At 41.1% G+C, this 72089-nt stretch overlaps 1 protein-coding gene across 1 annotated transcript; it reads right to left on the bottom strand.

Moving 5' to 3' along the window:
* Nucleotides 1–52260: 52260 nt before the first annotated feature.
* Nucleotides 52261–55884, bottom strand: LOC126168482 (uncharacterized). The gene is made up of 5 exons (XM_049920559.1): nucleotides 55680–55884; nucleotides 55142–55262; nucleotides 53723–54546; nucleotides 52949–53635; nucleotides 52261–52834 (listed from the first exon to the last, which is right to left on the bottom strand). The coding sequence occupies exons 1-5, from the start codon at nucleotides 55800–55802 to the stop codon at nucleotides 52664–52666; spliced, it is 1926 nt and encodes a 641-aa protein (XP_049776516.1). The 5' UTR covers nucleotides 55803–55884; the 3' UTR covers nucleotides 52261–52663.
* Nucleotides 55885–72089: the final 16205 nt, after the last annotated feature.

A 72089-nucleotide genomic window follows, 5' to 3' on the forward strand; every position in this document is an offset into this window, starting at 1 on the left:
TCAATGAATGGGTGTGAAAGAAGGATTTCGGTGCAGTGCATTTTACAAAATGTTTACGTTTTGCGAATAAAATGTTATTAATATAAGTTATGGATAATGTTAGTGCATGGAGAATAGGAAGCCGGAGAGATTAAAAAAAATCTGCAGCAGGGACTTTTGGTTATGACATGTTTCATACTGTATGTTACAATACGATCTAAATTTTGTATGATTTTCTGCAACATACATTGTCTGAAGGAACTCTTACGGTATAAAGGCACGTCAGGACTTCCTGTGTTCTCATCTACTGCCCCTTGTGTTACAGCATCGTGGTGCCATTTTTCAACATGACAATGCTCATTCACACATGGTACATGTGTCTGTGAACTCTGCATGTTGCTGAGATATTCCCGTGCCCAGCAAAATACCCTGATTGGTCCCCAGTATAACATACGCGGAACCACCTCGGACGTCATCTCTGTCATTTGTCAGTATTCTGGGTGTCAGACACCAGTTACAATAGTTGTGGACCGGCTTGTCCCAAGAGAGGACACCCTTCCTAATCGGATCATTGCATACAACCAGCCCAGTGGAGCTGCAAAGTCTTACTGAGAAGTGGGCACACGCTACCACCTTATTCATTACATTAGTTTAGGAGATGAGACACTTAGAGTAGTAGATGAGTCTTGTTACATGGGCAGCAAATAACTGATGATGGTCGAAGTGGAGAGGATATTAAATGTAGAGTGGTAATGGCAAGAAAAGCGTTTCTGACGAACAGAAATTTTCTAACATCGAGTATAAATTTAAATGTCAACAAGCCTTTCCTAAAAAGTATCTGTATGAAGTGTAGCCATGCATGGAAGTGAAACGTGGACGAAAAACACTGTAGACAAGAAGAGAATGGAAATTTTTCAAATGTGGTCTACAAGAGATTGCGGAAGATTAGATGGCTCGATCATGTAGCAAACTTGCTACTTTCATTTGTAATCAGGACTTCAAGAAAAATCGCAAAGGTAATGTTAATCAGAACACAGGGAGAAGCTGTGATCTAAATAACAATAGATTTATTCATTCTTAACATCACAAGGCAAAAAAGTGGCTAAAGAAACGTCACGCAAACATTTTCATTTGACAAATGCTTTCACTAATATGAGGTCTATGGCGGACAAAGTGATCAGCTGGAGATCGACACACGTCACTAACCAGAACACTAATCGCTTTATCTGATTTCATACACGTGAATCCTGGGCATGGCACAAAAACTATGCCACCATCAAGCATCTATACTAGTCCAAAAAGAAAAATATGGTTTGAAAAAACAGGGTGCTGAGAAACATATATTCGAGCCCTACGCCGTAGCAGCGAATACTTTACCCTTCTGCTGGTCAGGGCGGCACACCACGATGCGTTCGGCGACTGAAGTCATGGACGGCAGCAATCTCTTCTTAATCGCGCGCGCCCGAAAAATGCAAGTACTCGGTCTCACGTTCGGCTAATTTAGAACGCAAGTACTTCCCTATGAGTCTCTGAAAACCCATTGGATTCCAGTTTGCAGGTGGACCCGTTTGCTGGTCTGCCAGGCCAATTTGACTCCATCCCACGACTATGTGTGACGGAATATGTCAAATGTTTAGACAGCTGACTCGAGACAAATAAGTAAACCCACGCATCACTCGTTGTGTGCATGATGCAAGAAGCAGTACCTCTGATGGTTCAGAAGGTGAGTGGAACAAGTTCTAAGTGGCACACTAGCAAAGGACACCGTTTAGGTAGAGACCTGCAGTTCTTTACTAGTGAAGTGCCAGTACAAGAGAGTCCACTTCCCTTTCTGTCCGCTTTCCTCTCCAGCTCAGCTCTCACTTTAGCACAAGCTAATCACGAACTGGAGGGCCACATTCGAAGATGGGAGAACGCCCCTTGCTCTGCATACATAGATTTGACCAGTCAGAGACTGTAAAGTTGATTGGGAGAAAAGAGATTCACCTTCACGGCCTCTTTCCCATGCATTTACGCCCTGTCTTTTGCTAACAACATGACCAGGATGGAACAGTAGCCCTCCATAAAAACATCGTTATCTCCCCATAAACTCGCTAAAAGCCTTATGCCTCCACAAATATGCTTTTTAAGAGTCTGGACGTCTGGGCGCCAGTGACCTGCCCCACGGAAAATTCGCAGAAAGCTCACAGTTGCCTCTCCAGCTTCCTGCCTGACAAGGGCCCATCCTCTGCTTTACTGGCAGTGTTCAATGCACTGACCATTGCAGCAGCGTCTCCACAGCGCTAGTCAGCCTACCTGGACGCGGCCCCCGACCCACTAGCGCAATCCAACGTGTTTACACAATGAGACTGTAGAACTCGGCAGTCTGCAAATGTTTTCATGCAGGTTCCACAGAAAAAACGCTCCCCTCGGCCCTCAGTAGCCATGCACTTTTACTGCAGTCGTTTAAATCGGCAACCTATTCCTTTGAACACAGGTAAAGCTTACCAGTATTCCTTCACTAGAGCACACAAGCAAGAGCGTTGACTACTGCCCACCATTTCATCATGATGTATGAAGTAAGATCGTAAGAAAGATCATCTTCTCTAAGTACATTATCTGGCATGACACCAAATCAGAAGTGAGAGTGCCCTGCAATCTCTTAACGTAACTAATGAGGTGGTACTGAATAGAGAAAAGAGATTTGTAGCACAGCATGACTAGAAGAAGGGATCAGTTAGTAGGACACATTTTGAGACATTAAGGGATCACCAATTTAGTGCTTGAGGGAATTGTGGGGAAGGGTGGGGGGTAAAAATCGTAGAGGGAGAGCAAGAGATGAAAACAGTAAGCAGATTCAGAAGGAAGTAGGTTGTAGTAGTTGCTCGGACATGAAGAGACTTGCACAGGATGGAGTAGCATGCAGACCAGTCTTTGGATTGCATTTACTCACAAGAATGGCACCTTTTCTCAATCAAATAGTTAGAAATTGATGAAATTTTGGGATTAATTTTTTGTTACTCCCATAATCCAGCGAAACAGTTTAGTAACATTTTATAAACAAAAATTTTAAAGTTAATTATGTAATACAAATTTTAAGGATATTTTTTCTGAAAACATAAAAATAAAAGTGCTTGAAGTATAACAGTTTTTTTTCGTTTGATTGTGTCCTAGTAGGTCTTATCTTCCTTCTCTTAAAACTTCTTCAGAAAATTCAGTTACAGCACTGAAACCAGCAACAGGTCCTTGAACTTTGTGACTGTGGTGTAAATAAATATATTTCTGGGAGAGAAGCGGCAAGTAACTTTTTGTATACATTTTTATTTCTCCATTGGCTGGGTTGAAAGAATCTGTAGGATCATCGAGATGTTGTGACATTTACAGTTCATTACAATGTAAACTGCATGCACAGTCTCGCGAAAATCAAAATAGATACACTTACATGAATGCCAATACTTGAGTAAACATGAAAAACTTGCATCAGAATCATCGATATCACTAGTGTGCCGAAAGCAAGACACTTGTAAAAAAATTAATAACATCGTTGCTAAATCTCCTAAATGAATCTCATTCAACAAATATCCTTGGCCAAACATCTTGGGTTGTTTAAAGTGGACTGGCAAATAGATCTGTTGGCAGATGCATTAGCTGAAGTGATCCGCAAGGATTGCTGTGCACGTGAAAGAGCCGCGTTCGGAAGCGGAAGGTGCTGCGTGCCCGAATCAAATCTGACTGGCGGGTTAACGACGGTGGTAGGTGTGCTAGGGACAGCCTGGGTTTAGTTTTTAGGTGGTTTGCCACATTCCACTAGGTGAAGATTGGGCGCTTAGCCAAGTCCCGCCTGAGTTACATTAATGGCTCACTTTCACATATATAACACTACATGTAGACAACTGGGATACACATATCCAGTGCCGGCGGGTAACAGGGTGGCTGCAGGAAGGGATCCCGTCATCCCTTAAGATTAACCGTGCCAGATCCGATAATAGCCAAGCCAACCCCGACGATACGAATCAACCGTACATTTACGCACACAGAGAGTTGCATACCACCTGTAAACCTCATCACTGGAAAACAGGTAAACAACCACTCTACACCGTGATGCAAGAAGGGGCTTCCTTTAAAAGTTTACTTCTTAGACCGATATAATTGCAATTAATTCGTTTGAATTATAGAGACGCTTTTAACGAAACACTGAGAAGATATTTTAATGGATTTACACTATTTACCTAAGAGAACAAGAGAATCTGCCTTACATCTTCCTTTTATTCGCACATTGAATTAGCAACATTTAAAATTTTTAAAAATTCATTCCATTTAACTCCTTCTTCAAATTTAAAAAACTGCCTTTGTTTTTCATGCTGGACTTGACCAGCAGTTCACTCAGCTCTCGGAGGGACAAGGAAGTCGGAAGGACAATAAATGAAACAACATGCCAGAACATTTTGTTACTATGCTCAACAAAGATGGGCCCAAAGCCAAAAGTGTATCGATATTATTCTACCATTTCAGAAAGCAGTACTTTTATCAATACTTAATACAAGATACAGGCTGCATCGCAAAGAAGCCTTCAGAAGTATTGATTTGTTTAAGATGTATAAGGTGACGTGTTTAGCTCGACAACCCAAAATAAAAAAAATAGTCAAGTAAATTGTTTATAGAATGAGTTTTCAGTGTGCAACAGAGTTCCTGGTGGATTAAAACTGTCTGCCGGACAGTGACCCAAACTCGGGACCTTTGCCCCTCGCGGGCAGTTGCTCTACAGACAGAGCTAGCCACGCAAGATTCACGATCCGTCTTCACAGCTTTACCTCTGCCAATACCTCATCTCCTATCTTACAAACCTTACAGAAGTTCTCCTGTGAAACGTGCTAGACTAACACCCCTTTCATATGAGAATATTTCGTCGCTACCTTCGAAACTTGACACAAGTTCTCCTGCGAAACAGAGAATTAGCACACCTGTAGGAAAGGAGTGTTAACCCTTGAAGTTCCACAGGACAGTTTCTGTGAATTTTGAAAGGTAGGAGACAATGTAACAGCGGAACTAAAGCTGTGAGGGCGAGCTGGGCTACCTCAGTTGGTAAAACACATGCCGAGTTCGAGTCTCGGTCCTGCTCTCAGTTTTAATCTGCCAGGAGGTTTCAGGGGTGTTTAGCTACTAGGAAGACATTAACTAGGACATTTCCTTACTTATCACTTCCTTTGTTACAAATATGTGATCAGCCGTATCAGTTTCTCAAACAAGTGCTGAGCATTTTGTATTTAGTAATCAACTTTCTCTCCTCAAGACTTGTTAAAAAGCATACCACAGTGTACGTTTCACGTAAACATGACGTTATTAAAAAGTAACATAAAACTGACATTGACTCTCCTGTACTGACACATAGTTCACATATCTGGGGTAACGTAATTCGTCCACTTGCTGCAGCTGACGGTGAACAAAGGGAAATACACGGAAAACGCATGGTAGGCCTACTGTTTAATTTGTGTGAGTGCACTGTATAGCAATGAATGGAAAGTAAAAATGATACTCATCTATGAAGAACATAAGTTAACAGGAACATAACTGCAAGTCATTCTTTCTTTCTTTCCTCTGCTTGTGCCGTTTTTGCCGCGGATATGCAGAGGGTCGGCATGGTTAATCGGATGTGGCAATGTTAGTTCAAGGGGTGGCCGGATGCTCTTCCTGCCGCCACCGCGTACCCCCCCCCCCCCCCTCCCCAGAAGGAATTAGTGTACCCGAACTATCTGTGACCAGTGTAATCCATGGAATAGTGTGAAAGTGTTGAGATGACTGCGAGCCGTGAAACTGAGGCAGGACGTGGGTATTAGCCCGGTATTCACCTAGGGGGATGTGGAAAACCGCCTAAAAACCGCATCCAGGCTGGCCGGCACACCGGCCCTTGTCGTTAACCCGCCGGGCGGATTCGATCCGGGGCCGGCGCGCCTACCCGAGTCCAGGAAGCAGCGCGTTAGCGCGCTCGGATAACCTGGCAGGTAGAAACATAGCTGCAATACCATTGTCTTATTTATATTGTAGGTACATGTTGTACAGTTGTAAGGCGTCGGATTTTATGGACGTCTTACATGAATTAATTACAATAGCACTTGCATTTTAAGCACTTGCGGTAATAACCGAGTAGAAGTTATTTAGAACAGTGACATATGCGGATAGGGACGATGACGCTGCTAATCGCCTGTATTCATCCTCAAGGGATAATTGGCAACCAGGGCAGGGCACAACGTTTTTGAAGAGAAACCGCAGGAAATAAAGACAGGCATTGTGAACTAGCGGGCCATTCCGCGGTACATGGCAGGGACAGAACAGCGTTTTCCCAAGGGCTTCCTCAGTACAGAGTCGTTCCGGAGCCAACGGCACAGCACGGGTCGCAGGCCTGCTGGCCGAAAGACATTTCTTAGCAGTACACGTTCATATGTGCTCGGACCGCGAGAGTTTGCGGAAGATGGAGTGGGAAGCGAAGCCTGTTGTGCGGAACGGCTCCAGTCCAGCCTCAGTTCAATGGCCACGCTTAAATTAGAAAAAAAACAGCCTTTGACTCTTGCGAAAAATTAGGCAGGAGTGGGAGTTTTATTGGAAATTTACACTCAACGTAGAGCTGTTACTATCATGTAAAGGGGTGTCGCGTCAAAACTTTCTCCGCGGGCGAAGAGGACGTGTCTCTGAGAACACCACCTTGTGCATAATAGAGAGGCACTTAGACTCCGACTGATTTTCGACTTGATGTACTAGAGCGTCTCTGTGAACTGTACATTCGTCACTCTGTAAGTGTGGGAATTAAGAAGCTTTAAGAGCAATTGGACATTAGAAATGCTCTTTATTCTCGCGTGTTTGTAGTGAGACTCTGTCTTTATCTGGCCAGTGGGTAAGCAGCTAAACTCACTCGTACACAGTACGATACCAGAGGAGTTCGCAGAGAGAAGTATTACAGACAACGTTAGTCGAGATGAGGGAGCAGGTTTCAGAGATGGAAGGAACATCTATTGACAGTGCAGGAAGCGCAGTCAGACAGTCAGCATCAGTCGCTTTCATTGTCGTCTTGGATATGGTGATGCCACAGCTCGGCAGAATATGGGCCTTAATTCAATAAATGCGTTGAGTTCCACGCCATTGTATTCAAAAGCAGTCAGGTTCATTTGGAAGTTTGTTACTTTTCTTGCTATAAGTCGACGACATCCTTTTTTGTCAGTCGTTGATACCACACGCACGGGCGGTTTACGACGATAGAGGAGAGAGCTATGTGGTTAGATGTTGAACACCATAGGCGACACCATTTTAGAGTTTTTTATATTTTGACGACTATGTGGAGATGCACCTTGGAAGATACGGCTGCGCAAAGGGAAGTAGCCACGATGTTTTAATTTTATTATCAATTTTATTGTGCCTGGTGCATGTTCCATTTTACCGAGTTTTAACAGGTTCTTTTACTTTTTATTATTCTGATGATGGAAGCTTGACTTCCGAAACTCATCAATCTTAGTGTTTTACACTATAAACAAGTGGTTGAGCCGATATATTTTTTAACATTGACATTCACAACCACGACCTCTCCTCCAGTATTCAAGCAGTGGGCGAACAAGTGTACTGTAAGCTACTTCCTTTGTTTTCGGATTGCATTTCCTTAAGATTCTTCCAATGAATCTCAGACTGGCATCTCCTTTACCAACAATAAACTTTATATGATCATTCCATTTTAAATCACTCCTAATGCGTACTCCCAGATAATTTATGGAATTAACTGCTTCCAGTTGCTGACCTGCTATATTGTAGCTAAATGATAAGGGATCTATCTTTCTATGTATTCGCAGCACATTTCACTTGTCTACATTGAGATTCAATTGCCATTCCCTGCACCATGCGTCAATTCGCTGCAGATCCTCTTGCGCTTCAGTACAATTTTCCAATGTTACAACCTCTCGATATACCACAGCATCATCCGCAAAAAGCCTCAGTGAACTTGCGATGTCATCCACAAGGTCATTTATGTATATTGTGAATAGCAACGGTGCTACGACACTCCCCTGCGGCATACCTGAAATCACTCTTACTTCTGAAGACTTCTCTCCATGGAGAATGACATGCTGCGTTCTGTTATCTAGGAACTCTTCCGTTCAATCACACAATTGGTCTGATAGTCCATATGCTCTTACTTTGTTCATTAAACGACTGTGTGGAACTGTATCGAACGCCTTGGGGAAGTCAAGAAACACTGCAGCTACCTGTGAACCCGAGTTTATGGCCCTCTGAATCTCGTGGACGAATAGCACGAGCTGGATTTCACACGTGAATAAACGCAATCTAACTTTGTTTTTAAATTTCATAGTGCTATGAATCATAGCTAATACTTGGTTTAAGAATCATGAAAGAAGGATGTATACCTGGAAGAACCCTGGAGATACTAAAAGGTATCAGGTAGATTATATAATGGTAAGACAGAGATTTAGGAAACAGGTTTTAAATTGTAAGACATTTCCAGGGGCAGATGTGGACTCTGACCACAATCTATTGGTTATGAACTGTAGATTAAAACTGAAGAAACTGCAAAAAGGTGGGAATTTAAGGAGATGGGACCTGGATAAACTGAAAGAACCAGAGAATGCACAGAGTTTCAGGGAGAGCATAAGGGAACAATTGACAGGATTTGGGGAAAGAAATACAATAGAAGAAGAATGGGTAGCTTTGAGGGATGAAATAGTGAAGGCAGCAGAGGATCAAATAGGTAAAAAGACGAGGGCTAGTAGATACCCTTGGGTAACAGAAGACATATTAAATTTAATTGATGAAAGGAGAAAATATAAAAATGCAATAAATGAAGCAGGCAAAAAGGAATACAAACGTCTCAAAAATGATATCGACAGGAAGTGCAAAATCGCTAAGCAGGGATGGCTAGAGGACAAATATAAGGATGTAGAGGCTTATCTCACTAGGGGTAAGATAGATACTGCCTACAGGAAAATTAAAGAGACCTTTGGAGAAAGGAGAACCACTTGCATGAATATCAAGAGCTTTGATGGAAATCCAGTTCTAAGCAAAGAAGGGGAAGCAGAAAGGTGGAAGGAGTATATAGAGGGCCTATACAAGGGCGATGTACTTGAGGACAATATTATGGAAATGGAAGAGGATGTAGATGAAGATGAAATGGGAGATATGATATTGCGTGAAGAGTTTGACAGAGCACTGAAATACCTGAGTCGAAACAAGGCCCCCGGAGTAGACAACATTCCATTAGAACTACTGACAACTTTGGGAGAGCCAGTCCTGACAAAACTCTACCATCTGGTGAGCAAGATGTATGAGACAGGCGAAATACCCTCAGACTTCAAGAAGAATATAATAATTCCAATCCCAAATAAAGCAGGTGTTGACAGATGTGAAAATTACCAAACTATCAGTTTAATAAGTCACTGCTGCAAAATACTAACGCGAATTATTTACAGACGAATGGAAAAACTGGTAGAAGCCGACCTCGGGGAAGATCAGTATGGATTCCGTAGAAATGTTGGAACACGTGAGGCAATACTGACCCTACGACTAATCTTAGAAGAAAGATTAAGGAAAGGCAAACCTACGCTTCTAGCATTTGTAGACTTAGAAAAAGCTTTTGACAATGTTGATTGGAATACTGTCTTTCAAATTCTGAAGGTGGCAGGGGTAAAATACAGGGAGCGAAAGGCTATTTACAATTTGTACAGAAAGCAGATGGCAGTTATAAGAGTCGAGGGGTATGAAAGGGAAGCAGTGGTTGGGAAGGGAGTGAGACAGGGTTGTAGCCTATCCCCGATGTTATTCAATCTGTATATTGAGCAAGCAATAAAGGAAACAAAAGAAAAGTTCGGAGTAGGTATTAAAATCTATGGAGAAGAAATAAAAACTTTGAGGTTCGCCGATGACACTGTAATTCTGTCAGAGACAGCAAAGGACTTGGAAGAGCAGTTGAACGGAATGGACAGAGTCTTGAAAGGAGGGTATAAGATGAACATCAACAAAAGCAAAACAAGGATAATGGAATGTAGTCGAATTAAGTCGGGTGATGCTGAGGGTATTAGATTAGGAAATGAGACACTTAAAGTAGTAAAGGAGTTTTGCTATTTGGGGAGCAAAATAACTGATGATGGTCGAAGTAGAGAGGATATAAAATGTAGACTGGCAATGGCAAGGAAAGCGTTTCTTAAGAAGAGAAATTATTGACATCGAGTATTGATTTAAGTGTCAGGAAGTCATTTCTCAAAGTATTTGTATGGAGTGTAGCCATGTATGGAAATGAAACGTGGACGATGAATAGCTTAGGCAAGAAGAGAATAGAAGCTTTCGAAATGTGGTGCTACAGAAGAATGCTGAAGATTAGATGGGTTGATCACATAACTAATGAGGAGGTATTGAATAGAATTGGTGAGAAGAAGAGCTTGTGGCACAACTTGACTAGAAGAAGGGATCGGTTGGTAGGACATGTTCTGAGACATCGAGGGATCACCAATTTAGTATTGGAGGGCAGCGTGGAGGGTAAAAATCGTAGAGGGAGACCAAGAGATGAATACACTAAGCAGATTCAGAAGGATGTAGGTTGCAGTAGATACTGGGAGATGAAGAAGCTTGCACAGGATAGAGTAGCATAGAGAGCTGCATCAAACCAGTCTCCGGACTGAAGACCACAACAACAGTGGTATGAAATATCGTGCAGCGTAATGAAATAATCCACGGGCTTAAAACAAGACAAAAGTGAAACCATAATCCTTAAAACAGATTTAGTAGAACTGCTAACTATATCTGTGTAACAATTACGTCCCGTAAATTAACTCTTGCAATGCAGATATGCTTGCACTCTGTATCCTGTAAATGTAAAATATCTGAGCTAGTGCCTTAGCAGAATTTTATCTCGGTATCCGTCAGAGGAAGCAATAATTTATACGGCAACATGAACTTACCTACACAGATGAAAATTTAATTTAATATAAAAATACTATCACTACTGAGGCAATTTATTCTCTCTCAGCTTTAAAGAGAATGTTACATGTTCGAGAACGTCATTCGTAAACGAACGCTTGTAAACATATGGGACACGTGAAAATTTAATTTCAGTGAAGGTTAGTGAAGAGAATAGCCGTAATAAACGTAAGAATCCCAACTTTCGTGTACATTTAATATATTGTTTGGAAAATGAATACAAAATCTCATGTTTCGTATACAAACAGCGGTTCACGCGTCTTTACATGACCATACTTATACAAAGGAAACTGACACCATGAATCCTGCAGGGCTGTCTATAATTACGTAAGAGTACGAGGGGGTGGAGATCTCCTCTGGACAGCAGTGCAAGGCAATCCAGATATACTCAGTAATGTTCAGTGCCCAGTGGAAGTGTTTAAACTCAGTATAGTGTTCCGGGAACCACTCTGTAGCAATTCTGGACATGTGGAGTGTCGCATTGCCCTACTTGGATTGCGTAAGTGCGTCGGAGTGCACAATGGACACGAATGGATGTAGGTGAAAACAGGATGCTTACGTAGGTGTCACCTGTCAGAGTCCTATCCAGACGTATCAGGCGTCCCGTATCACTCCAACTGCAGGTGCTCCACACCTCCATGGATTCATGAAGTTGTCTCCACACCTGTACAAGTTCGTCCGCTCTATACAACTTGAAACGAGACTTGTCCGACGTGGCAACATGTTTCCACTCATCAACAGTCCAATGTGGGTGTTGACGGGCCCAGGCGAGGCATAAAGCTTTGTGTCATATGCAGTTATCAGAGGTATACGAGACGGCCTTCGCCTCGATATCCCATATCGATCATGTTTCGCTGAATGGTCCGCACGCTGACATTTGTTGATGCCCCGGCATTGAAATCTGCAGCAATTTGCGGAAGGGTTGCACTTCTGTCACGTTGAAAGATTCTCTTCAGTCGTCGTTGGTCCCGTTCTTGCAGAATCTTTTTCCGACGCAGAGACGTCGGAGATTTGATGTTTTACAGGATTCCTGTTGCTCACGGTACACGTGTGAAATGGTCGTACGGGAAATTCCCGCTTCATCACTACCTCAGAGATACTGTGTCCTATCGCTCGTGCGCTGCCTGTAACACCACGTTCAAACTCACTTAAATCTTGATAACCTGCCATTGTAGACGCAGTAACCGACCTAACAACTGTGCCGACACCTTTATATAGGCGTTGACGACAGAGGCGCCGTATTCTGCCTGCTTGCATATTTCTGTATTTGAATACGCATGCCTACACCCCTTTCTTTGGCACTTCAGTGTTTATTGCGTATACTAAAAAATGTATAGTCTATGTCCTCCCAAATGTTCATTAGGGGATGATGTAGAAATGAGAAACAAATTGGCCCAGAACTTTTAGAGGGTTTTGGTAACAACCTTTCCCCTTTATATGTTACAAACATATATGTTTCAATTCCGCTAACGAAATCTTATGCAGACGGTTACCTTACACTTGCTTTGAAGGTCAGTCGCAAAATTCTATCAAGATGGGTAAAAACTATAGATTTGAATGAATTACAAACAGGCAAACGTGCCCTCTTCTTTAAATATGAAGGGTATTCGTAAACTAAGGTCCGGTCGGTTGCCAAATTGAAACCACCGTGAAAATCAGAAATGTGTTATTTGTAATAGTTTGCTACACCTTCCGGCTACTTCTCTATGTAGTCACGGCTTCGATTTAGACATTTGCCATAGCGTTGTACCTGATTTCCAATATTCTTGTCATAGAAGGCAGCCGCCAGTGCTTTTCGCCACTTCTGTGGTCTGCAGTTCGTTTTGGGGCTAAATGTTGTCTTCATGGCCAGTGGTTCATGCGAACCGAGATGAACATCAATGGGGGCCAAGTCCAAACTACATGGTGGGTGCTCAAACACTTCCCATCGAAAATGCTGTAGGGGTGTCCTCATTGCCCCTGTAGTGTGCGGCCGAGAATTGTGATAATGAAGGAAATACATGACACATACGTTATGTGGGGTTGTATAAAATCAGGAAAACCTCTCAGCGGGCACCCGTACTTGGCGGAAGACAATAGTTTCTAGGCTACTTTGCGTGCTCATTGTGAGCTCTGAACGGAAAAGAACGTCTTGACACCATCGACAGGAATACTACAGACTCTGCCCAACGTAACTGTGAACAGCTTCATTGGATTTTCACTGTCGTTTCCATTTCATAACCTGTGGGACCTTAGTTTCTGAATAGCCCTCGTACATAGATTGATGACAGGATAGCTAAAGCTGAAACACAGTATAACTCAACCGGCAGGAGGATCCTTCGGTATGAATAGTTCTGAGGTGTAACAGGCCAAAACACGTAATCCTTGAAGGTAACGATGATAATGACTCAACAGGTCGGCGGAAGAGCTGAGTGTCCAAATGACAGTGACCCTTTGTCTACTTATAACGCGGAACTTCTGAAGTGATTGTGCCCGCCCAGCTTCTGTATGGTTGGGCTAAGAATGGCTAGCACAAACGCCGTAGTGTCCACCTAAGCGATATACTACGGGGCCAGACAACTACGTGACTACGTTTCTTTGAGACAGACCGACACGCGCATGAATACATGTCATGAAAAGTATGTGACGGGGACAACATTCAATACGACTCTGCGAGAGCTGTTATTAATATAATTTTCAGTAATGGTCCCTACGGTATGGACACATAGGGTGCGGTCCAGTATTTGAAGGCATGCTTTTAAAGTTAATAGTAGGCAATTTTTTAGGTAGGCTATCTGATATCTGATATGTGGATACGTGCTAGTTCAAAATATGTAACGTTACAGTTTTGTTCTCTCGCCAGTGAAACAACATTGTAACCGTTGCTCTTCTTCGTACATGTTAGTTCGCAGGACAACAACTGTAAGTTGTCTGCTGACACAGGGCGCTCAATCTCGTCATAAGCAATTTCTCAGCTGACGAGTGCCACCTACACGCGTGCTCGTGACAAGTGCAGCCCTGACAAGTGTAGCTGCTTCCTGACACATCATACTACGACAACAGCTCCGAAGTGTCTGGTCTAGCGCCATATTCCTCACGTCCGCTTCCTGAAGTTAATTCTGTACGTGACTGTGAGGCAAGACAAGTTGGCGACTTGAAGGGGGCGAGCAGGGAAAAAGGGGCGCAATTCGAAACCAGACAGGGACGGGAACAGGGGCCTACCGAGGATCACCTCTGAAACCCGACTCTGTGGGGGAGGAGAGGGGGCAGAGGGACTGCGGCCGAGAGGGGACTCGTGGGAGGGTGCGGGCTTGCGGCTGACAACGCACTGCTGGCCTCGCGGTCTCTCGTGTAACGCCAAGGGTAACACGGCGTGCGTGAGGGACGACGAGGGCAGTATTCAGGAATGAAGAGCAAGGACGCACAGTTACAAGTTGACCATTCTTCTGACTAGTTTGATGCGGCACGCAAAATATTCTGCAAACTTTCTCATCTCAGAATAATATTGTCACCAAATTTCGTCGCCTACTTGTTCAGTACATTTCAAGAAACAGCTCAATTTGGCGTGTAGAATCAATGACATTGGAAATATACTATCAGACTTTCGGAAACATATCATCCGCACAATCCCGAAGATAGCAAGGGCAGGTAAGTGAGAGAACTGTCGTTCAGTCGCCTTATTTCTGATGCGTACAAGCTGCCGACAAGTGTAATATATTTAAGAACCGAAAAGGAAATCGAGGATCTGTTAGAAAACTATCAGTTTGCATTTCGGAAAGTTTTGATGTTGTACTTGCTAATAGACGCAAGACTTAATAAAAGTCAAGAGACGTTTACTAGATTTGCCGATCTTCAAAAGCCATTCGACATTGTAAAGTGCGAAAGATGTTAAACTTCTGAGAAACATTAGGTGTAAGATATAGGAAATATAATATACAATACGTACAAGAACCACGATGAAGAAAATAAGAATGGAAGATCAAGTTGAAGTACTCGATTTGAAAAGGGTGTAAGACACCGATACAGTCTTTCGAGACCCCCCCCCCCCCCCTTGCACAGTCTATTGAGTTTGAAATTCATTGTGAAACAATATCACTCATAAGATTCACTGGTGTCACTGCTATCCCCAGTGAAAATGGAGAGGAGTTGCACCACCTGCTGAATAAAAGGATAGTCTAATCAGTACAGAACACGGATTGGGAGTAAACCGAAAAAAGACTAATGTTATGAAAAACAGCAGAAATGAGATCAGTGAGAAACTTCCTATTAAAACTGGTGACCACGTAGTAGATAAGGCTTTGTACTTTTTCTACCACCGAAGCAAAATAACATATGATGATCAAAAGAAAGAGCAGGCTGGGACAGTCTAAGTGGGCATTCTAGTCAACAGAAGTGTACTGGCGTTAAGCGTAGGCACTGAGTAGGAAATTTCTGAAAATGTACTTTTGGAGTACAGTACTATTGGGTAGTGAATCATTGACGGTGTGGACCACCGAAAAGAAAGCAAACAAAATGCTTGTGTTATGGCGCTATAAAAGATGTTGAAACTTAAGTGAAGTCGTAAGATAAGGTATGGCGCGGTTCACCGTCTAACCAGTAAAGAAAAGAAAATATGGGAAAACAGACAGGAAGGTACAGGATGACAGGACGTTTGTCAAGAATTCAGGGCGTAAGATCCACGAAACTAGAGCGAACTGTACAAAGTGAAATCTATAGAGGAAGACAGACATTGCTGTACATACACCAGGTAACTCAAGATAACTGAGGATGTTGAGGAAGTCCTGTTTCGAGATAAAGAGGTTGACGCAGAAGAGGAACTCATGCCGGTCCCCATGGAACCAGTTAGAAGGCTGATGACAAAGAGACATCAAATAAAAAATTGCAGTCTTTGTCTTTCCTTGTGAGTTTACCATCTACCACTCCCTCCAGTACAACATACGTTATTCGGTGATATTCCTTCTTCCAGTCAACGATTTCGTCACTGCTAACGGCATCACCGGATTTGATTTTCACTATCCTTATACGACACCATAAACGCATCGATTCGCCCCTTTCTGATTTTCCAGCAAATCGTTCTCCATATTCATTCAAGAATGTAATCCTTCCTTATATTTCTTGAAATTGGTTGTTGTTATTCAGTCCTGTTATTCATTAGTACAGTTCTTTTAACGAGGAATACTGTTTTCCTGAGCTAGTCAGCTTGTTACACCCTCCTTGCTTCGTATTTAATACGTTATTTTCCTTCCGAGATAGCATACTGCGTTCATCTCTGATATTTAGTATATCACTAATCGCATTTCTGCTGCACCACATTATTCTTTCTTTGCTTTACTCTCAACACAGATTCTACGTCCATTAATGTTCATTCCACTCAAATTTCGTGTATCTGCCGTCAATGGACGGATTGAAAGGTAGGAAAAAGATTCCATCACTGCCTTACACTCTTTTGAATCAGAGTACTTTTCTGTTAACCTTCCCTTGTTATTTCTCCCTCGTGGTCCTTGTAAATATAGTATATAGCCTAAACTTTCCTGTAGTATATAGTTATTTCTCTTTGAATTTCGAATGCTTTGTACTCTTTTACATTGAAGAACGCTTTTTATGGGTCTACAAATCGTGTATCATAAGGCGAATTCTAAGTACGAACGCTTATACAACAGGACCCTGAAGTCCATTGACATAATTTCGGAGATTGTTCAAGGATGTTGTCTGAGTAACTATACAACTTAACGGTTAAGACGGTCACTAGGCACCATTAGAACGCTTCCAGAGGGCGCCAAAATTTTGATTTTCAGTATTCCATATAATTACTGAACGAATAAAAAAATGTATAATGCCGTCATTATCTACACGTTAAGAAGCGTAACCGCACTTTAAAGGTTTAACACACTGAGTCAAGGATTAAAGTTAGAAACTGTGTGTTGCCTTAAGACAGTGTGACTCGAGAGGCGCAAATTAAGCTCTTTAGATCCATCATCTACTTGAGAATTCCAACAAACGTTACACGTAATTTGAAGATATATGGTGCAGAGAAAAATTAACTTTATGGATAAACGTAATAGTTCCTCAATAACGGTTGTATGAATGTTTTGTTGTTATATGGTGTTCAGTCCGAAGATTGGTTTGATACAGCCCTCCATGCTACTTTATCCTACAAATAACTACTGCAATCTACATACTTCTGAATCTGCATACTGTATTCATCTCTTCGTCTCCGTCTACGATTTTTATCTCCACGAACTTCCCTCCAGTACCAAACTGGTGATCCCTTGATGTCTCAGAATGTGTCCTACCAACCAATCCCTTCTTTTAGTTCCATGTTCTATTCAGTATGTCCTCATTAGTTACGTGCCCTACACATCAAAGTCTATGCATCCTTCTGTAGCACCATGTTTCAAAAGCTTGTATTATTTTCTTGCTTAAACTTTTTATAGTCCACGTTTCACTTCCATGCATGGCTCCACTCCATACGAATACTTTCAGAAAAGGTTTCCTAATCCTTAAATCTACATTGGATGTCAACAAATCTCTCCACTTGCTATTGCCAGTCTACATTTTATATCCTCTCTACTTCGACCATAATCAGTTATTTTGCTGCCCAAATAGCAGAAACCTTCTACTACTTTAAGTGTCTTTTTTCATAATCTAATTCCCTCAGCATCATATGATTTAATGCTGCTACATTCCATTATCCTGTTTCGATTTTGCTGATGTTCATCTTATATCCTCCTTTCAAGCCACTGTCAATTCTGTTCAAAAGCTCTTCCAGGTGCTTTTCTGTTTCTGACAGAGTTATAATATCATCAGCAGACCTCAAAGTCTTTATTTCTTCATAATTCCTATTCCACATTTTTCTTTCGTTTTCTTTACTGCTTGCTCAATATATAGCGTGAAAAACATTAGGGATAAGCTACAAACCTACCTCTCTCCGTTCCCAAATTCTATTTCGCTTTCATGCCCATAGATTATTATAAGTATTGTCTAGTTTCTGTACAAGTTGCAAATAGTCTTTCACTTCTTGTATTTTACCCCTGCGAAATTCAGGATTTCAAAGAAAGAATTCCAGTCAACATTTTCAAAAGCTCTACAAATATAAACCTAGGTTCCTTTACCTATCTTCTAAAACAAGTTGCAGTGTCAGTATTACTTGTTCCTACATTTCTTCGGAATCCGAAGTGACCTTCCCCAAGGCCAGCTTCTAGCAGTTTCTTTATTTTTCTGTAAAGAATCTGTGGTAATATCTTGCAACCATGACTTATTAAACTGACAGTTCTGTAATTTTCATAGCTGTCAGCAACTGCTTTCCTTGAAATTGGAATTCAGGCACATTATTTTCATCCAGTGTTTGAGAATGAAAGCACTTAGTGAAAGCCAACAAATTTTACACATAACTTGAAACATTGTTTCGAAACTTATTCTTCTTAACAACTGTCCCCCATCCAAACCAAATAATATGAAAGGTAGAAAGTCTGTCTGTTCGCAATGCATGTAACAGACAGCATCCAGATATGCCACTGAATGTAGTGGAAAATTATATCGCTGTATAATACATCGTATGAGAAAAACTAACTTTTCAGAAAAATGTAAATATTTCTCAATATAGGTTGTGTAAATCTTAGAATTAACAAACTGTGCTGGAAGGTAGTTCTCATACGATTTCCATTTATGGCTACGATTACAGAATTTTGTGCTGGATTGTAGGCGCCGCCCAACAGTTGGTATATGAACTACTGGCTGTTTCATCTCATATACGGTAAACGTTCTTTATTTAAACGGTTAGTTCTACCCAAAAGTATCTTTAGTTGACAGCATAGACCAGGTTTTTAGTTTATCAGTTTTGGTTTTATATTTTTCTTTGCTCCATGGATGAATATTCCGAAACTAATAAATCAATAATTAGAATTTTGTATCGTCAGTTATGCCCGCCCGGTTGGCCGTGCGGTCTAACGTACGGCTTTCCGGGTGGAGAGGAGCGTCTGGTCCCCGCCACGAATCCGCCCGGCGGATTTGTGTCGAGGTCCGGTGAGCTGGCCACTCTGTGGATGGTTTTTAGGCTGTTATCCATCTGCCTCGGCAAATGCAGGCTGGTTCCCCTTATTCGGCCTCAATTACTCAATTACACTATGTCGACGATTGCTGCGCAAACAAGTTCTCCAGGTACGCGTACACCACCATTACTGTACCACGCAAACATAGGGGCTACACTCGTCTGGTGTGAGACGTTAACTGGGGGGTCCACCGGGGGCCGAGCCGTTCGGTGTGGGTCTGCGGAGGGGTGAACTGGACTGCGGTAGTCGTCGTGGGGTTGTGGACCACTGCGGCTGCGACGTGGACGCAGCCTCTCCGTCGTTCCTAGGTCCCCGGTTAACATACGTACATATATACGTACATCGTCAGTTATAAACTTTTTTTATTCTTGTCGTCAAATAGTTAACACATTAACTAATTCGGATCTCCGGGCGGGGACTACTCAAGAGGACATCGCTATCAGGAGAAATAAAACTGGCGTTCTACGGATCGGAGCGTGGAATATCAGCTCCCTTAATCGGACAGGTAGGTTAGAAAATTTAAAAAAAGGAAATGGATAGGTTAATGTCAGATATAGTGGGGATTAGTGAAGTTCGGTGGCAGGAGGAACAAGTCTTCTGGTTAGGTGAATACAGAGTTATAAATACAAAACCAAAATGAGATAATGCAGGGGTAGGTTTAATAATGAGTAAAACAACAGGAGCGCGGATATGCTACTATATACAGCATATTGAACGCTTTATTTTGGCCAAGATAGACACGAAGTCCAAAATGGTTCAAATGACTCTGAGCACTATGGGACTTAACTTCTAAGGTCATCAGTCCCCTAGAACTTAGAACTACTTAAACCTAACTAACGTAAGGACATCACACACATCCATACCCGAGGCAGGATTCGAACCTGCGACCGTAGCGGTCGCGCGGTTCCAGAATGTAGCGCCTTTAACCGTTTGGTCACCATGGCCGGCCACGAAGTCCACACCTACCACAGTAGTACAAGTTTATATGCCAATTAGTTTCGCAGATGATAAAGAGATTGAAGAAATGAATGATCCGATTAAAGATATTATTCAGATATTTAAGGGAGACGAAAATTTAATAGTCACGGGGGACTGGAATTCAATTGTAGGAAAAGGGAGAGAAGGAAAAGTAGTAGGCGAATATAGACTGGGGGTAAGGAATGAAAGAGGAAGCCGACTGTTAGAAATTTGCGCAGAGCATTACTTAGTCATAGCTAACACTTGGTTTAAGAATCATGAAGGAAGGTTATATACGTGGAAGAGGCCTGGAGACGCCACGAGGTTTCTGATAGATTATATAACGGTAAGACTGACATTTAGGGTTTTTAATTGTAAGACATTTCCAGGGGCAGATGTGGTTATGAACTGTAGAATAAAACTGAAGAAACTGCAAAAAGGTAGGATTTCAAGGAGATGGGACCTGGATAAACTGGAAGAACTAGAGGTTGTAGAGCGTTTCAGAGAATGATTGACAAATACAGGGGAAAAAACAGTAGAAGAACAATGGGCAGCTTTGGGAGATAAAATAATGAAGGCCGCAGAGGATCAAGTGGGTAAAAAGAGGACGGACAGTAGAAACCCTTGGGTAACAGAGGAGATATTGAATGTAATTGCTGAAAGGGGAAAATATAAAAATGCAGTAAATGAAGAAGGCAAAAAGGAATACTAAGTCTCAAAAATGAGATCGATGGGAAGTGCAAAATGATTAAGCAAGGATGGCCAGAGGACAACGATACGGCCTACAGCAAAATTAAAGAGAGCTTTGGAGAAAAGAGAACGACCTGTATGAATATCAAAAGGTCAGCTCAAAAACCAGTCCTAAGCACAGACGGGAAAGCAGAATGATGGAAGGAGTATATAGAGGGTCCATACAAGGGCGATGTATTTGAGGGCTATATTATGGAAATGGAAGAGAACGTAAATGAAGATGAGACGGGAGATATGATACTGCGTGGTGAATTTGACAAAGCACTGAAAGACCTAAGTCTAAAAAAGGCTTCAGGAATAGACAAAATTCCATTAGAACTACTGATAGCCGTGGGAGAGCGAGCCGTGGCAAAACTCTACCATCTGGTGAGCAAGATGTATGAAACAGGCGAAATACCATCAGACTTCAAGAAGAATATAATAATTCCAATCCCAAAGAAAGCAGGCGTTGACAGGTGTGGAAATTACCGAACTATCAGTTTAGAAAATCTTGGCTGCAAAACACTAACACGAATTGTTTACAGACGAATGGAAAAACTGGTAGAAGCCGACGTTGGGGAAGATCAGTTAGGATTCCGTAGAAATGTTGGACCACTCGAGGTATACTGTCCATACGACTTACCTCAGAAGATAGATTAAGGAAAGGCAAACCTACGTTTCTAGTATCTGTAGACTTGGAGAAAGCTTTCGACGATGTTGACTGGAATACCCTCTTTAAAATGATGAAGGTGGCAGGGGTAAAATACAGAGACGAAGGGCTATTTACAATTTGTACAAAAATCAGATGGCAGTTATAAGAGTCGAGGGGCAAGAAAGGGAAGCACTGGTTGAGAATGGAGAGAGACATGGTTGCAGCATATCCCCGATTTTTATTCAATCTGTATATTGAGCATAAATTAAAGGAAACAGAAGAAAATTTTGAGTAGGAATTAAAATCCATGGAGAACAACTAAAAACTTTGTGGTTTGCCGATGACATTGTAATTCTGTCAGAAACAGAAAAGCACCTGGAATAGCTTTTCAACAGAATGGACAGTGTTGAAAGGAGGATATAAGATGAACATCAATAAAAGCAAAACGATGATAATGAAATGTATTCGACTGAAATGAATAGGAAATGAGAAACTTAAAGTAGTAGATGAGTTTTGCTATTTGGGGAGCAACATAACTGATGATGGTCGAAGTGGAGAGGATATAAAATGTAGAATGGCTATGACAGGGAAAGCATTTCTGAAGACGAGAAATTTGTTAACATCGAGTATTAAGTGTCGGGAAGCGTATTTGTATGGAGCGTAGCCAAGTATGGAAGTGAAACATGGACGATAAAAACTAGTTTAGGCAAGAAGAGAATAAGATCTTTCGAAATGTGGTGCTACAGAAGGATGCCGAAGGTTATAGGGGAAGATCACGTATCTAATGTGGAGGTACAGAACAGAATTGTGGAGAGGAGGAAATTGTGGCACAGTCTGACTAAAAGAAGGAACCAGTTAACAGGAAACGTTCTGAGGCACCATGGGATCACTAATTTAGCATTGGAGAGAATCGTTGAGGGTAAAAATCGTACAGGTAGACCAAGAGACGAATACGATAAGCAGATTCAGAAGGATGTAGGTTGCAGTAGTTACTCAGAGATGAAGAAGCTTGCGCAGGATAGAGTATCATGGAGAGCTGCATCAAAGTTCCTGAACTGAAGACCACAACAACAACTAATTTGTAAAGCAAGCAGAGCTCTGAAGCTGTCGGATTCGTGGGAGTTTGATTCTGTAAATAATAGATGGTGAGGGGTTAATGTTTTTATACGTGGGTTCCGGTGGCTCGTAGTAAGGTGATAATGTAGTTATAATTTATTCAGTTTGTTATTCCACTTGCCTTTGTTTGCGTAAAAATATGGTGTGTGCAGTGCACTCCTCATACTGATCAACTGCAATACTGTTTACTGTACACTGGGACCTTTTATGTGTGCAGTGTGCTAAGGTTCCTGAAATCGGTACACGCTTCTTCTTTTGACTACATTGACTCACTATATTTTTTTGTAATTTTTTCTTACTGGTGCTACAGTAGGTGATATCGAGTAGACTGCTGTAATAAAGTTAGTATCTAATTATGATACTTTTGACTGGAACCGGTGATGAATAAAGATTTATTTTATTAGCAGTTCTTGGGTGTACGTAAACAAGAGTTTAAATATTTATGATCTGTATCACACCACATGCACAAAGTATCTATATTTGTGAAGAAAAGGCAGCAGATCAGTGTCGGAATATCTATTTAATACCTGACGGACTGGAATGGTTGATTGCTGCGTACACGCAAAAATAGTAAATGAAACGTAAAAATGAAATGGCTGTGAGCACTATGGGACTTAACATCTATGGTCATCAGTCCCCTAGAACTTAGAACTACTTAAACCTAACTAACCTAAGGACATCACACAACACCCAGTCATCACGAGGAAGAGAAAATCCACGACCCCGCCGGGAATCGAACCCGGGAACCCGGGCGCGGGAAGCGAGAACGCTACCACACGACCACGAGCTGCAAACAAATAAAACGTAATACCGGCCAGTTTAGGTTCAGAAAAGTCAAGGATACCCGATAACCAGGTTTAATTTTCTCTTTTGTAATGACAGGAAGAACTAAGAATAAACCGAACACCTCATGGTAAACTCAGATTTAAAGTTTTGTCTTCGACAGTATAAATGGAAACTAGATACGGAGAACAGATGAATTACAGAGACTCTTAAGTCATTTCCTATTCGCCAGAACTAATTAGTACTAAAACAAATTAAAGGTGAATAAATAGAACCTTTTCGTAGAAAAGTGTCGTTTGAGGAAGAGAGAATGGGGAAAAATTAGAACAGTACTAAACTACAAGAGGCAAAAATCACAAACCTTTGGTTTCCAGATGACACCAACCTCTGAAATTAACAACTTACAATGGCTTTGGAATGGAAACACTGTCAAACATGTATGAAGCCGAAAGCGGCGTAGAAACAAGCTAAAATTTTCAGTTGCTGGAAAAATTAAAAAATACGAAAAAAGGTAAGCTTAACGCGGAGAAGTGTAGACGTAGAAACTTATCCAGCAATATAAAAGAAAACTTTTATATGAATCACAGCTACAATTACTTGCCTCCCAAGGGTGTTTGGCTTTCATTTTCGCACTAATTCTTCGCAAACTGTTCTTGTTTCGCAAGTGGTAATGTTGCATGCACTGGCTGACTGGACTCAAATCAGTGCGGCAACAACGCACGCACGTCGCCTTTCAAGTGTGTCATCGATTAACGGCGACAGCAGTGCTCCGGCTTTTTACGTGTGCGTTCGATTCCCAGCGTCTACTGTGACTATTCGCATGTAAAGATTGCACTACAAGCTTTCGCATTATAGTTTTTTCTTTTAAATTTTTTGAAAAGTCTTTCATCGAAACTCTTCTCTGGATAACACTAACACTTTATCCTCTTTCATACTCATTATGGAGAGAACTAACTCCCTTTTTCGGGTACGCAAATGAGAAGGTACGGTGCACATAATGAACCGTATATCATCGTCGTCATTCTGTCGCCAGTCAATAGGGTGTGTGTGTGTGTGTGTGTGTGTGTGTGTGTGTGTGTGTGTGTGTGTGTGTGTATGTAGTATGTGCAAATGGTACAGCATCAGAGATTTATACAGTCATGTTCAGAAAAAATACATCATGAACGACTAGAGGTAGGACGTTCATATTCACAGGACATGTACAGTAGTATGTTCTGCAGAAATGATTAATATTTCTATCAGGTTCAGTAAGTGTCCTGTTGCCTATTAGGCACAGTATCCGCCAAGGGCCCTAATACTTTGTACCATGCGTGAGGCGCGTATAAGGCGCGAATGGTATCCTGCAGCATAGTTATCCATGACGATTTCACCCGGTTCCAAAGCCCATCTGTGGTGGTTGGCATTGGGTCACAGCACTGCATCCGTCGTTTTACCATATCCCACACATTTTCGATTGGTGATCTCTCGGGCCAAGGTAAAAGGCTGACATCCTATGACACCAATAAGGCACGTTCTCGTGCAACATCATGTGGTCGTGGGTTGTCTTGCTGAACAATGGTTTCTGAAGTGTTGTTCAGAGAGGGTATGGCTACGGGTAGCAGAATGACATTAACGTAGGTCACTCTGATCACAGTGCCTCGAGTGTGTCTTGTAGGCCGGCCGGGGTGGCCGAACGGTTCTAGGCGCTACAGTCTGGAACCGAGCGACGGCTACGGTCGGAGGTTCGAATCCCGCCTCGGGCATGGATGTGTGTGATGTCCTTAGGTTAGTTAGGTTTAAGTAGTTCTAAGTTCTAGGGGACTGATGACCTCAGATGTTAAGTCCCATAGTGCTCAGAGCCATTTAAACCATTTTGTGTCTGGTGGGAACGCAGTCGCTGTGGTGTCATTACTACCGTCGGCAGCCGACCAAAATGCAGCCATCATTTTCAAACAAATAGGACCTGGATTCATCCGAAGACACTATTTGATGCCATTCCTGTTCCCAGTGGCGTCCCACACGAGAAGCAAACTCCCGGATGGATGCATTACATTCTCTCATGCCAATAATGCGCACTGTTTCTAACTCACTGATTTGACGGCACGGTTCGCGCATATGTCTGCGAGGCATTTTGCACTTCTGCTCAAGTCACACTGACCCATTATATTCGATTTATAGCGAGAACTAGAGCTGCAGGCCTATTTTACCAGTAGGTTCTGTTGCGACGCGAATCAATGTTGACCTTCCTCAAGGTTCCAATCCTAAATATTTCTGTGGGACATACATGTTCTATCCCTACTCATTCGAGATGTTCTATTTTTTCTGAACATGAGTGTATTATGAAATAATGTCTATACAGGGTGTTTTGGCTCTTATAGGTGTCGATCGAAAGGTGAAAGTAGCGCACGATGAAACAAGCAAATGATCATAATAACCATAGGTCCGGAAACCAACAGTTTCCCCGACGCAAAGTATTACGACTGAGTATATAAATGCCTTACAATGAAATCTCAGAGGATCCAAACTGCAGAACTGATCCTAACGCAAACATAGTACAAGTGTTCCGCGTGAAGGCAGACTCTGGCAAGTCTCTTCATCGATTCCCATACATGTTCAAGCGTCCCAGTCGAGCTCCGAATAGATTGACAGCCATCCACGATACGTTCCTGCGATAGATCGACACTGCAGACCGTACTGGAATACCAAAGCTTTCAAATATCTGCACAAAAAGCAAAAAATTCTACGGATCCAAGTCGGGAGACCTGGAAGCTCATGGAAGCCGCGAGCCACGACCCACACAGTCAAAGGTTCGTGCTATTTACGCGCCAAAAGCCTGATAAAAGTGTGCCTGTGCTTCCTTTTACAATACTACCAATTAAGCACTCTTTCACACTAAGGATTATCTTACAAACAGTCAATTAGCCTCAGTTGCAGGAAACGAAAACATTAGCCAAAATGGCTATGGTTCAAATGGCTCTGAGCACTATGCGACTTAACTTCTGAGGTCATCAGTCGCCTAGAACTTAGAATTAAACCTAACTAACCTAAGGACATCACACACATCCATGCCCGAGGCAGAATTCGAACCTGCGGCCGTAGCGGTCGCTCGGCTCCAGACTGTAGCGCCTAGAACCGCACGGCCACTCTGGCCGGCAAAACATTAGCCGACCACGATATTACTGCACTTGAGTGTGAGGGAGCTTCGGTCTGCTTATCGTGAGTCTGCGTGTAATCGGGGTTGATAGTATACAGGGTGGTCCACTGATAGTGACCGGGCCAAATATCTCACGAAATAAGCATCAAACGATAAAACTAAAGAACGAAACTCGTCTCGCTTGAAGGGGGAAACCAGATGGCGCTATGGTTGGCCCGCCAGATGGCGCTCCTATAGGTTAAACGGATATCAACTGCGTTTTTTTTTAAATAGGAACCCCCATTTTATATTAAATATTAGTGTAGTACGTAAATAAATATGAATGTTTTAGTTGGACCGCTTTTTTAGCTTTGTGATAGATGGCGCTGAAATAGTCACAAACGTGTAAGTACGTGGTATCACGTAACATTGCGCCAGTGGGGACGGTATTTGCTTCGTGATACATCACCCGTGTTAAAATGGACCGTTTACTAATTGCGGAAAAGTTAGATATCGTTTTGATGTATGGCTATTGTGATCAAAATTCCCAACGGGCGTGTGCTATATATGCTGCTCGGTATCCTAGATGACATCATCCAAGTGTCCAGACCGTTCGCCGGATAGTTACATTATTTAATTAAACAGGAAGTGTTCAGCCACATGTGAAACGTCAATCACCACCTGCAACAAATGATGATGCCCAAGTAGGTGTTTTAGCTGCTGTCTCGGCTATTCCGCACATCAGTAGCAGACAAATTGCGCGAGAATCGGGAATCTCAAAAACGTCGGTGTTGAGAATGCTACATCAACATCGATTGCACCCCTCCATATTTCTATGCACCAGGAACTGCATGGTGGCGACTTCGAACGTCGTGTACAGTTCTGCCACTGGGCACGAGAGAAATTACGGGACGATGTCGGATTTTTTGGCACGCGTTCTATTTAACGACAAAGCGTCATTCACCAACAACGGTAACGTAAACCGGCATAATATGCTCTACTGGACAACGGAAAATCCACGATGGCTATGACATGTGGAACGTCAGCGACCTTGGCGGGTTAGATGTATGCTGCTGCATTATGAGAGGAAGGATAATTGCCCCCCTTTTATCGATGGCAATCTAAATGGTGCAATGTATGCTGATTTCCTACGTATTGTTCTACCGATGTTACTACAAGATGTTTCACTGCATGACAGAATGGCGATGTACTTCCAACATGGTGGATGTCCGGCGCATAGGTCGCGTGCTGTTGAAGCTGTACTGAATAAGATATTTCATGACAGGTGGATTGGTCGTCGAAGCATTACGGAAGGCGAACTACTCGCTGTCGAGAGGAATGTCGTTACACGTATTGTCAAATGTATGAAGCTTGACGAACATAATTTTGAGCATTTATTGCATTAATCTGGTATTTACAGGTAATCACGCTGTAACAGCATGCGTTCTCAGAAATAATAAGTTCACAAAGGTACATGTATCACACTGGAACAACTGAAACAAAATGTTCAAACGTACCTACGTTCTGTATTGTAATTTAAAAAAAAAACCTACCTGTTACCAACTGTTCGTCTAAAATTGAGACCCATATGTTTGTGATTATGACAGCGCCATCTATCACAAAGCGAAAAAAAAGTGTCCCAACTAGAACATTTATATTTCTTTACGTACTACACGAATAAGTAATAAAAAATTGTGGTTCCTATTTAAAGAAAACGCAGTTGATATCCGTTTGACCTATGGCAGCGCCATCTAGCGAGCCAACGATAGCGCCATCTGGTTTCCCCCTTCAAGCTAGACAAGTTTCGTTCTTTGTAGTTTTTTCGTTTGACGCTTATTTCGTGAGATATTTGGCCCGATGACGATCAATGGACCACCCTGTATACACAACCGACCTGAAACCAACGTCAGTGCGATGCGTTTTCCTTAGGCACCACTCTAGGTGGTCACTGTAACAACACGGTGTTTTTCCGATAACGACCAAGGACATTTATATGGTGGTTAAGTAGTACAAACGTCTAGGATGACGGCCAGGTAGGAAATGGGGCATTTAGGATTTACATATATTTCTATTTTTTCCTTGTTTCTCTGTCGCTTACTCACCATTTCTATCTGTACTACACGTCTGTTTGTGCTCAACAGCTGCACGCCTGTTCGACACTGCACATCTCAGCAAGCCGTCGTTCACCACTGTCGTCTATGACTTGTGGAACATGGCAGTTGCCTCGGCGCCGGTTTTGGGTATTGCCATTGTGCCATGTATGGTACACTTTAACCACGGCGACACCTGGACTGTTACAAACTGTCATTTCGGGAATACTTCCACCTTTGGCCCGAAAGCCAATGATCGTGCCCCGCTGGACGTGAGAAAAAGCGCTTCGTTTCCGCATTTCGACAAAGACTGCACTTTTTTCCGCGTCCTCCCGACAGGCGTCAAATTCCGCCCACCTTATTGCACTTGACGTCGAACTTAAGTGGTGGTCACATTAATGTGACTCGATCATGTAGTACTGGATATAGTCCTCAATTTGAGGAAAGAATTACTGAGAATGTACGTGTGGAGCACAGAAATGATAGATGTGAATCATAGACTGTGAAAAAAATAAGAGAATCTGTGTGAGATGTGGCGCTAAAAAAAGTTGCTGAGAATTAAGTGGAGGGATAGGGAAAGATATGAGGAGATTCTCTACATAATCTTCGAGGAAAGGAATCTGTGGAAAGCACTCAATACAAGAAGAAACATGGTGGCAGGATGTATGTTACAAAATTTGGGAATAACTTCCAAACCACTAGAAGAAGCCGCAGACGGCAGGAACTGTCGGAGGAGCCAAAGATTTGAATATATCTAAGAGATAATCAACCTCGTTCAGTGCAAGTGCTACTCTGGAAAGAAGAGAATGATATGCGGGAGAAGACAAATCGATCTGAATGTGATCAAAACGATCGAAACAGGAAACTGAATGAAGAAATACATGCGATCAGTGACGGTTAAGGCATTTAAGAAAAAATGATCAAATTGCATCGCTGTCACCTTCACAGTAAATATTTCACCTATCATCGTCATGTGATTATAATCCATATGACAATGCTACCACAAATTTAATTGATTTTTCTGTTCATGACGACAGAACGGTCTGAAGATGGTCGAAACGATGGAAACCGGTAGCTGAATAAACATATAATTGTGATGAATGACTCTTGTGGCATTTACAAAAATTTCATGCGAGAGGAATTTGTGGATGGATGTGTTGTATCGACTGGGACACTGATGAAAAAAAGGTTGTTCGCAAGGTGCAAGTGATAGTCGGCTGATAGTTGGGAAGGCTACCATGACAGCGGTGCGGCCAGTCGGATTTTCATGTAATACTGGTATTAGCATCTATTGCACCATGACCAATGACACTGAATCCTACAGTATACGGTGAGGTATGACATATCCATGGACACCGTATCAAAATCGACATCTACGCACAAAAGACTGTTGCTACTTTTACAAAGGACGCATATGGATGTTGACCGGAAAAGAAACAGCTGCCCGTTAAATGCACACTGCAATAAAGACCAAGAGAGAGGAGAAAGCTGGAAGAGTAATGGGTTTTCACTGCAGACGTGACATTGAGATTAATGGAAGCGCCACGGAAGGCCTGCAGGCAAGTTAGGCCGAACAAATCGATCCTCAGGCTGCAGAGCCAGCACTGCAACGTACATCTGACATCCAAACAGTGTCTGTTTCTGAGATCAGTGTGACAAAATGGACATGCGACAAAAATTAATATATCGCTCCTTTGGAAAGTGACCTGTGCGTGATCCGTGATTCGGAACAGTGGCAAGGATTTATGTTAAGTGACCTTAAGTATCCTCTCTACGTTTTCGTATCACTTTATTATCTCGAGTTCATACCAAAAGTAGCCAAATTTAAGATTTATAAAGACATCCACTTGTGATGGATATGTTTAAGACAACAATAGAATTAAGAATTTTAACTAGGCACCAGATGAAATGAATATGTGTTATATAGAGGTAACAGAAATCAGAAAATCATTTATAGGGTGGTTCAGTAGGTAGAGTACATTGTCAAAATAAATCGAAGAATTGCATAAAGCGTCATCTCTGAAGCAGATTGTGAAATGCTGTTTATGTAATGCGCACAACGATTGAATTGACGAGATATGTGAATCTCGTGTGACCAGTGATCCTTCCTAAATTCCACTGAGAACATCTGCTTTTCGTAACAGTTTTCAAACTTCATCAATCGCCTGCCGCGGTGGCCGTGCGGTTCTAGGCGCTTCAGCCCGGAACCGCGAGACTGCTACGGTCGCAGGTTCGAAACCTGCCTCAGGCATGGATGTGTGTGATGTCCTTAGTTAGGTTTAAGTAGTTCTAAGTCTAGGGGCCTGATGACCTCAGATGTTAAGTCCCATAGTGCTCAGAGCCATTTGAACAATTCTTTTTTTTTGGAACTTCATCCATCCACTAACAACTCCTTGACTTCCAAAATTACTTCATTACAAATCCTTGTAGTCGGCTAGTTAATAAAATATGAGCTTCCGAAATGCTGGATCAGTTGTGTGGCTGGATTATTCACTTGCTACCAGACTGAACTCAAGACGATGATCTGAAGGGAGTGGAGTTGTTATGAGCGAGAGTAGCTTCTGGAACACACCACGGTAGCGTTGCACAGGCGTTATTGTTCGAGATATACAGGGCGTACATTAATAAAACCGACAAAGTGCACGGACGGATTCCGGACTGGAAATGGAGGAACATTTGTCTGGAAATGCATCGTTGCCACGGTACACGGCGCTGACGAATGAAATTTCCTGTGATTGCTGATAATTAACCTAGCAATTGTAGCAGGTGAAAGGAATAGCAGCGGTTGTCATGCATGATACCGATTGTCGTACGTTGTCTTAAACCATGTTGGTGGGCCACTTGCCTGGAGCTTGTATTAGGGTTCTTGTGAGTATACTGTGAATCATGGTCCTCCATATCTGGTGTACGCACAGTCTGTCTGAAAGGATTTATCTCAAAAACACCCAAAAAGGCATTGAAATGGTGTGAGTCATGCTGCCTCTCTTCCGTCTGCTTCGCCGTACACAGATACCATCTCGGCCTGTTCCCGATATGAATACCAGACCATTCTGCGTCTATCACACAGCCTGCAACCCACAGCACGTGGTTAGAGGAACTTTCATTCGACAACGTCATCTAGATTTGCAACGGTGTATTTATGGACACATGTTCAGAGGACGTTTCTTCCTCCCTTTTCAGTCAGGAATCCGTCTCTGCAGTTTGTCGATTTTATTGATGCTCACCCTGTATAGAGGGGGCATCCAACCCTAGCATAAATAGACCGTAGTTATACGGATTATTGGTTCCCAAATTTCACATTTACAGGTAGCGAAACAATAAACGCCAAGAACTACTAAACGTCACCTCTTCCTGTTTTTTGACCTCAGTCCTCGACTAGTCCGATGCGGCCCGCCACGACTTCGTATAGTGCACCAACCCCTTCATATCTGAGTAGCACTTGCAACCAGAGTCCTCGATTATTTGCTGGATATATTCCGATCTTTGTCTTCCTCTACAGTTTTTACCGTCTATAGCTCCCTTTAGTACCACGGAAGTTATTCCAGGATCAGTATATTTCCCACCATCCTGTCCCTCCTCTTGTCAGTGTTTTCCATACATTCCTTTCCTCCTCGAGTCTGCGGAGAACCTGGTCATCGTTATCGGTTCACCTAATTTACGTCTTTCTACAGCACCACATATTAAACGAGTTGGTTCTCCTTACTTCACTCTAAGGTGTAGTATCAATCCATATTCTACGCTCAGTAGAGAATTCATTCCATTCATTATGTCCTGTAATTCTTTCTCGCTTTCTCTGATTATTGCAACGTCATCACAGACATCGTTTGGAGTCTGCCATTTTTCACATGAAACTGTCTTTTGTTAGCATCATTGCTACTTCGATGTAACGACTGAACTTCTTGGTTCTTACTTTTTTGGTTCTTATGTTGTATATTATTCACCTCGCCCTTCAGCGTACTCCTACTTTCCTCAGACCTTCTAACACTTTGCACAATGTTGCATTGTCCAACGGTTTTTCTAGGCCTATAGATCGTATGGAAGTGTCTTGATTTTTCTTATGTCTTCCTTCCATTATAAAGCGCTGCGTCAAGTCTGCCTTTCTGGTACCTTTACTTTTCTTAAAACGAAACATATCCTCACCTAAATACTGCAAGTTTTCTTTTATATCTTTCTGCATAATAAACTTGCGTGCAATTTGAAAGTATGAGCTATTAAGTTGATTGTGCGATGATTCCCACATTTGCCCTTGCTGTTTTCGGAATTGTGTGTATGACATTTTTCCGAAAGTTTGATGCTATGTCTCCAGCCTCAGAAATTTTGCACGTCAACTCGAATGGCCGTTTGTTTGCCACTTCCTGTTGTGATTTCACAAATTTCGATTGGAATGATCTCTTCCCATTCCGCTTTATTTGATCGCAAGTGTTGCAAAAGCTTTATCAAATTCGGTCTGTAACTGTCCATTTTCAAATCGACTTCCATTTCTTCTTCTATCATGGAAGCCGACAGTTCCTCTCAGTAGAGGCCTCCAGTGTATTCATTAAACGTATTTGCTCCCTCTTCTATGTGTAACAGAGGAATTTATCCTTCGCTTCTAATACTGACACCTTTCCTTTCGAAATAAATCATTGTAGCTCAGTCGTAAGATGGAGTGAGAAGTGTCTATTTTTAGTTCTTGATGGTGAATAGTTTCGGACACCTGTGTCCATTTTCAAACCATCCGTGGGTCACAAATACAGGCCACAGTCCGTGTACAGAAACTACCTCTGCAATAATCAAAGCGGCAAGATCGGCCATATACCGTTTTGATTACTGCAGGGATAGTTTCTTAGCCTGTATTTGTGGCAATTACAGCACGGATGGTTTTAAAATGAATGCAGGTATCCGAAACTAGTCACCATCAAGAAACAAAAAATAGATATTTCTCAATGCAACTTATGACTAAGCTGCAACCATTTATTTCAATTACAAGACATATTTTCACCTGCAACGTGCTGCAAGTTCGTAAAAACCTTTTCTTTAAATTTCATTCAAGGCTCACTTCACTGTTCTGTGTGCTCAATCATTCCTTCCGATGACCATTTCTTTTTCGGTTCTGTACATCTTATTTCCGTAGCTATTTTGCTTTAGCTTCTTTGCTCTTACTATTTATACCACTCCTAAATGCATATTTCTGTATGTCTTAGTTTTCTTGATCGTTTTTCTACTTCTTTCTTTCAGTAAATCAACTGAAGTGTTTCTTGTGTTACCCTAGGTTTCTTCACAGTTAGCTTTTATGTACCTATATTTATTTGTCTGCCCAACTTCTTTGATTTTCCATTCATCTTCAACTGAATTGCCTACTGTGGTATTCTTTTTCGCAAGGTTCAGAGAGCCTCAAACGTACCTCATTCTTTCTCACTAATTCAGTATCCCACTTCTTTCCACGCTGATTTTTCTTAAAGATTCTCTTAACCTTGAGCCAATTGTTAATTATAGATAAATTGTGGTCCCAGTTTATATTTGTCTTTGTGTAGACCTTGAAATCCAATGTAGGTGAAGTTTATTGGAGAACTGAGTTACGCTTTCTCATCTCTCTTTCCCGCTATCGAGCATATATTATCCCATAACTAACCTCAGTTCCTTCCCGTATCTCAGAGTTCCAATCTCCCATGATCATTAGGTTGTCATCTTCCATTACATAATGAGTAACCCGTCCATTGGACTGGTATCACCTATGTATTCATCTGCTCTTGTGACGTCGGCTTGTATTGCAGAATTATTGTTGTCTGCTGTATATTTACTATATGCAGATTCACGAAGGACAGTGCGACGACATACAGCGCACCAGTCAAGCAGCACAATATGTTCCGTGAAGCTCACTTTGATAGAACATCAACGTCATGTGTTCGTATCTGAGTCTTGTATTTTTTCCATCTTTTCTCTCATACATGCTGAATGTAAGTTTCAACAGATTTTTCATAACTAATTTTAATGTTTCACTGGATGATATCTATTTATTTGACAGAATTTGGTGATAAAACTGTTTTCTTTCGCTGTTGGCAAAGCAGCTATCTGGGCAATGTGTATTTCAATTAAATATTTATTTTTAAGATACCCAAGTGTGTGAATGTTGTAAAGAGGCAACATGCTAATTCTTTTATGTGCATATATGATTATTCCGCCTTTTGCTAATCGTTATGTTGTTTGTTTTGGGTCCTGCTGCTAAAGGAAGCATTAAAAATGTATGTGCATCAAACGTTTAACCATATAATGCAATTTTAAGCATGTATTTGTTTTCTTGTGCAGCCAAAAGACGTTCCCCCAATACACATGCATCGACTCATGAGACTGTTTTTAATGTGAAGAGAAGCTGTGCACTGTGTGTGAAGTAAACTTGCTAAACAGGAAGAAAATCAAGCTTCATCAGCATCCAAACTGTCACCTGAAATATTGAAATAGTAATTTGAAACATGTGATAAAGCCTTGCAGAAGAATAAATACATAGATGAAGAATATTTCAGTGCTTAACAGCGTATCCAGTTTAAATGAAGGGTTGTCACATCAGTATGCCAAGACAGGACAATGTTCGAAATTAGAATTACATTAATACCTTCAACTGCTAACAGGCGTTGATATATATCAACGGGGACAGGTGAAAATGTTTGCCCTGACCGGGACTCGAACCTATGATCTGCTTATATGGCAGACGCTCTATCCATCTGCGCCATCGAGGGCACAGAGGATAGCGCGACTGCAGGGACTATCTCGCGCAAGCCTCCCGCGAGACCCACATTCTCACCTTGTATGTCCACACACTACATTCGTAGTGTCCCACCCCAACACACTCATTACTGGTGGGAGACATTCTTACCAAGTCCCGTAAGAGTTCGGGGAATATGTATGCATCTGCACAGAAGAAGAAGGTCATGGCCGGTGTTTCCAGAACTATATACTTATATGGATATGGTGTCTGTTCTTTCGGACGTGTCCGAAAGAACAGACACCATATCCATATAAGACTACGTTCTGTCGGTCTTACAAAACATGGTGTTTTGGATCAATGATTACATTCTACAAAAACATATGAGTGTGTTAGGGTTATATTTAAAACTTTTATGTAATACACATGTCCACGGAATACCTTTAATTTGTGAGGTAGTTGTTTAGAGAAGACTATTTCTGAACTTGAGTCTCAGCTGAAACTTTAATGGTCTGTTGATAATCACTTGGTATTGCAGTCTAGTGTGGCTGAACTAGTAAAAATGCCGAAAAACTTTTGTGAGGGAAAGCAAAGTAAATGTAAATACAGTAACGTAATTAGAAGGGCAGCCAACAAGATTTGTGATAAAGTGCAGTGGTTAATAAATTGCTAGTTTGTTTTGTTTATGAAAGTAGAGCCGGCCGATGTGGCCAAGTGGTTCTAGGCGCTTCAGTCTGGAACCACGTGACCCCTACGGTCACAGGTTCGAATCCTGCCTCGGGCGTGGATGTGTGTAATGTCCTTAGGTTAGTTAGGTTTAAGTAGTTCTACGTTGTAGGGGACTGATGACCTCAGATGTTAAGTCCCATAGTGCTCATAGCACTATGAAAGTAGCATTACGATCTGAGTTCACAAAGCACTGGAGTATTGTTTTGTTGGATATAAAAAGACGATTTAAATGTATAACCCATTTGTTGTTCAAATTCCTGTTCACAGACATCATGGCTGAATACATGTCCACTAGCGATTGTAATGGTTAGCCAAAATTATGACTGAAATACATATTCCCGATTGTGCAAAACTTCCAGATGGCATTGATACTGTGTGGACTGAACTAAACATTGTTTGTAGGGCAAAATGTGTGACAGACATAGACTTGGCGTAAAGTGTAAGCTCATGATTTTAGTGGCAATTTTTAATTGCACGTAAGCTCAATCAATAATTTACATACAATGTTATGTCTTCCTCTGACTTAACAGCTTCATTTCGGTGCTTATATACTTAAAATGACACATTTTAGAAGTGAAATGATCGGAAAGATCTCTTGAAGTTTGCACTGTTATCTATTGCAGATAACAGGTCGACTTAAATTAAAAGGGTCGGCTGTCTTGTCGCGTTGTAATCAATGCTTAACGGACAAAATTTCGCATCAACAAACGAAGTTCTCAACTCTCTGAATATGGCTATCCCTCCATGAAAATAAGTCGTATCTAAGAACATACTCAGATGGGACTGTCAATTCATTGGCTCTTTTAGTAGAGCAAGCAAGTTTCGCACAGATTTTTAAGGAAGAAACACTTGTTTTGATGTCAACAAGGTAGAGGACTGCCGTATCTCCTGGCTTCAGCACCGCCTCCCTTTCTGCTAACGTCCTCGGCCACCAAATTCGGCAAACAGCTTCGTACATAATAAACCAGTTTATTAGATGATACGAGGACAAATGCGAGGGTTCTAAATTTACATCTATTTAGATACTCCGCAAGCCACCGTACGGAGCATGGCGGAGGATATCTTGTACCACCTGTGGTCATTTCCTTTCCTTTTTCACTAGTAAATGGAGCGAGCGCTGAATTCTGTCATCTTCGTTACCCTTACACGGAATGTGCGTTGGTGACAGTAGAATCGTTCTTCAGTCACCATCAAGTGCTGGTTCCCTAAGTGTTCGTAATAGTACCTTGCGAAAAGAATGTCGTCTACCCATCAGGCATTTCCATTTGGGATCACAGAACATCTCCGTAATACCTGCATGCTGTTCAAATCTATCGGTAACAAACCTAGCAGCACGTCTGTCAACTGCTGCGACGTCTTCCTTCCATTCTCGCACTCACATGAAAATGTTGTCCAACGATGCATTTGGCTTCATAATTTGCTACTCGGTCGTTATCGCGCCACCTTTCCTTAACTCAAAATGATACTTTACTTTTCTGAATTGTCGATATAAGTTTGTACCGCCATAGTGGAAATGCCCTGTACACTGAGCAACAGCCGGCCGCTGTGGCCGAGTCGTTCTAGGCGCTTCAGTCCGGAACCGCGCTGCTCTTACGGTCGCAGGTTCGAACCCTGCCCCGGTCATGGATGTGGGTGATGTCCTTAGGTTAGTGAGGTTTAAGTAGTTCTAAGTCTAGGGGACTGATGACCTCAGATGTTAAGTCCCATATTGCTTACAACCATTTGAACTAAGCAACATTTACCTCCACGTTCCTCATTTCCTCAGGTAAGTGACTGAATGTTTACCAACCCCAAGGATATTAGAAAGAAGGATCACGATCTGGTTCGTCGGTTTCTGTAGTACGACACTGGTACTGCAGAAGATGTTGCGTAGTCGCCTCTGACGCTATGAGATAGCACCCTCCCCTCCACACACACACACACACCCTCCCACACACACACACACACACACACAGGCGCGCGCGCGCGTGTATATTCGCTGAAGGTGGGGCATCTTTTTTCCCAGAGGACGGCGATCAGCCTGAGCAAAGAGGCGGAAATCGAATCATGTCCGTGTGGCGTCAGCGCTTTCGCCAGACGTGGTCTCACTGCGGCGATCCGTGAAAAAAGGGACGCTGTCTGGACGAGCGACAAGCGGCTGCAAAAGCGGAACGCTGTTAGCCGCCTGTCGCCGTGGCTGCCCGGGCTGGCGAACCGCCGCCGGCGCTTCGTGGCCAGACAGCAAAGGAGGTTCCGCTACTCGATTTCTGCTGGGCCCCGATGCTTCCTGGGATATAGTTGACAGGTAGCACTATAATGGCATTTCTTCTCTGTATTTTATTGGGTTGGCGCGTAAGTTCGTACCTAACACAACAGACGCATATAACAGCGACTATATCAGTAAAAATACATTCTCCTTCACTAACGGTCTGGAGTAACTTTTCCATTCCGTAACTGTAGAAATCACTTGCTTTTGAGGCGAAGAGCGCATCGAGCCAAGTTCGGAGCGCATTTCCATCCGGAAAGGAAGTTTATTTATTTAATCGTATGGTGATTTTATACAACATACAGTTGATATAAGGCAAATGATTCTATACAATATACGTATGATATAAGACAAGATTAAACCTTCAAGTCCGTGTTTTTCAACCAGTTAATTAACCTGGGTGTGAGAGTGAACAAGTCATCGGGAATTCCAGGGTATGAATGAAGTGTTTCTAGGCAGCTCTAAAAGCCACAAACGGAAACCAAATAATGGACTACCACAGGGATCTGTTTTAGCCCCATCACTATTCAATTTATACATTAATCATTTACCAACCGCATTATGAACTACATTTATCTATGCTGATGACATCGCACTGGTAGCACAGAGCAGTAATTTCGAAGATGGTGAACGAATTCTTACGGAGGATCTGGAGAAGATGTCATCTTTCTTTAAGACCTGGAGACTGATCCAAATCACATCAAAAACTGAAGTCTCTTGTTTCCATCTAGCGAATCGTGCTGCGAACTACAAACCAAGAGTTCTGCTCAATAGACAAACGTTGAGGTACAATCCTTTCCCAAAATATCTCGGAATCACTCTAGACAGAACCCTGAGCTACAAAGAGCACATCACCAAGCTTGTGTCAGTTCTCGACCACTCTGACACAGATCATTGTGGATTAATGTGTTTAAACGATTTTCATCAAACCCCGAATGTCTTCCTGAACATGGTGAGTCAACAACGTGAAAACGATCCTCCTGAAAAGGAGGAAACCATTTTCTTGCCGTGCTCTGTGCAATGGCACTATTCCCATACACGGCGCAAATGTTCCTAGTTGTTCCGCGCTTTATTGAACTTACACAAGAATATGTCCGAAACGTTGCGATTTCTCCTCTTGCCACTCCATTTTCTAGCGTCCACATCTCCAAACGACAAAACGATAGTATGTTAACTCAAACATCAATAGTAAAATACAATAAAAAATTAAAATCGATAAATAAACCCAAAGCAACCTGAAAAGGAAAAGCTATGAACTTATGCACTAACCTAATATTTTACTTGCTTACTAATGTTCTCCCTAACTCGTATACAAGATTCATGTACTGTACGCCACCTAGGACACGTGTGTACTTTACAAAATGTGGTCTCTTCTCTTCCAAAACAGTTTATCTCTTGGTACTATGTATAGTGCATGTTACGAATTACGTATAATTGTTCATTTTTAAACGTTTCTCCGCTTGGTTGATATTGTCACTGTAACCAGCACATACAACACAAGAGAACAGCAACGTATTGATATTTAAAACCATTCTAGTGTTTCGTTTAGTTTTCGGTCCTAGCAGCTCATTTTTTTAAAAGTACACGACTAGGTTCGATCTCCCTGGATCATCTTCAGATCTATGTAACTGTGTCAACAACCAGTCGTGTTCATGTCATAAAGGATCGTTAGAGTTTTCAGTTCTTCAGTCCTAGCTGCAGATTTATTTTTAAACGCATGATAAATTTCGAGTTTTCTGTATAGTCTTCAGATATATGTAGCTGTGTTAGCAGCAGATGACCGTTACATTGTGAGACAAAAAGGAATCGACGGCAATCAGTGGGTCCAATTGCAAACACATGTAGCAGGACAGCAGGACAATCACCCACACTCCCGAAAGTGGCACATCGCCTGCATGTGGGTGCATGGCAGTGGTCTGCTGGCATGACGACTCGTACATTGTGTTCCGTTGGCTCCCGTACGTCGGCGGTACTGCTTGCGATGAAGTGAAAAGCATAGCGAAGAGAACAGATTCAGAGCACTAATTCTGTGCGTACTCCCTCGTACCTATAAATGAAAACACCTAGTGCACCTTGGAACTATGTCAAACATTTTCGTTTTGGTGTTCATCTACATCTACATAGATACTCCGCAAGCAACGGTACGGTGCTTGGTTGAGGGTACTGTGTACCAGTACTAGTCATTTCCTTTCCTCTTCCATTTTCCTCTCCCATTCGCAAAGTAAGCGAGGAAAAGTGACTGTCTAAATGCTTCCGTGCGAGCCCTAATTTTTCGAATCTTATTTTCGTGGTCATAACGCGCGTTGTTCGTCGGCGGTAGTAGAATCATGTGGCAATCAGCTTCAAATGTCAGTTCTCCAATCTTTCTCAATAGTGTTTCTCGAAAAGAACGTCGCCTTCCCTTCGGGAATTCCCATTTGAGCTCCCGGAGCGTCTCCGTAACACTTATGTTTATTCCATCTACTGGTAACAAATCTAGCAGCCTGCCTCCGTGTCGCTTCGATGTCTTCCTTCAATCAGATCTGGTACAGTTGCCAGACACTCGGGCAATACTCAAGAGTAGGTGGCACCAGCGTCCTCCGTGTGGTCTCCTTTACAGGTGAACCACTCTTTCCTGAAATGTTCCCAATAAACCGAAGTCGACCACTCGCCTTCCCTGTCACAGTTCCCATATGCTCGTTCCATTTCATATCGCTTTTCGGCCTTAGGCCCAGATATTTAAACTGCTTGCAGGACACTAGCAATACTCTAGCCGAGCATTACAGGTTCCTTCTTCCTACTCATCCGCCCTAAGTTACACATTTCTACATTAAGAGTTCTACATAAGACTTGAGGGGCATGAAAGGGAAGCAGTGGTTGGGAAGGGAGTGAGACAAGGTTGTAGCCACTCCCCGATGTTATTCAACCTGTATATTGAGCAAGCAGTGAAGGAAACAAAAGAAAAATTCGTAGGTATTAAAATCCATGGACAAGAAATAAAAACTTTGAGGATCGCCGATGACATTGTAATTCTGTCAGAGACAGCAAAGGACTTGGAAGAGTAGTTTAATGGAATGGATAGTGTCTTGAAAGGAGGATATAAGATGAACATCAACAAAAGCAAAACGAGGATAATGGAATGTAGTCGAATTAAGTCGGGTGATGCTGAGGGTATTAGATTAGGAAATGAGACACTAAAAGTAGTAAAGGAGTTTTGCTATTTAGGGAGCAAAATAACTGCTAACTGATGATGGTTGAAGCAGAGAGGATATATAATGTAGACTGGCAATTGGAAGGAAAGCGTTTCTGAAGAAGAGAAATTTGTTAACATCGAGTATAGACTTAAGTGTCAGGAAGTCGTTTCTGAAAGTATTTGTATGGAGTGTAGCCGTGTATGAAAGTGAAACGTGGACGATAAATAGTTTGGACAAGAAGAGAGTAGAAGCTTTCGAAATGTGGTGCTACAGAAGAATGCTGAAGATTAGATGGGTAGATCACATAACTAATGAGGAGGTGTTGAATAGGATTGGGGAGAAGTTTGTGGCACAACTTGACTAGAAGAAGGGATCGGTTGGTAGGACTTGTTCTGAGACATCGAGGGATCACCAATTTAGTACTGGAGGGCTGCGTGGAGGGTAAAAATCGTATAGGGAGACCAAGAGATTCAGAAGGATGTAGGTTGCAGTAGGTACTGGGAGATGAAGAAGATTGCACAAGATAGAGTAGCATGGAGAGCTGCAACAAACCAGTCTCAGGACTAAAGACCACAACAACAACAACATTCAGAGCTAGCTGCCATTCATCACACCGACTAGATGTTTTGCCTTAGTCGTCTTGTATCTTTCTACAGTGACTCAACTTCGACACCTAACCGTACACAACAGCATCATCAGCAAATAACCACAGTTTGCTGCGCACCCTGTCCTCCAAATCATCTATGTATGTAGAGAACAATGGGTAATACAGTGAGACCTCGATGCAACGAATTTCATGGGACCATGAAAATTAAATTGTTGTACCAGGGTTATTGTTATAATGAGGTTTTTTTTTATCGTGAGCCGGAGCAAGGAGCCATGCTTTCGTGGCTGAGAAGTACATTACTGTAGTACTTTTTGATGAAAAATAACATTAAAAGACGTATAATGAAACTCAATTTATTCACTTCATTTATTAATACTGTACCTGTAGATTATCTTACTTTTGTGTACAGAAAAATTCTCTTATTTTCCTTTGTTTCTGTTTTTGTTAAAGATTCTCTTGTGAATATTGTCTTTATCTCCTCTAACGAAATAAATTGTTGCGCTGAAACACTGGGGATTAAAAAAGATACTTGTTGAATGTTTTCCAACTGATCTACTAGCTCCATCAGAGGTGGGGGATTCGCACTTTATCACATCATTGCCATCGTCAGAATCTTCAACAGGCGAGTTAACCTTTAACTCCTCGATGATAGATGCGTCGGTATATGTTTCAAACGGCAACGCCTCATCATTCAATGTCAAGTATTCAATTACTGTAGCGTCTATGGTTTTACCACTAACTGCTGAATAAATCTCCAGATCACTTTGAACATCATCCTGCGTTATTGCATCCACCACAACATCCTGACCAACATCTTCACTTTCGCAAATTCTTGCATTTTTCCATCAGTTCACAATCACATTCGGCAGTACACTATTCCAGGAACTAGCAATCATGTCACAAGCCTGCTTCACATTGAAACTGTAGGGGTTGCTCACCTTTCTTTCAATGTTAGCGATCACGTGTTGAACTAAACGTGAACGGCGTTTTCTACTAAAGTTCTTAACTATCTCCATACCTGGTGGCTGAAGAATCGAGGTACAGTTCGGCGGGAAGTAGCATACTTCAACGTTCTTCAGCGCTGGCATTTTGTTATGCACACTACAATTATCCACCAGCAATGCAGTTTCCTTGTTCTTCATTGTCATCTCTTTACCAAGCGAAAGCAGTCACTCACTAAAAAGAGAAGACGTCATCCATACTTTTCGATTTGCCTTCTTATTGACCGCAAATAAAGGAATCATATTTACAGTACGACTGTAGCAAAACATTACAACTGAAGCTATACTCTACTGAATTAACTTATAAATTAAAGGAAGGTAAAATAAAATGTATTTACCCTCTTACCTGGTAAATTTCTTACATTTTTGAAGCACCTTGGGTTTGCTGATCGTCCGACCATCAGTGGTGTCAATTTGTGTGTCCCTGACGCGTTGCTGCAGAGAACAACAGTTAGGCGCACTTTAGACTGCTTCCCTCCTTTACACTTTTCTCCTCTAAAGGCCCTCGTTTTCTCTGACATTAGTTGATAAAACAATCCCTTCTCATCTGTGTTGTACAATTTTTCAGGACTGTATTTTTCTAACAGTTTACGCATGGTGTTTCTCCAAATTTCTACATCACCTAAAGGTGCTGATCTTTGTTCTCCTAAAAACAATTTAAAAATGATCCCACGCCTGTCCTTAAATCTTTGCAGCCGTCCATTACTTGCTTTAACATTAGAATCGCCAAGCAACATAGAGAAGATACATCAACGGACCATTAATTGGTACATTCTGGGCACGCACCTCATTAAACCACCGCAGTGTAGCACTGTCCACATCGTCAGCAGCAGCTGTCATCATTCTTTTTTTGAAGCGTTAAATTTGTCATCTACAAAACCTTCATTTTCTGTTCGTTTTTTAAAGAATGTAGGCAACGTTGATAGTGGAAGTCCATACTTCCTCACCTCGTCTGCTTCATTCCGTAATCAATGTCTTTGAAAACCTCCACTTTTGTCTCCAACCTTATTTGTTTCCGAGTTCCACTCACTGTCCAAAACTTAGCGAAGTCCAAAGCGTTTACATCAACTAAAAACATTCACAGATTGCAATAAGCTCCGTATGAGCCCGACAAAACACTCCTGTCTGCTACTGAATCTCAACATTGGAGAAAATGAAAACTTGTTCAAACAAAGGAACTCTTTGACGTTTGCCGCTCAGCACAGATCGCCCGCGGCTGTACGCTATGTACTTTACCGACAGAATAATTACAGTACTGCAGTATGAAGCGAAGCTCCTGGAAAGGAAAGGCCGAAGGTCAAGCAGCTAAACAAACAATTTCTACCACTATAGTGAGCTTATTAGAAGTAGGAAATGATAACTTCCTCGAAACAGGGTGTAGCTAAATTTACTTCATCGTTGTAGTGAGGGGTAATTAACATAGCACATATAGCAAATCAGCCGGGACTATATAAAACTATCACTGTACCCCAGTTTATCGTTGTATTGGTAATCGTTGTACGTAGGTTTGACTGTATCACATTTCCCTGGGGTGCTCCTGACGAAACACGTTGTCTCTATAAACACTCGCCGTCGAGGGCAGAATATTGGGTTCTTTTCGAGCCGCTCAAATATCTGTGAACTTATTCCATATGCTCGTACCTTCGTTAACAGAATGCAAGGGGTCACCATGTTAAAGTCGGCTGTGCTCTTTCAAAGGAACCATCCCGGCATTTGCAACAACAAGACAAATCGAAAAGCATGGGTGACGTCTACTCTTTTTAGTCAGTGGCTGTTTACGCTCGGTAAAGAGATGTCAATGAAGAATAAGAAAATTACATTGCTGGTGGATAATTTTAGTGCGCATAACAACATGCCAGCGTTGAAGAACGTAGAACAATGCTACTTTGCACAGAACTGCACTTCAACTTTTCAGCCACTAGATACGGGGATAATTAACAACTTTGAAACAAAATACCGTTTACGTTTAGTTCAACACGTGGTCCCAAACACTGAAAGAAAGTTGAGCAATCCTTACAGTTTCAATGTAAACCAGGGTTGTGACATGATTGCTTGTTCCGGGAATAGTGTACAGCCGAATGTGATTGTGAACTGCTGAAAAAATGCAAGAATTTCCGAAGGTGAAGATGTTGGTGAGAATGTTGTGGATGAAATAATGCAGGATGATATTCAAAGTGATCTAGAGATTAATTCAGCAGGTAGTGGTAAAACCACAGATGCTTCAGAAGTTGAATACTTGTCAGTGGATGATGAGGCGTTGGTTTTTCGAAACATATACCGATGCAATTATCATCGGTTCAAAAAAATGTTCAAATGTGTGTGAAATCTCATGGGACTTAACTGCTAAGGTCTAATGTCCCTAAGCTTACACACTACTTAACCTAAATTATTCTAAGGACAAACACACACACACCCATGCCCGAGGGAGGATTCGAACCTCCGCCGGGACCAGCTGCACAGTCCATGACTGCAGCGCCTGAGACCGCTCGGCTAATCCCGCGCGGCTATCATCGGTACGAGGCATTATACGTAGCTATTGCAACTGGCACCGATATCTCATTGGTTGGCGGTAAGGGCCAATGAGACGTACCTGCTTGTAGGTAGATCTTTGAACATCTACTTTATTTATGATTTCTGAGGGGCAGGGGGGAGCCATCTTGAAGTGTGTATTTGTTGTGCCTTTCGTAACTGAGAGCATTAAATGGACGTATATCGAAAATTTACGAAGTGAAGATATTTGATTTGAAATCATGGGTCAGTTAATATCCCTCCCATCTTTAATGTCGAAAAATGTCACATTTTGTGTTTTGCATTTTTTACGATATTAACATGTGGAATGAAATAAAAATGTTGTGTATACTAATTTTGGATCATCTGATTTCAGCGTCGTGTCATTTCCTAACTGATCTATGTCATGGCCTTTTAAGTTTATAGCAGTTGTTTCCGATGTGCAGTTTTTGTGAATGCTTTATGGATAATGACCTTAGAATAATTCATTCATTTTGAAATGCTGAAGAATATTTTTTAGCACCCGGGGAAAGATTAGGTCAATTTTGTGGTTTAAATTTACCTGGGGCAACATTCTTGACAAAACGTATTTCAACGTTCAGGGAACTATCAGTTGCTGTTTCGGAAGTCTTAATACGTAGCGTTAAGCATTTTCTTCCCTAAGCAGCTGCCCGTCTCAACCTGTTTTATCGCTTCAAAAGCAGCGTTACATGATCGAATCACAGATAAGCATTGTTTTAAATGATCAGTGATTGGTTTCGTAGAATCATAATAAGACAGAAGTTCCTAGAACAGTAGTTGCTGTAGGTGATACTGCCAGCATTGGTCAATCAAAAGTGGTTGTCTTGTGTTATTGGCCAACTGCAGAAGTTCCTAGAACAGTAGTTGCTGTAGGTGATACTGCCAGCATTGGTCAATCAAAAGTGGTTGTCTTGTGTTATTGGCCAACTGCAGAGTAGGCTGTTATCCTGAACAGTGAAGTGTGGAAAAGTATATAGGCTAGCATGTATTGCGTGCTTGTCAAGTAGGTGATGCAATTTGGAATTTCTGTTCGTTGAGAGTTAATCAGGGTAGACCTAATGATTAATTTGCAGGCTGTTAATGAGTTTTAGACTGCTTTCTTCAGTGGCAAACAATCATCTGCTATTTGTTTGCGAACACAAATTGTGTGTTGCCATCCAGAAAGCTTTACATTGAAACTGTCAACAGTAATTTAGCACATTTACTTCTCCACAACTTTAAATCCATACAGGAATTTGACATTTTTCTGCATAGGGGTTCCTCATACTCCATAAAATTCAGATCCGTATATGTTTTCTAAATTAGGCCTTCACATAAAACTGGTGACACTCTTCCTCCAGAAGTGCAAAATTGAAAAGCAATATGTGTTTTTTTACTGAGAGACTGTCATTTGAAAGTTAGAGATATTAATGGTGTGCAGAGGGATACGAAAAAATGGTAAAACTTTACAAAGGGCTTTTGGGGAAATTTAAGACTGCGGAACAGCTGATTTGTGAATCAACGTTTCATATGATTTTTTTTTCCTCAAATTAAAACATGAGTGGGGGAAGATAAGTGATCAGATTTTGTCAAAAGTAAGAACACATTCGCTCTTCATCATACATGCATGGGTGTTGCCAACATCTGCACATGGGCGGCCCACTGTAAACTTTAGGCAAAAAACTGCAATTTTGAGGTGAATTCCACAAAACACAAAGGTGATATAGGCTACTCCACCATAATAGTGTCTCAGGATACCATGTTATCTCACCTGCTTGCCAGTGTTACATATTAGAGGTCTCGAACTTGCCAAGCAGTGAGTCAACAAACTGAAATTTGTTGAAAATTTTGTATTGAGAGTACTCACCTTTCCAGGACTGTGTATTCCCAATATCTAAAGGCTCTAAAAATTAGTGATATGATAACTTTGTCATCAGTGACAGAGCCACAGCTGGTGTCTACAGTTTTCAAATTAACTGAAAAGGGTTGCTTTCTGCTAAGATGATAATTGTGGATGTTTAGAAAATAATATTTACATGTTACTCACTTCACGTATTTCATCTGCAAACATGTATTTTCTCTCACTATGACTGCTAATGGGTTTTGCCACTTTGTAACAAAACTGTACATTTAGAGTGATAGACCTTTTGCTCAGTCTCTGTTCTGAAACAAGAGCTCTGTTTCATGATGAGCACATTAGCCTATAGAGGTATGAAAATTTGTGCAGGAGGTGGACACTTTCTATTCCCTTCCAACTGATAGTGAAAAAAGTGTTAACAGAAATGTCCTCAAATACACTTTGCTATGTGGAAAAAAGATAAAAGCTGATTTCAATGAAATTTTTTAAGAATGCTGCATACATAACAAACTAGTTTGGATACATTACATCTGCCAACCTGATCCCTGGAAGTAATTGGAAAGAGCGGTGCAGTAAGTGATAGGACATTTCTTGACAGTATTAAAATTTTCCACTGCTTGCTTAAGTCGTATCAATACATACTAGAGATGTGATATTAATTTTCAATCTAATCAACATGTCAGCATCTGAGAACAAAGTAACCCATTGTGGAAGCAGGATGATCTGATATTCATTATGTGCACCGTGCGAAAGTATGTACTCGTGCTTGTCATACCAAGTAAGTTAGGATGTGACAGCAGAAATATTTTGAAAGGCTCTCCTCCTTGAATTAATCACTGTATCACTTTTCTCTTGTCGCAAAAACAATTTTTGAGTCTGAACAAGGAAGGCGAATGTTACATTGTTTTCAGTCCGTACAAGTAAGACCTTTATACAGTGCATCCACCTGCATTTCTTCCTGCACAAAGTAAGCTGTTAAAAGCAAACTTGGATGCCCTATATAGTAACAGTGAGATCAGTATTGCAGCATACTTGTACAATTTTTGGAAACAGCTAACACCAAAGAATTTCCTGCTGCTCACTATGATCTTACAATTAGTACAGTCTGGAAATTCATAGTTAATACAGTTTTATAGGCATCACTCATACTACAAAATGAAAGGAAGGCTGCAGGTCAAGTGTTTGTTATAACCTGTGGGACATTTCATTATAGTTCACACCTACAATGCATTGCTTTTGAAATTTGATTGTAGTTATGATATATACAGTTATCAGTTTGTTGAAACTGCACAGCTTCGATATTCATGGAGTGAACATTAGAGTTTCTACAAAAAATGCATTTTCCATTTTCTCCGTAACCATTGTAACTTTGAGTGAAGATGAATTGGTAGTGACAGGCGGAGTTACATACAACCTTGAAGTTCACAAAATGCTTTTACCTGTAATGAAACAGGTGCAGGAATATTTTTAAGTAACGCTCATGTCACATTTTGGTACTTTTCAAAGCAATTAGCTTCTTTGGATAATCACTTGTTGAAATGAATTGTGGATGCTGTAGCTGCAAGAGGGCACATGTTCAGAGAACTAGGTCGTAGATTCTTTCAAAGAGTACGTAATGATCAAGACATTTTTCGAGCTAATGTATTCTTTACTTTGGTGAAGTACTCTTACAATATGATCTTTCAACCTATGTTGTTACCATTCATTGTCCTTTATGCCTCAAACATTGCAGACCTTTATAATTGTAGTTATTTTCAAGATACAATAAATTTTGCTTTCAATAAGAAGGAGATAACAAGAACTTAAGACAAGATTTGTCAAATGCTCTGCGGGGAAAAATTATCTTCCCAACATTGTTCTGAACATTCTGTAGTAGAATTGCAGTGTCAGCAAATTACTACGCACCACCACCCCAAGAATTCAATCATGTAACTAATTCAAATTTTAATTACTACATGCATTTGAGATTTACAATTGCAGTAGCATTAGCCTGGGTTTGTGACAGACATTAACTGTTACATTACATTGAAACAACATTTCTTGCCCACAGCTATATCAATTTATTCATTACAACCAATTTTGCTTGCTACAGACGATTGTTAAGGTTATAACACATTAGATGTACACCATGTTATTCAGAATGTATTCAAAAGCAACTGTAATGTCCAATTAATCTCCATGTATAACTAATTGCAACTGATTCCATTTCCTGTCAGTGAATGTTACAGATGCATCTGAATACATTCTGAATAACATGATCAGATGTACATAATCTTGAAGGTGGTCTGAAGTGACCAAAATCGATACAGCTGTGTGCAAGAAATGTTGTTCAGAAAGTTCTGAATAGCTGTAAATCACCACTTAACAAAACTCCGTTACATTTCAGTTGCTCAGTTCTTAACAGTTTATCTTCCATTTTGTGTTCATGTGCAGGTGAATGAAATAAACATTGATACAGTTAGTTAAGGTTTGAAACACAGGAGTAGAAGTTGAACACTTAGCACCTGTATTAAACTAAGTTCTGAAAGAATTTACTTACTGGCACCAAAGATAGTCCATACCAACATTGAGATTATAGTCTACTTGGTTCACATCACCGATCTGCAACTATGCTGCTATCACTAAGGTAACAATCTTATCATCCAAGGATCAATAAAACACATTAAATGATATAAAAAATATTTTATTTGATTATTAAGTCTCTTCAGGACACATTTCCATTACATACAGAAGTAACAAAAATGCTTGAAATCTTTCATAAACATAAGAAAACATATCTTAAGAAACAGAGGGAAACATTACACCAGTCATTACCAAAAATCAAAAAGAGTATAAATATATGACAACCATCATGTTGTACATGAACCCACATTATTATAGACAGACACCAGCTAAAGGAAAAACCTTGAACAGACATATACAACAAGACAAGGACATATGTACAATTCAACAAAAAGATGTGTAACATTTGGAAATAGTGGGTAATTTATCTTTGTACTCAACTGGAAATAAAGGATATGACAATGCTTCTAGGTGACATTTACATTCCTTAAGTTAAACACTATTCTACTTATGTGACAGGATTACTTAGTGATTTATCTTATGAGATGCTATACATCATCATTCTTTCTCTGTAACTCATTATGAAAAACAAAAGCTTTACTGTCAGCCAATCCCAATACAACAAGAATAATCAGTTAAGAAACTGTTTTTTTATATTTCATAATAAAATTACATAGTTAACAGAAATCCTTACAATTAAATCTGGACAGAGGAGATATCAACACTTTCACCAGGAAACCAACTGTTTCAAAAATAAATAAATAAAAATAGTAGAACATAGGGCCGTCCGAAGTGGCCGTGCGGTTAAAGGCGCTGCAGTCTGGAATCGCAAGACCGCTACGGTCGCAGGTTCGAATCCTGCCTCGGGCATGGATGTGTGTGATGTCCATAGGTTAGTTAGGTTTAACTAGTTCTAAGTTCTAGGGGACTAATGACCTCAGAAGTTGAGTCCCATAGTGCTCAGAGCCATAGCCAGTAGAACATAGGAGGAAAGTCCTGCTAACTAGCAGCTATGGGAGAGGCATGGGCCAGACCTTGTGGAAAAATTAGATGATACTAATGTTGACTTGGTTCCTGCTTATATGCAGTATGATGGCCCAACTGAACAGCTCCGTCAGGAGGGTCAATACACAGCTAGATCATCTGCTTCAGGCAACTACTTAGTCAGGCATAGGTTTGGTTCCTGTTGATGCATTGGTAGGTGGGACTTTACAAGGCATGGCCAGCATCTGAATAGCAAAGGGGTGAAAAGCAAAATCTTGAGGGGGGGGGGGGGATCAGGCACAAACTTGCGGGGGTAACTCGTTTTTAGGCTACGAACTTATGCTATTAGGGTTATTGCAAATTTTGGTGGTAAGCATATCAGTAAATTAGCTTACTATGCCTATTTTCATTCACTGCTTTCATATGCTGTCACATTTTGCGGTAATTCATCATTAAGAGAGAAAGTATTCATCGCACATAAGTGCAAATCAGAATAATGCCTGCAATCCATCTAAGATCAGCTTGCAGACCTTTATTTAAGGAACTCAGGATATTCACAGAACCTTCACTAAACAAATATTCACTTATGAACTTTTTTGTTGTTAATAATTCATCCCAATTCAAAAATAACAGCAAAGTGCATAGCTATAACAGTAAAATAAAGTATGATCTTCACTATTGTGGGTTATATCTGACTTTGGGATGAAAAGGGGTGAATTACACTGCCACAAAAATCTTTGTTCATTTACCTAATAGCATTAAAAGTCTGATAGCCAAACAACATTTGAATTTTTAGATATGATTTTTGCATATGAAGTAGTAATTGTAAAAAAAACTGTGTAACAATAACATTCCACTATTAAATGTAGTATTCATGAACTATGGAATAAGTATTAATTTAATGTAATGTAATGAGCAGCTCAGTCAAAAGGTAAAGGGCAATCCCATTCAGAATATGGTCACAGCTGTGGTGCCTCTTTCATAGTTTTACAGGATGTAATATGGCATGGTTAGTGTAAAGTTCTATATAGCATGCACAAAGCACAATCTCTCTGTTGGTAGCCTACAGCTGAAAGAGCAAATGTTCCCGAGTTAATTGCATATGGTGTTCTAATGCTACAATCTTGAGAAGAAATTATACCTATTAGTGCAAATGTGCTGTGTAACACCACTGTTGACTGTGGATGAATCTGGTGCAAGATCCCGTTATTTACTGCCTCACTACACACACACTAAGCGTCGTCTATGCAGGTTTTTCTTAGATCAGATACAAAAGTTTACTAGAAACACCAAACACAAGACGACAGTCTCATCATCAAAGCTTTTATCAATACAGTTTGGTGATTCTGACAGCTACTACAATTCCAGGAGAGTGTAGTTGTGGTTTATACTGACCACAGGTTGTGTGCCTTGCATGCTGGCCAGAAGTGGAGTCAGAGGACATGCGCAAAACATAAATGGCAATTCAATGTTGAAGAGTACTGTGTACACTGTGCTCAAAAATCTGCACATCCAAGCGCACAAAAAAAAAATCTCAGAGCTACTGGATGGTTTCCTTACTTGTCTTTTGCATATACATGGTCTCAGCTACTGTTTCCACTTCCCAAGAGGTCTTGTATAATCGTCTCAATTTCTGCACAGGATGGTGTTGCAAATGAATGTTCCTTCTTTTCACATGTCTTCCTTACTGATTGGAACTGTCTCTGAATCCTGCATGTCTCATTTGGTGGAGCTGAAGTTACTGGAAAATGTGGACCAACGAGTTCTTTATGCGATGCAATGCCTGCCCTCATTTCTTTAATTAATTTATCAAATGACACAAGGAGAGAGCCAGCAGTTTCACTGTTACCACTTCTTGCTAATTGTTGCACAATAGTCAGCCTGTCTTCCAAAGCAGCTCGGTAGTCAACACTGCTGCCAGCACCTGAAGTCTACTGAGCAACTATTTGTGTTAACTCCTGCACAGATGACTCTCTGCAGAACCTGTCTTGCATAGGGAGCTTTACAGTTCCTTTGCTGATTTCCACTGCATGAATGTGTTCACAGAGGTTACCCTTGATCAAATTGTCTGTGCAAGAACACACACAACTGTGCACACAGATCTGAAGAGAAATACAAAATAATACATAATACACACATGTAGATTAACATCTCTTAAATTGGCACAAATGGTTGTTACACCTAGGAATTTAACTGTTGAAAATAAGTGTACATACCTTGCACTCAGTACAGGACAATGGGCATGCAGTGCAAGAGTTCTCTGTATAGGTGACAGTATATGGGGGCCGATCAGAAACGGTGTATACATGCCATGTGCCATCTTCAACACAGTGTATCAGTTCCTTATTGATACCACAACCTCTTCTGTGACTCTTACTTATTTCAGCACTGCGTGTAGTTCTCTCTGTCCCCTTACAAAGCCTTATTAATCTTTGAAAAAGTGAGTCCCTCGTTCTGTGCAACAGGGCCTGGATACATTTATCTACTCTGTTATTTATTTTCTTCAGTAAGTATGAGTATTTAAGAGTTTTATGGTTTGCTTCTAAGAACATATTTGTATTAAGGCCAAGTCCAATTCTGTAGCTGTATGCCCACATATGTGCCCTCCATGAATATCTATCTTTAAAGTACTTGCCAAACTCCTCAGTTCCTTCCTCCTCTGCACACCAAGTAAGAAAGCCATCCAGCAGCTCTGAGAATTTCTCTCTATCTGTCTGTAAGTGCAAAGTTTTCAGAGCTTTGTATACAGTACTCTTCAGCATTGCATTCCCATTTACTTTTGCACATATATTCCGTCTCCATGCCCGATCAACGTGCCAGGTACATAACAACCTATGTTCACTATGGCCTATAACTACACTCCAGGCACTGTAGTAGCAGTCACAGTCATCAGACATGAATACCTATAAAAATCAAACACACATGTTAATGCTATAGTTATTTTCAGCAAGCAGTGGATCAAACATTCTCTAACGAAACTGTCTTCTTACCTTTGTTTTGATGTTTCCAATACATTTTTTAATCTGCTCAAAGAAAACTTGCATGGACCTTGTGTCAGTATGTGTACTGAGGCAATAAGAAACTGGACATCCAGCACCAAATTCATCCACGGGCAACAGTGTGGTCAGATAAAATTTATACTTATTAGTGCCATGTGTGCTGTCTATCAAAACTTTTTCCGCACAGAATTTTTTTGCCATTTTCTGCTGATACTCAGTCATAAGGACTATCATAAAGTCACTTTCTGATAATTTGTTTCCATTATCCTCAGTGCCTTGGGCTTTGTAATAAATCACCGGGGAATCTTTCCCTAGGCGCTCTTGTTGTCTCACCCACAGATCAACACTGGTTGCATCATCTTGGTGTGCACTACTATCGTCCAGCTTGTATTCTTTCCTAATATTTCTAATATCTTGTTTGCTTAAAAGATGAACTCTTCTGAAGAGTCCAACGTGAATGCTCTCTCTCACTTTCTTCAAAATTGTAGTATCAGGAACACCTTGTGCAATTAATTCAGCAACCATTGCCCTGTCAGCTGTGGTCAGATGTAGGCTACCCACAGAGAGACTGTGTCCTGTGTGTGTCCTGTAGAACTTGACATTAACCATGTTAGATGACACATTTTTTACTACCAAACAGGCAGGGCAAGTGCCGCCAATTTTGATTGAAGGTTCCCTTAACCTTTTGCCTGAAGCTGTTTTGTCAACATATCCAGAACGGTGGCAAACAAAATAATCACATTTCTGTTTTCCCCTTGGTCTTATGAAGGAAACCTTCTCTTCAGCTTCCATCTGTTCCTTCCACAGAAATAACTCTGAAAATAAAATTACAATGCATAAGTAATACAAACTTAAGTACAGCATTTGTGTGTTATTCTGAGGAAATAATTTAGTTGAAATACACAAGATAACACTGAGTAAGATCAAAACATATTAGCAGCTCTCTAATAATTATTATAAGCAAGGTGCCTGTGAAATAATGGTAATGGAGACAGTCTCTCCTACTCATGTGTCATAAGAATCTAAAAATGGTTGTGGTATGTACATACAATCAATGTCAGACTGCTTTATGCCAACATTCCAAACTAAGCCTAGGGCTACACTACAGATCAGCCTGTCACCACCACCAAGATTTAGAAACATGTAGCATGCTGGGGCAAATCCAGATTAACAACTTAACAAGTCCAACAGTTTAGAGTAGTTTTAAGTTATACATTGAAGATATATTGCCAATCATTGATTACCCTATGATACTTTCTTACCTATATTTACATAAATGACACCCAACATGAACACTAATAAATACTAAATCATATCATAAACTCACTGGAAAGTCCTACACATACAAACAATGTACAACATCAGTTATCTGGCAAATACAAATAATAAACTATACTTTTGTTTCCTCACCTTCCACAGAATTAAATGTCATTTCCTTGCACTCCATTTTCTGTTGGTGAACACACTCCAAATGGTGTATCAGTTCTTGCCTCCGAGAGCATCTAAATGTATTGCACTCGGTACATGTCATCTAAATAACAAAAAAAACAGGTTTTTGCTTAATATCTTAATAGCGTACTGCAATGGAAAAAGAACGTGTAAGCACAATTCATGCACTTATTCGTCCATCATGTTTCATACTGCCAATTATGAAGGAGAATCTTCAGGGATGTGGAACAACACAGTGAAGCCGCGGTGAGAAACTAGGCCCTGCATTACTTAAATATCTAAAATAAGTTATTTGTGCTTCATGAAACTACTTTAAAAATTTAGAGGAAAGGCCGCATCCCCGATATCACACTGGTGATATCTCCATAACGTTTTCGCCAATATAGCACGCTTCGCCAATATAGCACGCTTCACTATGAACCAGCCATCTGCTTGCAGTTACATTAAGATTCACGCAGCACTCATATGGTGACAGAGACGTAACCAACTTGCCTCCTACCTTTCCAGACGCGAAATTGTGTCTCTTCATGTGTTTGTTTACGTCTGTTACCAACTTGTCGCAGATATTACATATTTCTTTCCTAGGCTGTACATAAATATTCTTGCGATGCTTCATCCTCATATGTCGGTACAAGCTTTTTCTTGTATTAAAATTTGTTCCACACACTTCACACAAGCCTGCCACACCACGAGTCCGTTCAACATTATCCATAGTGTACCTTGCGACGATGAATTCATAAAAGCACCACACACCAAGATGGGTCCCGCGAAAATCATACGAAGCGTTCAAAGATCTACCTACAAGCAGGTACGTCTCATTGGCTCTTACCGCCAACCAATGAGATATCGGTGCCAGTTGAAATAGCTACGTATAATGCCTCGTATCATCGGTAAGTTAAAGGGTAACTCGCCTGTTGAAGATTCTGACGATGGCAATGATGTGATAAGTGCGAATCCCCCTCCTCTGATGGAGCTAATAAGTCAGTGGAAAACATTCAGTCAGTAGCATCTTTAATCCCCAGTGTTTCAGCGCAACAATTGATTGCGTTATAGGAGATAAAGATAATATTTACAACACAATCCTTAAGAAAAAAGAAACAAAGGAAAATAAGTGAATTTTTCCGTACATATGGAATCTGCCTTTTGCCATTCATCTATAATTCGAACTATATCATGTGAGGAAAGGATAATATGAGTTTCGCAGAAGCGATGCTCTCTAAATCCATACTGGTTAGTCGACATAAGCTTCTCAGTCACAAGAAAGTTTATTGGCGTAATGTTACATGGGTGCCGGACGGTGTGGCCGAGCGGTTCTAGGCGCTTCAGACTGGAACCGCGCGACCGCTACGGTCGCAGGTTCGAATCGTGCCTCGGGCCTGGATGTGTGTGACGTCCTTAGCTTAGTTAGGTTTAAGTAGTTCTAAGTTCTAGGGGACTGATGAAATCAGATGTTAACTCCCATTGTGCTCAGGGCCATTTGAACCATTTGTTACATAGGCGTACTGATCTCAAATCCGTGAACACGGTACACTCGCAGTCAACGTTATCACGACCCCTGGACTCCTTGCCCATGTACGTCTTCCCAGGGGTGAACTCGGTCCTGTCGTCAGCTTTATGGATAAGCGCGATCGCATCCAACAGCGCGTTTGGAGGAGCTCCTAGGAAAAGAGGGCATTCGGCGAATGGAATGCCATGTCATTTCTCCCATCTTAAGTTCCGTCGAGCCCATGTGGGATGCGTTATGGAGACGTACTGCAGCTCGTCCATGCACACTAAAGACTACCCAGCAGTTGTCAATCGCACTGGTTAAGAAATGGATCGCGCTACCACAAGTTACCAACCTCGTGGCTAGCACGTTGTAGAGCAAGCATTGCTGTCAGGGGTCATCGCACACTCTGTTAAGAACCATATCCCACCTTTTATAATGTCCAGGATTCCATCATAAATCGCTGTTACTTTAGCGTAATTTTATGTATACGAACTGAAGGGGTGAGCGAAAATTTGTACCAAGGCCGAGTGTCGAGCCTGGGTTTCTTGCTTAGTACGCAGGTACGTTAGCCACTAACCGACCTTGGCACAGCGGTTATCCCAACTGCACGGGTTCGATTCCCGGCTTTGGTACAAGTGGCGAGAGAAAATTAGTACCAAGGACAGGAATCGAACCCAGGTCTCTTGCTTACTAGGCATGTGTGTTAGCTGCTAACCGATCTTGGTACAGCGGTTCACACAACTGCAAGGGTGCAATTCCCGACCTTGATATCAATTTTCACTGCCCCTTCACTCTATGTACATAAAATCATATCTGTGTGAGACCAGTAAAGTCTCTGAAATTGTTTCATTTCATTCAGTGTAATTATGGTCCTCGAATAAAATGGGTTCGTCTCATTGTGAGCTTCATTCAGTTACCTTCTGTGCTATACTGTAGCAGTTCTTTCTATGTATCCGCCAACTTTTCTTGAGTTATGTTGCTTGGCAGTGAGATATCATGTGAAAGTAACCACCGTTTTTAAGTTTTGCACACTAGTGTAGTAACGGAGGTAGGGGCACGTTGTCACAGAGTAAACTAATTATTCACCCTCTTCGCCGAAAAATGGGCTTGAATGAAACAACGTTTCTGAGAAGTACAAATTAACCCGGAGCAGTATATGACGCAGTCCAGAGGGAATAGTATTTTCAAAAAAATGGCTCTGAGCACTATGGAACTTAACTTCTGAGGTCATCAGTCCCCTAGAACTTAGAACTACTTAAACCTAACTAACCTAAGGACATCACACACATCCATGCCCGAGACCGGATTCGAACCTGCGACCTAGCGGTCGCGCGGTTCCAGATTGTAGCGCCTAGAACCGCTCGGCCACCCCGACCGGTAATAGTATTTTCAATTTACTCACAATCCTCGAGTTTCATTTTTGAACACAACATCCGATACAGACTATAAGCACAGAGTCGCTTTCCGTAATTCTGAAAAGGCCATAACCTTTAGTAATTCGTAATTCACCAGCTCCTCTATGGTCATTTACGGATGTAGTACCCAAACGCCTTTAATTACTTGCAATCACACTTTCTGTGCTCCTCTTTTATACAGTTTTTTCACAAAATATTAGTCCTTGAGTCATTAACGTCCTCTTTTTCACAGACTAGATTTCCAGAAAAACTCATCGTATTACTTTCTTTCTCTATATACTGTCCCTCAATTTCCTGTTCCTCCGACTTTACACACATAAATCCTTCAAGCGTCGGTCTCTCAGAGCAATGGTTCGTTTAAAGACCGAGTGTGGTAGTACTGCAAAAAATTGCGGTCTCTATTTCTCAGTATCTTCGTGTTAAAGCTCTCCGCATGCAGTGGAACATTCAAAAATCGGTCTGAATTTGTCAGTCTAGCGATAAAGTTCGAGGGTGTGATGAAAAGTAAGGCCTCCGAATTTTTTCCTGAAAAATCTTAAAACTTTTTAAATAAAACAAACATTATTAACATTCTGCATCTTTATTCTTCATCTCTACTAATTTATTTCTTAAGATAGTCACCCAGGCGACGAACACGTATTTACCAGAGAAACACCAGCTTGTTGATACCATCACTGTACTTTGTTGACCTCACCTCTGATTGCCCAGCTTCATCACTATCAAAGTGAAGTCCTCGAAGATGTTCTTTAAGTACTTGCAGCAGATGGAAAACGGATGGGACCAAGTCGGAACTGTATGGAGGACGACCGTTGACAGTGAACCAAAGGCATCGTATTGCTGCAGATGTCGCAGAGCTCGTATGTGGTCTGGTATTTTCGTGTTGAAGGAGAGGATGCTCTATGTGTGGACGAACTCTTCGAACTCGAAATTCGATTACAGCACGCTCTTCGCTTGGTTAGATTACTCACCACCATGTTACACGCTACAATTCGGAGCCCTCGAGAGGCAGAGGACTGCAAATATATAACAGAAAAGAGTAAGATGAAACTTCCCGGCAGATTAAAACTGTGTGCCCGACCGAGACTCGAACTCGGGACCTTTGCCTTTCGCGGGCAAGCGCTCTACCATCTGAGCTACCGAAGCACGACTCACGCGCCGTCTCACAGCTTTACTTCTGCCAGTATCTCGTCTCCTACCTTCCAAACTTTACAGGAGAGCTTCTGTAAAGTTTGGAAGGTAGGAGACGAGATACTGGCAGAAGCTGTGAGACCGGGCGTGAGTCGTGCTTCGGTAGCTCAGATGGTAGAGCGCTTGCCCGCGAAAGGCAAAGGTCTCGAGTTCGAGTCTCGGTCGGGCACACAGTTTTAATCTGCCAGGAAGTTTCATATCAGCGCACACTCCGCTGCAGAGTGAAAATCTCATTCTGGAAAGAGTAAGATGTTTATGAAGTGTGCTGGGTGCAAAAAAAGGAAAATGGTGTGTAAGTTGGTAACGTGTTCATCCAGTTTGCCTGGAATATCGTAGAAAGTTGTGCGTCGACTGTGCAAAAGTGCTGTGACTTAATATTTTCAATTCATTTCATTATTACCTTCGTTTACATTTTCTGAAAGCATTTATAGACGAGAATATCGTGAGCGGTGTTACAGTATTAACAATCATTTCAAGACTTACAATGACTACATACACGCATGATATTTCGTGTTTATTTTAAATAATGTAAGCAACAAAATCTTTATGCATGCTGAATACCATTAAATTTACTTACAATAAAAATTAACTGACGGCTTATTTAATTTTTGTCAACTACTACGGAGTTCTGTGATAAAAAACGTTACAAGTTCTAAGACACCTTATGTTTCTAGATGCGCACATTTCTGAGATGTTACACGTTAAGAGTTTATGTTTCTGGTCGTAGTAACAGTAGAACGGAAACTCCACACGTACAGTACTTACATACATGCAATTAAAGAAACCGAAAGGAAAAAATATATAGAAAACGCAACAGGAAAATTCCATCAGATTACAAACTAGCACTATAAATGTGTTATGATAGGACTGTATATCAAAGACTATTTGCATAAAGTAATTCTGATGGTTAATCTGTTTACAAAGTATGTTGCTATCAAGTCTTCGAATGAAGCACCAGAGAAACGATTGAATTCACGACATCCAGGGATTTATGCCACTATGTGATATTTTCATTTATTTGGAGACGTGCATATGCGGCCTGAGGTGGCATAATGCCGAAACTAGTAGCCTTCAAAATAAAATAAAATAACATCTTAAGTTACACGGGTGTTGGAGAATTTCATTGACATTGAAAATTACTTAACCAGACGATCTCCCCTGTCCATTATGGACCAACAGAGAATAACTGAGAACGTTGGGTACCGAAGCTGCTCTGAGATGAAGATGTTGGGAAACGATAAAAATTTGTGAAGCATCGCATCATAAAAGAAGTTTTCATCAGGCTTTTGTCAGCAGGCGACTATGAGAAAAAGACTGAAAAACCGACGAAAGAATAACGTTCTACGAGTCGGGGTGTGAAATGTCAGACGTCTGAACATGGTAGGGAAGCCAGAAAATCTGAATAGGCATATGTTAAGGCTCAGTCTAAATATTGTGGGTGACAGTGATGTGACCTGGAAAGACGACCAAGATTTCTGGTCAGATAAGTACAGGGTAATATCAGCAGCAGCAGAAAATAGTATAACTGGAGAAGGATTCGTTATGAGTCTCACGGTAGGGCGCAGAGTGAGTTACTGCGAACAATTCAGTGATAGGGTTTATCTCTCAGATAGTCAGCAAAGTAGAATCGACAATGGTAGTTCAGTTATATATGCCGAAGTCGCAAGCAGTAGATGAAGACTTAGAGAAAGTGTACGAGGGCATTAAACTTGTAATTCAGTACATAACGGGACATCAAAATTTAACAGTCATAGGAAACTGAAACGCAGTAATAGGGAAGGAGCAGATGAAATGATTATGGGATAATACGACCTTAGTACTATGAATGAGAGAGGAGAATGACTAAGTGAGTTCTCCAATAAATTTCAGCTAGTAATAGCGAATAGTCTATTCAAGAATCACAAGAGGAGGAGGTATACTTGGAAATGGCCAATGATACGGGGAGATTTCAGTTAGATTACATCGTGGTCAGACAGAGATCCAGAAATCAGATACTCTATTGTAAGGCGTACCCAGGACTAGGTATAGATCACCATCGAGTAGTGATGAAGAGCAGGCTGAAGTTCAAGACTAGTCAGGAAGAATCAATGCGCGAGTAAGTGGTATACGGAAGTACTAACGAGTGAAGCTATAGATACCGCGATAATGAATAGCTTTGTAGGCAGTTCAGTTGAAGAGGAATGGACAACTCTAAAAAGGGCAATTACAGAAGTTGGAAACAAAAACATAGATACAAACAAGGTAACTGCGAAGAAACCATGGGTAACAGAAGTCGACTGATGAAAGAATGAAGTACAAACATGTTCATGGAAATTTAAGAATACAGAAATACAAGTCACCTACCAATAAAATAAGGAGGTGCAGGGAAGCTAAGGCGAAATGACTGCATAAAAAATATTAAGAAATCGAAAAAGAAATGACGGTCTGAAGGACAGACTCAGCATATAGAAAAGTAAAACGACCTCCTGGGAAATTAAAAGCAAGGGTGGTAACATAAGAATACGATGGCAGTTCCACTGTTAAATGCAGACGAGAGAGCGAGTAGGTGAAAAGAGCACACGGAAGGCAACTATGAGGGGAAGACTTGTCTAATGTGATAGAAGAAGAAACAAGCATTGACAGGGAAAAGATAGGGCTTCCAGTATTATAAACAGAATTTGAAAGGGCTTTGCGTGACTTAAGATCGAATAACGCAAAAAGGATAGATACCCTTGCGTTATAATATCTAAAATAGTTAGGGGAAGTGGTATCAAAACGGCTATTAGTATTGCGGTGTAGAACACATGAGTCTGGCGATATACCATCTCACTTTAGGAAAAACATTATCCACTCAATGACGAAGATAGCAAGAGACGACAAGTGCGAGAATTATCACGCAGTCAGCTTAACAGCTCATGCATCCAACTTGCTGATGGAAATGGAAATACCGTATGGCTAGGGCCTCCCATCGGGTAGACCGTTCGCCTGGTGCAAGTCTTTCGTGTTGACGCCACTTTAGCGACTTGCGTATCGATAGAAACAAGGACGGAAATAAAAAGAAGGTTCAAGAGTGGAATTAAAACACAATGTGAAAGGATAGCAATGATAAGATTCCCTGACGAGAGTGCTGTAGTCGGTGAAAGTGAAGAAGAACTACCAACTACAGGACCTGTCGAATGGAACAGTCTAGTGAGTACAGAGTACGAGTTGAGAGAAAATCGAAGAGAGACGAAAGTAATGAGAAACAGAAGAAATGAAAACACTGAGAAACGTAACATCAGGATTGGTGATCACGAAGTAAATACTGTTACCTAAGCAGAAAAATAGGCTGTGATGAACAGAGCTAGGACATAATAAAGCAGGCTAGAAAATACAAAAAGTGCATTCCGGCCAAGAGAAGTCTATTAGTATCAAACATAGGCTTTAATTTGAGTAAGACATTTATAAGACTGTACGTTTGGAGCACAGCCTTGAGACATGGGCTGTGGGAAAATTGCAACACAACAGAATCGAAGCATTTGAGATGTGGCAAGTGCTACTCCGAGATGGCATGTTGGCGCAGGAGAGAAATCCGCTGCGTTCCGAATCTTATCAGAGGACCGACGACTCAGAAAAAGAAAAACAACAGTCAGCAGCTGATATACATCGCAGGAACTACATGGCATTAGGGTGAATTAGAACTATTTATTTATTTATTTATTTACGGTTAGTTCAACGTCTACCTTCGGATACAACAAGTTGGGCAGTATACGTCACATATCAATCATCTTGAACCATAAAGTCACATTAGCTGTCAAGCTAATTGACATGTGACTTATGTCGGCCAGTTTTTTGTATCAGTTGATGGTCGTTGACTGAAACCGGTAACAAATAAATAAAATGTTCTAATACAGCCAGTGCCATGGGTGTCCTTAAATAATAAATAAGAAAAGAAACGTGAAGATTAGAACGGACGGATAAAACTCGGAGCTAGCAAATAGTCTACTCCTCTTGAATCTCACCAAGGGAACCACCGAGAGTGATGATCTCTCGCAGGCATTAAATATTAATCCTGAACATTTAATGTCACACAGATAAAGTATGTAATTTGTCGATTAAAGTATGTTTTGAGTAATATTTCATCCAGCTACTGTAATAAGCATTTCAGGATAATAGTTTGTCAGCCGGCATATAGTGAGTAATGCTTCGTTCACCTAATGTGAAGCATATCTGGATAAAATACAGTTGTCAGTAGCTCGGATATTTTTTGTCCGATTTGTTTATGGGAATAAATTAATTTTTATCTTGAGAAACTTGTAAAATGTGCGTTTTTATGAATTATTAGATCTTGACCATTCAATTATCAAAAGTACAAAAAATGTATGGCACACACATATTTAGCATTATTTTCGAAGACGTTAGTTATCTTCTTCGCGAAAGCAGAGTGACATATGATTTCCAAAACTTTACCTACTGATTATTGTAAACATAAATTGAAGGTCTACAGTAAATAAAGCACATCGAAGTACATATGCTCCTTCCTTCTGACACAACATTCATATACATAGATGTGATTCATTTATTCAAAAGTGTCAACGTGTGTTTACAGCAGTCACATACATTATGTACATTTTCTTCTGTGAGGAAGATGTTGACCTCTGCTATCATCTTCGCGAAAGCAGAGTGACATATGATTTCCAAAACTTTACCTACTGAGTATTGTAAACATAAATTGAAGGTCTGCAGTAAATAAAGCGCATCGAAGTACATATGCTCCTTCCTTCTGACACAACATTCATATACATAGATGTGATTCATTTATTCAAAAGTGTCAACGTGTGTTTACAGCAGTCACATACATTATGTACATTTTCTTCTGTGAGGAAGATATTGACCTCTGCTAAACCAATACTAATTAAGTTTCTGTAATACACTAATTATATTTTATGTAAATGCACGGCCAAGGTCCCTAATTTAGTATGCTTCTGAAGATGACCATCTGTTTTTTCGAACCAATAAAGGGAAATAAAAAAATATGTGCGACTGACGATTGAATTTTATTTGGAAATTACATGGGTTAAATTTTAGTCCACTATCTGTCTGGTGTTCGAACAATCTATCGTCAGGAGTACGGATCTGGAAATCGGAACTAAGTCAAATCACACTTGAAAGTGAAGGTAATAGCAGCCCGCAACAAGCCTCAAAACATTTCAGGTTCATTATAATAGTCTTAATCGTAAGCTTTCGCTAACACATAGTCAGATTTGTGTTTATTTGTTCGTATTTTTGATCAATTAGCTTTGAGAATCAGACACATGTTCGTCATTTATACTGGTAGGTGTATTATGAGTGAAAGTAGCTCCGTCGCAACTGCTTGGGATACAAACATAGAAAGAGCCTCTTATACACAAATTGGCGACTCTGTCTAAATCTTTTGTTTGCTGCCTCTTGACCTTACGCTGGTTGCTTGCGATTGATAAGGACTAATTTCTGTCTTACGAAAACTAAATATAGATAAAGCTGTACAGAACAGTCTGTCTACTTGTGTTCATAGCAAATTGGTAAACACTAGCTATTATCTACTTGTTTGTTTTCTTTTGTTGAACAACTCACAGATATTCAGGTTCAACATTAACTGACAAACCTTAATGGAGACCGTAAAAAACCATTATCTGAATACTTACACAGCTGCTGTATTGGCACTCCGGTTAATCAGTATTCACTTAATGAATTTTCAAGACTGAATTAATTAAAAAATGCAGAAAAGTCAAGATGGTGGTTTTAATGCTTCAGCTGCTGTCTGTAGTCTCCCTCCGTTGAGTACATCGTTTCATACCAACTGTAGTTCTCAGATAAGTCCTCCTTTGGAATGTCCTTCAACTCTCGCATCACACTGGATTGGAGTTATGTCGTTGAAGTATATGTAATTCATATGAATTTCTACACTTTGTCGTTTTGTGGTAAGTTGGTTGTGATAACACCAAGTACCGTCACCTGTAATGACTTTTTTCCACAAAAGAACTGCTCGTACTTAACGTTTCAATCACGCCGCGGCAGTCGTCTACCCGGTTGTTTTGTTCGTGTTTCAAGGTGTGTGGGATAAACTTTGCACACACATTCGTTTGCTTCAAACATTCTGCGGGAAGCCCTGAACACTTGAGTTAAAGGTGTCGCTCCGTCGCGATTTGTGACATAACGTTTTCACACTACGGACGGTTCCTTAACATTGGCTGCTACAGCTGACTGGTATAATGCTTATCTGTTGTGTTAGTTGCTAGTCCAGGCTGCTACCGTAGCTACCTTGCTGACAACGCTTGTACGCCAGGAATAAATTAGACCTCGGAACTTGTTAGACGGACCGCAAGTATTTGGAGAGAAGTTAGAGATTTCCCTTGATTTCATTTTGTGACGTGTGTTTTTGAGTGTTGTGCGATGTATTGAGACATAGTGCAAATTTATAAGTCAGAGTTGAAGTCGCACATCAGTAGAAGTGAATCTATACAAATAGTAATAATTTACGATGTAGTATGAACAGCATTTGGTTTTAAACGACAGTGACGATAATGTTTTGTTTTGGAATTTATTTCGTTTTAGAGAATTTGTTTTTCTATGTACTTGTGGTCAGTAATAGTGTTCCAGCTCGGATAACAGGTTGAAAGAAATAGCAGAAAAACATAAGAAAAATTGGACTACATAAAAATGGGCCGGGCCAAGCTAAATCAAGATGAAGTTAAACAGAATTTTGCATCAAATGAACATCTGAAGAGTTCTCATGATGTACACAATTTTTATTTCAGTGTGTTTTTGAGTAGAATAACAGGTTTCAGCTATGCAACAGCCATCTTTAGGTTCTGCTGTAGAAATAAAAAAAGCACATTACTACATTAAAAGAATAAAGACTAATCACAGAAGCCATAATAAGAAAGACAATACACCCGTTAGTTTGGTGCACAGCAACAAGTATTAAAATATAGAAATAAACGAGCCAAAACCGCCATGCATGCTTCAACAAGTCATATGTGTAGGATGCAAGTTCTCAATTGGGGGAGATCTGGCGACCTCGCTGGCCAAGGTAGGGTTTGGCAAGCACGAAGTCAAGCAGTATAACTCTCGCCGTGTGCGGGCGAAAATCACCTTCCTGAAATGTAAGCCTAGGATGGCTCACCATGAATAGCAACAAAATGGGGCGTAGAATTATCTTCGACATATTGCTTTGTTGTAAGGGTGCCACGGATCGCGACCAGTGGCTTCCTTTTATGAAATGAAGTGGAACCCTAGACTATCACTCGTGGTTGTGGGGCCGTAAGGCGGGTGAGGATCAGGTTGGCATCCGGCGCTGCCCTGGGAGTCGCCAGACACGTTTTCGGCAGCACAGTTCGAAGTGGAGCTCATTACTGAAGACCTGGAAATGATTAGAGTAAGGCTAAGGGGAGAAAAAGAGCTAGGTGAATATGTTACGTTAGGTCTGAGGAAGGCAGTGCAGGACACAAAACGAGACACTTTTGGTTTTTCCTTCAAGTGATCTGCACAGTTAACATTACCTTACTGAGCGAAGTACGTCAAGATGAAGAAGAATAACTATATGCTTGAATTATTCAGCTTGGGTAAAATAATAATGGTGAAGCGAATGGAAGTGGCCTGTTTATTTCGAGCACCAGCGGAAAAGGCGAGTTCGAATTATGGTGTCCGTAGATGACATGCACATTATAGCGACGAAACAGAGGGAATGGGGGTCTTTTAGTGCATTTGGGAACGGAGTGTTTGGCGTATGATGTTTATTGTTGTTGATTGAGGTCAGAGGTGCATATTACAGGGGTGAACAAGTCTATACATGAGAGTATCTCGGTCTTCAAAACATAGATATACAGTTTATAAACTGGTCGAATATATATATATATATATATATATATAGGGTGTTACTAAAAGGTACGGTCAGACTTTCAGGAAACATTCCTCACACACAATGAAAGAAAATATGTTATGTGGACATGTGCCCGGAAACGCTTACTTCCCATGTTAGAGCTCATTTTATTACTTCTTTTCAAATCACATTAATCATGGAATGCAAACACACAGCAACAGAACGTACCAGCGTGACTTCAAACACTTTGTTACAGGAAATATTCAAAATGTCCTGCGTTAGCGAGGATACATGCATTCACCCTCCGTCGCATGGAATCCCTGATGCGCTGATGCAGCCCTAGAGAATGGCGTATTGTATCATAGCCGTTCACAATACGAGCACGAAGAGTCTCTACATTTGGTACCGGGGTTGCATAGACAAGAGCTTTCAAATGCCCCCATAAATGAAAGTCAAGAGGGTTGAGGTCAGGAAAGCGTGGAGGCCATGGAATTGGTAAATCCGTCCGCCTCTACCAATCCATCGGTCACCGAATCTGTTGTTGAGAAGCGTACGAACACTTCGACTGAAATGTGCAGGAGCTCCATCTTGCATGAACCACATGTGGTGTCGTACTTGGAAAGACACATGTTTTAGCAGCACAGGTAGAGTATCCCGTATGAAATCATGGCGGTGAATCGAGGAAGTACAGTACATACTGACGAAACTAAAATGAGCTCTAACATGGAAATTAAGCGTTTCCGGACACATGTCCACATAACATCTTTTCTTTATTTGTGTGTGAGGAATGTTTCCTGAAAGTTTGACCGTAACTTTTTGTAACACCCTGTATATATATATATATATATATATATATATATATATATATATATATGTGTGTGTGTGTGTGTGTGTGTGTGTGTGTGAGAGAGAGAGAGAGAGAGAGAGAGAGAGAGAGAGAGAGAGAGAGAGAGAGAGAGTGTGAGTGCGTGTGTGTGCGTGCGTGTAAGAAATTTCTGCTGATTATTGCATTTGATTTATCCTGGCGTTCTCTCTTAATGTAAGACCTATCACGTCTATTATAGTTAGATAATAAACAAGTTTTCGGGACAGAGCACAAACACTAACATCGATAATGATTAAAGTGAATATAGGCAGGACAAGGTGATATATTTTGAAAACCACATATTAAACCGCACTGTGAACCATTAAATGAATCTTTCCCTAACGACAACATTTTAAACATACAAATTGGTAATCAGACAATCAAACATCATATTAGCACGTTGCCGCAGCTTTACACACTAGTCTATTCAAGCCTCTCCATCTCTGGGTAACTACTGCAGCCTCTATTCACAAATATCTCCAATGGATTTCGATGACACCGTAAAGATAATAAGCCACACAAAAAACAGAAACGTGACAGTGGAGACAGCATCTTTCCAAGTTTTTAACTCTCATTACGGTTGTTCGATAAGATCACCATTTGCTATGTGACAAAATGTTAATACGTTTATACATATCACACGGTCCACAGACCGCAGGTAGCAGCACTAGCAGTGGAAAGTGTGTACAAAGTGTGTCAGAAACTGAGCGATTAATCTGACATCGAAAAAGTTCAGGTTTATGAACTGTCTGCCACTGTGGCTAAAGCATGCCGTGCATAGCAGAATACTACTACCCAAAACCGGTGACCGAGGCAACTGTGGTACACTAAGGGCCGTAGATGACAGGGGTGAAAGATGGCTGCAGGCAAAGACACGTGCAACTGCTGAGTAACCGACCATCAGATGAACCACGGGGCTACCAATACTGTCTCCTCAACGACATCTGGGCCTCCGCAACACACACCTGATTGATGCACCCATGCTGCCTGCTGCCATCGGCGACGAAGGCTGTGATGTGCACACCAGTACCGCAACTAGACTGAACGGTGACAGATGGTCTTTTCAGATTCATCGCGTGTTATGCTTCAAAGGGCAGGTGGTCATCGGTGTGTACAGAGTGAAAAACTTGCAAGGAAAGGGTCCAGGCCAGAGGAGTGTTTGGTATGGTTTGAGGAATGCTTAGTGCCATTCCCCTGGTGATGTCATCGTTTTGGATTTCTTGGGGTTCATGTCCATCACTGAAAGCAGTTTGTTTTTCCTCAGCACGATGGCATCTGCCAGGAGAATACTGCAAAGTGTCACGAGTTCGCAGTGTACGTGCGTGGCTTGAAGATCACTACGATGAGATTGTCGTACTCCCCGAGCCACGAAACTATGACTTAAATCCAAAAGAGAGTATTTGGGTCTACCGCGATCGGTCTGTTGGATCTATGGATCCTCAGCCGAGAAACCTAGCGCAGCTGGTCACAGCAGCGACATTGGCATGGCTCCACATGCCCGTCAGTACCTTCCAGAACCTCACTGATTCTTCCTGCTCGTCCGTGCTGCAAGATATTGGTATACAGGCTTTTGACAGGTGGTCACATTATGTGATTGGACAGTGTAGCTGAAGTCACTTCCGCTGCTGCCCATGAATTCGCAACGACAGCACCCCCATATGGAAATATTTTCATTGGGATGCCTGTCTCCTGGAATGTACCACTAAGACGAGACAAAACGGAGCAAATGATTTGCCTACACGTCGTGACACACCTGCCCCTTATCAAGCGCTTTCAAAGTACGCCATGACGTCTGTATCCACTGAAATGGGTCTCTTTTCTGTATGACACGTAGTTTCCATGTAGTTATCTTCTGAAAACCCAGAGGTGCTTATGAATAACTCCGTATTTCCAATTCCTTAGGATGTGTCCTATCAATCTATCCCTTCCACTACAAAGTTCTTCCCTTTCAGATTCGATTCCATACTCTTGATTAGTTATCCGATGTTCTCATATTACCTTCAGAATTCTTCTGTAATGCCACTTTTAAATAGTTTCTCTCCAATTGGCAGTCTTGTCTCCGTTTCATTGGGACTGGGTAGACACGACAACCGTTGCCCTGGATCACGCCAGCCTAAGCAAAGTGACGACGATCACAGTACAAAAGTTTCAATGACTCACTAGAGGACAAGGAGCGCCAAGAATAACACAGGCACAGTGGATTGTTATCAACCTCTCGAATCAAATTTTCATGACGGGACTATTTCATCCCAAAGGTTGTAAGAAGTCCGAGCAGATGTAATTTCGATGTATTGCTCATGCGCTGCCTGCGATATGCAAGGTCTCTGACCAGAGAGCAGTGTTGACTACAGTAGGAACTGTGTAGCTGTAGCTGTAAGTTGTTGCTAGTCTGGAGTCTGCCCTGGTCTGGTCTGGTGTATCGTGTTGGCTGGCCCGGTCGCGGTGCAGCGATGTCGGGGCCTGAGTATTAATGTATAAGGTAAAAAAAAAAACAGCCTCGCGCATATGTAGTAATGTTATCTCAAGTCCCATGTAAATGTTTTAAAACTCTCGTAATAATAATCTTCCTCATAAAAAATAACTTTTAACAACCATTCATTTCAATTTAAAGAATTTACTAATTTCTGCCATCCATGATCATCCCGATTATTGCAGTAGAAAAATCAGTTACTTCCTTTCATAAATGACAGATAGGTCGGCCAGCATTGCACAGAGCTGTGCAGGAAAAATTTATTGTAAGAGTAGATATATCCGGCGACTTCATTGAGGTAAGAATTTTTCCTTTTTTTATTCGGAATGATCTTTCAGGGCCATGACGCAGCACTGCTGTCGTCCAAAATTTACCAGGTTAAATTCACTGTGAATTATTGAAAAGTCATAAGTGAGCGACAATTTCATTGAGAGGTTAGTTACATTGTTTTATTACCAGGTTACTGAATTTATTTTTTTTATTGGGATGTTATACTGAATGTGAACAACATAATTATAATTTTTACTGTTGAGAGGTTTAAGAATTTTTCTGTTTTGAGGTTACGCTAAATGTGAATGAATTTTGAGCTTACATTAAATGAGAAAGAATTTTGTAGGGAAGTTACAAATGAGAAAGAATTTTGTGGGGAGGTTACAAATGAGAAAGAATTTTGTGGGGAGGTTAACTAAATTAGAATCCTACTCATATTATTTATTATATTTTTTGTGGGGAGGTTACAAGGTATAAACACTTCACCAACGGCTCGCCGAACACTGGTCGTGGATATTATCAACACAGTGGAGCCGTCTGTCAGGCATCTCTCGCAAGACGGGCAACAAGCTATACTGTGGCCATGCTGAGAGACAAGGTCTTCGAGCCTTACATGTGTCTGTCGCCCTGAATTCTGCACATTATAAAAAAAAACTGTTACTGGCTGATAGCACCTACCAGTTACTCAAGAGAGGTCCAATTCCCACAATCAGTAGAAAAACAGGGCAGCTTTGAAAAACTCGGGGCTTCTGATGAAGTTGTTAAAAGCCTAAAGCCTCGCGCCACCAGACCACCTAGACTATTTGGTTTGCCAGAAACACATAAATAGGTCAAGACTCGCAGACGAGTGATTTGGCGCAACAATTTCTCGCACTTTCATGTTACGAAATACCTGACAAAGCTTTTGATGACTAACGTTAGTTAATACATTTATCACATCAGGGATTCTAAGGATTTCTTTGAGATAATTAAGCGCATGCAGGAGCTAGCCCCAAGAAACGTTGTGGGGAACCTATATATTTTGTCTTTATTCTTGAAAATACCAATAGCAGATGCGTTGGAACTTCCAGTTGCCCTTTATAGACCTGGCATTACAAAACCTTTTAAACACGTCTCAATGAGCACTTTCTGTGCAATGGGGAATATTGTAAATTACAGATGGTACGGCTATGGGTTCTCCCTTATCACCACCCGTTGCTAACTTCTTTAAATTAGATTTTAAACAATTGCCTTTACATTCTGTTCCTCTCTGTCAAACGTGGGAAGGCAAGCTCTCATGTCTGGACGTGTTGGTCATTTTGTACACAAAAAACGAATTAACACATATCTTTATTCAAATGTGAGCAGTTTGTACCATCCAGCTTGTAGCTTAGGACTGAGGTCAGTTGGTGAT

The sequence above is a fragment of the Schistocerca cancellata genome, chromosome 1, assembly GCF_023864275.1.
Source record: "Schistocerca cancellata isolate TAMUIC-IGC-003103 chromosome 1, iqSchCanc2.1, whole genome shotgun sequence".
Classification (NCBI taxonomy): Eukaryota; Metazoa; Arthropoda; class Insecta; order Orthoptera; family Acrididae; genus Schistocerca; species Schistocerca cancellata.

Bases quoted from the DNA above. Each gene is read 5' to 3' on its own strand.
- LOC126168482 (XM_049920559.1), bottom strand. From the start codon at position 55,802: ATGAGGATGAAGCATCGCAAGAATATTTATGTACAGCCTAGGAAAGAA. The intron at 54,547-55,141 runs GTGAGGAAACAA...TTTTATTTTCAG, and splicing joins GACATTTAATTCTGTGGAAG to AGTTATTTCTGTGGAAGGAA. The intron at 53,636-53,722 runs GTAAGAAGACAG...TGATTTTTATAG, and splicing joins TTGGAAACATCAAAACAAAG to GTATTCATGTCTGATGACTG.